Raw genomic sequence first — 57,290 nt, forward strand, 5'->3', positions numbered from 1 at the left:
CTGGTAACTGTGCAGGGGTGGATCTAGCAAAGTTCTGCCAGGGGGGCCAGGGGGGGCAGGGAAAGGGGGGCACAAAGAAATACTTTCTTATTCTCATTTAAAATGTCTGGCTGTTATTAAATAATTATCTGAAGCTTACAACCAAAGTTTTTATCTGACATAAAATGTATAGAAATCATACATATACCAACAAGGCTGTACATCAATGTCACAACAGCGTTTGTTTTCATTCAAAGGCTTTATGGCTTTAATACCTGGTGGGCCGGTCTCTAGTCAAAATGCCCGGGCTGTTTTTTTGTCCCAGTCCAGCCCTGGGCACGACACGCAGTGAATTAATCTGAGAAGGTGCATCAAAAAATAAATGGACATCGCAAATCAGCTTGCATAGACACATTAGTTGTGCCGCTTCTTAATGACGGTATCTTAGCTAACAACCCCACCTACCAGATTCAACTTGTAATTGGCTAAAAATAACTTAGCCTACTGGTCAGAGGGACGTTGTTAGCTTTCCACATTCCGACACTTCAAAAGCTTCAGGAGCTTTCCGCTCAGCACAGCATCAGCACCACGGAGATACACGGATACATCCGTAGACTCGAGACGCAATGCATTTTTGGGACTTTCAGGTGTATGGACCAATGTTTTATTTTCTGATCAAACCAGAAATCTTTAATGAGCAGCTGGATTTGTCTCGCATTAACTGGCTGAGTTAATGTTAATGCAACATCGAAGCAGCTGGAATCCACAGCTGTGCGTGTTCAAGGAGCTTGCATTTTCACCTGCTGGACATCACTACCTGACAAGTTTAACTGTCTTCAGAACATTGCAGAGGCCTTATTGACAGTACTTGGCTCTACATATCTGTGTGAGCAGATTTTCTCTCACATGAGTCCTCAGGTAGCCGTCTGAATGCTGGACACTCGGAGACCTGTGTTTCTGAGTGGGAGACCAAAGATCACATCAACATGTGTGTCTCTGTATTAACAGACATGCCATATTGGCTTAGTTTACTTTTCTTATCATTGTTATGAGGAGACCATAAATAGCATTTGTACAGTTCATTTGCTGTTATGGAGTTCTTGTTATGGATAAAAAGTGTCTTTTTTTGTTTCAAAATAGCTGATAACTATTCGCTGATAGCTGCCAACATCTGCGAACAAATATAATTCTATAAAGTGGTTCTATATATTGTGTAACTGTTCATATAGAGCGTTATTAAATTTATTGCTAATGCAATCATATGGCACACTGACCTCTGAGGAAATTTTAAATGGCAATCGCCATCAGAAAGGTTGCCTACCCCTGCTATAAACCCTACAGTCAGTTTACATGTGGATCATCTACTAAACACAGAGTAAATCGTAAAAAACAAATTGAGCTGGTTTTGCACATTTATTAAAAAACTGAACTTACATCTTTTTATGTACATGAGACATTTATAATTCTCTGTAATACTATTTATGGCATGAAAATATTAGACTTTAACACCATTGTAGTTTTTAAACAAAACGACATATAATAGAATGACACTAACCTGTCTGTAAGTGTGTAAAAACACACACTTGCATACTTATTTACAAACATACATTTTACATGAAATGCACAAAAATTACCAGCATGAATGTGACATCTAGCTTATGTATACAGTAACATACTGTGACTACAGCGAGCATTCACCATCACAGAGTCTGCGTATAATAGGGATTTCAGTCTAAGTAGCATCTGAACCAATGTTTTTCCCTGTAATTTACTCTGTATGTCTTTACAGAGATAGACTGTAACACAATATAATACACAATAATATTGCTGCTGTGCAATCAAACTCTCAGTCAGTGATACTCTAAGAAGCAAATGTGCGGCTCATCTCACTTCAACTTTGGAGAAAAACGTCCGGGTTCCAGGAGCAGCACGGCTCTCCTTCAGTGTGTCTGACAGAGTGGTTTTGACGATTTTCCTGTCGGCTTTGGAGACGTTTGTCTTGAGTTTGAGCAAAGCTGAAACATGTTTTTCACTGTTGGTGACAGAAAGAAGAAAGTGTTAAAAAAAAGTGATGATTTTCTCTATGTAAAATCAGAGACTGTGAAAAAAGGATTGTCATGTGAAAGCTGCCACATTTGATATAGAAAAGAAAAAAATATAAAGAAATTAGTTTGAGCATTTTTTTTAGCTAAATATAATCTGCAATGTTTTATTTCACTTTTAACATACGAATAACAGCAAAAGTTATATCTTCACTGATCCCGTCAAGACTTGTGTTTAATTGCCATGTTATGTCTTTTGTGTAACCAGTTTTCTGCTCCTGACACACATCCTTCCTGCAAACACTAACAGCTGCCATTAACACTTTACTACACCTCTTTAAACTGCTGAGAAGAGGGGAGATGGAAAATGTCTCAGCCCACCTCTGTTGGAAATGTGACAATAGGTGGAACTACTTTTAGCTCATGTTAGTTCCCATGAATGTAGCTCATCCTGCTCACAAGATCTGAAACCAATTAAGATGTTTCGCTCAGTCTGCTTCCTGTTTTCCCTCAGCTCTCTCTGAAAAGTACGATTGTTTATCCTGACCTAATGTCTCATAAACCTCTTATCATGATATAGTTCTGTCCTTATTGTTGATGTTACAGTTGATACAACAGGTCCCAAAAAATGAGAGCACATTACATTTGTGTGAGTTATACTCTGTATGTTTCTGTATTAAAGTAAATAATGTCTGAGTCAATTCAAAAGTTACCTGATTTCGGGATAAGCAGATCCCAGTGAAACGATTTGCATCTGTATGGCAGGAATATCTTGGAGTTTTAGCACTTCTGCAATCTTGGTCAGGATTTCCTTTAACCAGTCTTGTTTGGATCCCTGTGAAGACGAATCAGTGACGTCAGTTTAGTCTGCAAGTTTCCCCAAACTGTAATCAGCATAGCTGCTGTTTTTGGAAATAATGATGTATTTCCTTCAGGAGCTATTGCACTGGAACTTCCAGCTAGTGTGTGAAATGTGAAAATGAAATTATCTGAAGTGCCTCAATGCTGTGCTTTATATTAACTAAAGTGTCATATAATAATATGTAGTGTAGTATTGAATGGACGTGGCCCAGATATTAAAGGCCTTAGACTGCATGTCTCTTAGTGATAGAAATGTAGGAGACTCCCGCAGAAGTTGATAACAGGGAACCATCTGCCAGTGGAAATTTACTAGAAGGGATTATGGAAAAGTCGCAGCCTCGCCAGAGCTGAGAAAAGATGTCTTGCAGCTAACAGACAATAACCTATAGGTATGCTATGCAATGTGACTACTGAACGCTTGTGTAATACTGTTGTTTAGACTAGAGCGGGACACCCTGTAATAAAACTGGTAAGCACACATCGTTATTTCAAGATTCGCGGCAGAGTGTCATGCAGGATGCATCTCCTTTCCAGAAGTAATAAAAGTGTTAAAATGGTCTTCTGAGCAGTGTGTTGTCTTCCATCAGATGCTTATGATGAATCAAAAAACTTGGTGAAGTGTTGATATTTAACACTGGGAAATATATGTGAATTTTAAATTCTTTCGGTTACACAGATGTTGTTGATGTTAGTTGAACTTGTGACTAAGGTTGTTTCACCCTGTCAGACAATGTTATGCTGATCAGTGTTTGTGCTTGATTGATTTTATTTGTGTCTCAGTTAAAGTGTGGAGTGAAGGTAAGTCTCACCATTCTGGCAAACAGCTCGTGCAGTCTCTCTGCATTTTCTTTCACAGTCTCGTAAGCCTTCAGCTGACGATCCTTGTCCTTCAGTTTGACCTCTCCTTTCAGGAGCCTCCGGACATATTCTACTGTCATTTCCTGCTGAAGCTGACCAATCAGCTCCTGAATGTAAGTAACAAAATCATATTTTAGTCCATTGATTTAAAAGTTGGTAATAATGGCTTCATAGCAAAGTTTCACGCTGTCATGTTTCTACCTGATGACAGGATTGAGTCAAACCCTGAAGTTCTTGAAGCTCGTCTTCAGTGCTGTTCAGCAGCTTCTCAAACGTGTTCTTCTTCAGCCAGTCACTGGTTCCCACCTTCTGGTAGTGTGGCTGTGTGAGGAACAAATAACAAAGTTTTTAAAATCTTTGATTAAAACATATTAGGATTTAATCCTGATGATTATTGATATCTGCAGTTGTAAAGAACTTACTTTAAGGATCTTGTGCACAGGAGTTAATAAATAAGTGTGGGCAGACTGTTTCATCTCAGTCAGGACCTGCAAACAGTTTTCCCGCACATCCTCTGGGAACAGATCGTGCTTCTCAAAGAAGTCACTTTAGAAAGACCACACAGGACACATTAGCTCACAGTGACGTATTCGCCTGTTATGAAGTTAAAATCTGAATTTCCATCTAACTGGATCAGAAACATACCTGAACTTTTCGACACAGCTGAGGTTTGCCTTTATGAAAGCTTTGCTGTGCATTTTGTTCTGCTTAATGACGTTTTCATGAAATTTTTGATACCTGCAGAAGATTAAAAAGAGTTTTCACTTTTATTATCTTGTTATTACCAAACATAAACTAAAATGTATTTTCAAATGACAATATTTAAAAGACAGCCTTGTGAAGCCTTGTTACCTCTGCATGAAGTCTGTCAGGTTGGATGTTATTTCCTGGGCCTTGTGCAGGTCGCTTACAGTTGTATGTGCTGATGTCACGATGCCGTTGATAAACTGAAGACAAATGTATTGACAAATCAGTGGCAGTTTTAAGTACTCAAAGCACTTTACACAGCAATGCACTTCCATCATTTTCAGATCCAGTTAAACACCAGGAACCAAACCCAGTGCTTTACAATGTTAGTGACTAACCCAAGTGATTAAACTACAGAATCATGGGAGGGTTTGAAACTGTGACTTTCTATAAATGACCAAAACAAAAACTATTGTCTTCCTTGTTTGTTAATCTTTTCCTCAAAGTTTCTCAAAGTCTTTTTCAGTTTGGTTAATATGTGCAGCAGGCTGGAAAATATTTGTCTGCACATTTTGTTCTCCTATGATCAAAACAATGTTACGTCATTACTTCACCACAATAATTTTATTGCACAGTTCTGACATAGCAATGTATACAAAGCCTCTAATCATGGTCAGTAATGGTCAACAATTAGAAGTCAACGAACCCATGATAAGGATCCTTGAAGTTGGCCACCACAAGTGACGCCTTTCAATTTATATTAATACATTTTTTAAAAAGCATCGATTTCAGTCTCTTTAATATCAAGTTGTTGCAGCAACTCTACCTGGATGACATCATAGGCCACAGGACTGACGTAGCAACCATCATCTCTTGTCGGCTCCTTTCCTTGATCCCACTCTTTCTTTGCTTCATCCAATACTCGGCCAATATAAATCATCAGGTCGCTCTAAACACACAACAACACACAGCTGTCAGTTTTAAACTGCTTTCACGTGTAAAGATTTAATTACTGACAGTAATAATTACATCTACAATATTATATTCAAAAAACTTAAACCAACGACTCTTTGATGCTTGACTTGCACATCTCACTTTAAGCCCTGCAATGACCATTCTGATTAACTGGATACACGCCTTAGATACACTGTGTTACCTGTTGTTTTCTGAGGTACTGCTCCTCCAGAGGTTTCAGTAACTCGTCAGGAAGCAGGTTTCCCAGCGCTTCAGTATTGATATTACTGGCCAGCTCAGGTTTTTCAAGGATTCTGGTACACAGAGCAGATAACACATGAGTTTCTATAAACACCCCAAGTTGTGTTTAGTCTACAAAAATGTCATTTTATTTTGCTAATTTTTCATGTATTTATTCTTCTAAAAACAATGAAGGACCTCACACTGACAGACATCCTCATGTTTAGGCACAGAAAGATGCTGCTTCAAACAATAATTGAACTGGTGGCTTACCCTGGATAAAACTCCTTCACCCATCGCAGGAGGAAGCTGCAGTCCTTGTCATCCAGAACAAAGTCTGCAATCTTTTTGAGTCTTGCGCTGAAAGTTTGATGGTACTGTCTTGCATAAAAGTTACAGATGTCCATCTCTGGTGGGTAGCAGTTCTTCACAACCTCCACCACCCACTCCATGTCTTCCTTCAGCTGCTTGCCCATGGACTGGATGTCTGCCTGGATCGAGGACTGGTTCACCTGATCACCAGTGGGGCTCGATGGGTTCTCCAAACGACTATACACTAATTCATGGAGCACTTTGTCATGGTGCTCCTTCCACTTCTTGGGCCTCCAGGCTGGTGGCGTCCGGCATCTTTGTCTCCACAGCTGGTCCTGCTCTTCCTCAAGGTTGATGGCTTTCACTGCTGATATCAAAGCAGACACCTCTTCCTCACTGCTGAGAGAAAGACTCTGCTGCACCGTCCGCTTTATACGCTTTTCAAGGGCTTCATAGTCTGCAGCAAGCTTTTTTGCTGCTTCCTCGTGAGCTTTGAGTGCATCAGCCTCTGTTATCTCTCCAAACAGATGTTTCTCCCTGTCTATCAACAGTTGAGTGGCTTCAAACAGGTATTGTCCTTCAAGGCATTCCTCAAAATTAGGAGTCACTGGTGGACAAAAACAAAGATAAATAATCTTCAAACTGTTCATATTTCTCTCAAAATAAGGTATTTAACATTTCTGGAAGAAATGGAGAACCTTATTTCTTTAATAGAGGTGTTTTTTACACATCAGCACTATTTCGTGGAACAACCGTAACATCAATTTCCTTTCTTTTTTTAATATGTCACACAAAACACAATTTAGTTGAGATACAGAGGGTTAAAAGGAAATAGCTAATAACAGCTGGATGTATGTCACCTACCAACTGGCTGCTCTTCTTCAGTAGGTGATTGGTGTCCATCAGTAGTGGAAGGACCGTTGTCGTTGGGTTGACCTGTGGGGCTTCGCCAGAACTTTTTAAACCATTTTCCTCCAGCTCTTAAAGTTTGTTCAGGGGAACTGTTGGACGTGCCTGTTGTGGATGAACCCGACAGTGTCCGCATTCTTCTCCAGGTCGTAAAACGTGACCAACAGGCCAAGAAAGGTTCTGAGAAATCTGCAATTTAAAAAAAACAAACTGTTTTAATATACATTTTTTAAATATGATTGGCATAAACTAAACATTTTAGCCTTGTGTATAGCATGACCGTGAAATTAAAAATAGATTAAATCCATTCTAATTACAACAATACGCCAAAGTAAGTCTGTAAAAAGTATTTTTGTTGCCAAACAAACTATCCACATTATATATATCAAAAAAATCATTCAGATTCTACTCACATAAGCTTCACAGTCACTGCTTTGAAAGTAACTGCAGCTGCTGTGAGCTTTTATGCCTAACGAGACAAGCTCCTCCTGCTCAGACGCTCAGACCCACAGAGCCACACATGCAATCCCTCCCCTTTCAAAGCACACACACACACACAAGCGCGCGCACACACACACACACACACACACACACATGCGTGCACACACACACACAGAAAGCTGTGCTGTTTTTAGCGGTAGGACAGGAGCATTCTTCTTATGTGGCTTCTGGACCAACTTCTCTTAACAGGGACTTTGTCGACTGTTAGGAAATGTTGTACAGTCTTTCATACTTTTTTTTTTATGACTTTCATGATCCTGTACTTTTATTTTTATGCCATTAGCAAGTCAATTGCACAACAACACTAAAAGCTCAGTAGAATGTTATGTTTTTAGCCATTTAGTGTTTATTTTGTAACCAACTAAAACTGATGGCCAGAAACGTGTAAAAAGGTGATGATCCTTATTAAACATTGACCAGCCTTAAGTACACCGTCAGTGTTTTTTTGTCTGTTTTTTAAAGAAAAGATATTATAATCAGTATGACTCACTTATTTGTTAGACTCCTAAATAAGCTAAAGGTGGAAGTTTGTGATTTTGTGAAAGTAAAAAAACAGAACCATGACAACTAATACTGCCAAACCTCAACCCAGATCATCACACTCAACCAGATTGTTTGCAGGTCAGAAAGTCTCGTGCGTAGTATGCTTTGGATGGCACTGACAAATAAAGACTTTTGCTTTTGTTTGGTGACTCAGTGAAACATCGAGCTGACTGTTATGACAGAGAAACATGAACGCAAATGAAATAAAATGGTTGAAAACAAATCTGAACAAGTACTAAAATGATTTTTCTTTCTGCCAAATGATGTATCCTTGCAATTTTCTGTTGTTACAGCAGCATTCAGGACCAGAATAACACACTAATGGAGTCACAAAAGTAAATGATGCTTTAACTTGGTTTGGGTATCAGTTAATTATTAAAGGTTTATTTGTACATGTGAACAGACTCTTTAGATCTGTTATTCTGTTTTAATACAGAAAAAGTCCAGTATGACTTACTTACTTACTTTGGTTTCATATTGTTCTTTCTGGTGTTTACATTGCATCTTTTAAATGACTGACATCCACTTTGACCTTTCTGCTGCTGTGTGGATACACACTGCAGGTATATCTTTTACTAAGTCAAACAAACATTTATCCAGGCCTGGGTTACAGAGGGCTGCAGTCTACACAGAGACACCCAGATCGCTCTCTCCCTAGCTCTTCCAGTATAGGGCACTGAGCTGTTTCCAGGCCATCCAGGAGAATCTCTCCAGTGTAGGGGTGTGCCTGAGGGCCTTATCCCATCTGGATATGCTTGAAAGCTCTCACCTAGGAGGCACCCTAGTCACATATCCACACCAGTGGCTGCTTTCCATGTGGAGGAGCAGCAGTTGTGAGTCCCTCCGAATGATTGAGATTCTCACCCCATCTCTAAGTGAAAGTCCCCCTACCCTCTTAGAAAGGTTATTTCCAGCATTTGTATCCACAGTCTGATGTTTTTGGTCACTACCAAGAGCTCTTGGTGAGTGTAGGAACATAGACCAGCTAAATGTCACCATTTAATTTAAGACAAATAGCATCAAACACCATTTCTACAATTTGTATGAGTCCTACAGTCCTTTCAAAAGGACACAGTGGCCTCTTTGTTGATGCCACATTAGTGGCGGTTGGGCAAACAGAGTACACAGACTTTTTGTTCAAATTAAAAGGAACAAGAGCTTGGTCGGGCAGAAAGGATTTTACTCAACATTGTGGAGGAGGTGCCAGGAGATGAGTTGGAGCAAGGCAGGATCAGACAGGAAGGTGAAAGCTGAGAGGAAGAGATAAAAGCTTTGAGGATGCCCAACAGGGAGAATGTGTTTGTAGCCACCCTCTATAATAATATGTATTGTTTAATGCAGCACCCTGAAGGCTTTAAGTATTATGATATCTAGATGGAGAAATGACAACAACACATACATGCACAAACCCCTGCGTAGGCTCCTCTAAACCTTTTAGCTCCTTCCTCTGTTGCGCTACATAAACACCAGTCCATTTAAGATGCCTTTCTTTCTTTATCCTGATCTGGGAGATGTAATTATTGGACTAACAAAAAGAGAACGACAAGCTCACACTCATACACTTTGGGAGGAAATCCACGCAGGTGCAGGAAGAACATGCAAACGCTCCACATGAAGGCCCCGTTTGTTGCTGTAGAGCACTAACCACTAAAGTGAGGCACAAAAGGTCAAAACAAGTTTTGTTTTCTTGCTCTGGTGTTTTTTCACATCTAAGGCAATTGTTCTTCCCCTTCAAGACCCTCTATGATTTCATACAAAATTGCAACAGCAATTGAGAAACATTCAAAGTGTATCTTTTGCAATTAAAATGACTTCAACTGATTTTTATAGTAACATTTTTGTCAGTTAAAAGTGTCAGCCACATTCGACCTGTGTGGTTTTTACTGCCTATAACTTAAATCTGCTGCTGTGATACAGTAACAGTCTTACCGTTCACTCTGTAGGATCTGCAGGATCTGCGGGGGAAGCAGCGGGGAAATGTCGAACACATTTTTCCTTAATGCAGCAACTAACAGCCGAGTCTCAGCAGCAGATCAACTCAACTGAGTCGAGGACGAGATGCAAATAAGTACGCAAATACCATTTGATGTGAGGATGTTGGCAAAGTCACACAGTGAGAAACGCTGCTCCGTTTACTGTTTTTGCACCTATATGGGCTTCCTCTGAGTTTGCACCTATGATATGAGAGTGAAACTGTAAAACCTCATAGTGGGTGAGATGTGTTTAAGAGGCAAAATCTCACATTCACTCAGGAGCTTAATAACTTAATTCCACATATATATTGCACACATAATACTTGCTTTTGTACAACTACTGTTCATAAAACATCTAGGCAAAAGGAGGAACATAAAGAATATTTTCACTTCCTTAAGAAAAACAGAAGTGTCAGGCCTGAACAGATTTAACACCTTTTTTATATTATTTGCCACAAAATGTGAGGTATCCTCCAAACAGCGCTCAGCTTACATGCATGTGACCTAAACGTACTGGTATTGTTAACAAAAGAAGTAAGTAGCAATACATTTATTTCAGGGCTATTAAAGACATTTAAGCTCTGTTAAAAACTGAATCACTGATACTAATGTCTGAGTACTCTGAGGCCCAGGAACAAAACCAAAACTCCAAATGGGCACCCTGGACTGCTTTGAAAAATGTGAAGGAAGTCATACATTTAAGTATATTTTTACAGGTTTTTCAGCTTGTCTTAATCATAAAAAGAAGGAAAAGTTGTATGGCCCTATGGCCATTCATACATAAAATAAAGAGAGGATGAATAGTTGCTACTACCAATAGTACCTACAAGAAACTGTCTGCCATTTTTCTTTTCTTTTCACAGGTTTCGGTGATTCTTTCATTTGAAAGTTTAGAAAACACTCATAGCTGGATGTAAAGTTTAGATTCCCTTAAAACCCCAAATCTTAACTGATTATTATATTTCAGTTCTAGTTTTTTGTTTTCGGGGGAGTCACATAGAGGAATTGTATCTGTTTACACAAAACATGTTGATGTGGATATCTCTCTGTGTCTCATGCACATACAGTGGGGCAAAAAAGTATTTAGTCAGCCACCGATTGTGCAAGTTCCCCCACTTAAAATGATGACAGAGGTCAGTAATTTGCACCAGAGGTACACTCCAACTGTGAGAGACAGAATGTGAAGATTGTAGATTCACTCTTCCCAGTCTGGTGCAGGTCTACAATACTTTTCCTGGTGTCCTTCGAAAGCTCTTTGGTCTTGGCCATGGCGGAGTTTGGAGTCTGACTGTTTGAGGCTGTGGACAGGTGTCTTTTATACAGATGATGAGTTCAAACAGGTGCCATTCATACAGGTAACGAGTGGGGGACAGAAAAGCTTCTTACAGAAGACGTTACAGGTCTGTGAGAGCCAGAGATTTTCCTTGTTTGAGGTGACCAAATACTTATTTTCCACCCTGATTTACGAATAAATTCTTTACAAATCCTACCATGTGGATTCATGGATTTTTTTTTTCACATTCTGTCTCTCACAGTTGAAGTGTACCTCTGGTGCAAATTACTGACCTCTGTCATCATTTTAGGTGGGGGAACTTGCACAATCGGTGGCTGACTAAATACTTTTTTGCCCCACTGTATAGACTGTACTACCCCCTATCAGTCAGCTTCCTATTTCAAACACTCAATTTGTGTTTCTCTGGTTTCTAAAACAGGCTTTCAACCTATTTGGGGATAATAAATTAGAAATTTATCCTATCGTTTAACTCTGAGTTAGAACTGACAGTGGAAAGTGGAGTTTGCCAAACGTGATGGAAATATAAATGTTTAAATTGCCAACAAAGTTAGGCCACTGGAGAAAATGAAATTTTGTAGAAATCTGCTGGTCTTTTGATCTGAGATTGTTTCCTGAAATAAAATATAGAGAATCCATTTCAGACTTTAACCAAACCAAATTTAAAATAAAGAAATTGTTGCACTAGTATATTCATGTTTCAAGTATTACACCCCACCCCCCCACCCCCTCCCTTTTTTTAAAAATATAATTGTAGGGGCCTTTAAATTCAATACATGAAGATCATAAATTGGGATGCTGTAAAACAAGCTTTTTGTCTCTCCTGTTTCCAGAAGAGGAAGCATTTTCATGTTTTTTGCTCATAATATCTTAATTTTAAAGTCTTTCCCACAATGTCACAAGACATTGGTGCAACTTGACATGTAACCACAGGGTTAATACAAAATAGTCTTTGCAAAACATATGAGGCAAAATGAAAAAGTGAAAGTATCAGAACTGTTGCCTTCTAAGTCCTGTGATGGAGGAAAGCAGCCGGTGAAACAGGAACTGGCAGACACCGCAATTACCAAAGCCAGAAAGAGTGGAACTATGGCTCTGCTATAAGAAAAGGGAGACTTTACAGGAAATAGCCCCGTTATTATTCATCTGCTGCTGCATTTTCCAGATGTCTGCAGTTATTAATGCTGGGATGTTGCGACTAGAGGAGGTCAAAGGTGTTCTAAAAGTGCATAACCAGGAAAAACACAGAAACCATGATACGCATACCCGTAATTTCCACTCATTTTGCATTCTGAAGAAGAAAACACAATCTGAGACCATATTTACACTTTTTTTAACGTAGCACAAAAGCCTTGACTTCATATCAAAAACTAAGATTTGCTCTTTATGTGTTATCTTATGGATGCAAAAGGTCTCAAAGGAAAGAAAGAACTTGACAATGAAGGTCAACAGAAGTAATTGCTTATTTAAAAATATGCATTTTTACACAGTCATTTGGCCTGCAAGTCAACATATGAATCCTGCAGAGTTACCTGGTTTTCTGCACTCATACTTTATAAAATATAAACCTACAATCTATTGTACTTATAATGGGCCAGCAATGATATTCATTTCTTTTCTGTCCTTATTAAACAAAGCAACCACTGAACTATCACACTGCTTTTGTTGAGACATAAGTGGTCTAAAGATCTGCTACTTGGTCTTCCTCTGTCTCTGTTATTCATAATCTGTGTGGTGATGTTTTCATGTTAGCCTGTAATGGCCTTTTGTTGCCATACATAGTGTCATGTGTGTTCAGCCAGCTCAATATTTCCAGTAATATTGTGAAATATTGTGAAATATTAAAGCGCTCGCTTCTTAAATGTGCCACAAGCAGATGATTAAAGCCTGAACAGAGTGGACATTAGCTTTAAGGATTTCTTTTTATATTACAGCTGCTACTCTTTTAAACTAAACACTCTGTGGGCTAATCACGAAATATGAACTCTTTGAAATAATTTTACTTTATGCAAATAAACTGTCCCTATGAGGTAATTCTATTTTAGGATCTCTAACCTACCCTTACATTTTTACAACTTAGCAGTTGTACTGATAAGTCTATTAACTTACACAGTTTTTAGACTTTTGCCACCTTTGCTCCCTGGCTTATAATGATCTGCAGTACCATAATATTGACCAAAATCCACACACTATCCATCCATTCTCTTCCACTTATCCTTATCTGAGGGAGCATGTCCCAGCTATGGATATGCATATGGTGAGAGGCAGGGTAAAACCTTAACAGATCACCAGTCTTTCGAAGAGCTAACACACAAAAGTTAATCATCAACTAACTAACCATGCTAAATGCATGTGTTTGTATTGTGAGGGGAAGTTGCAGTACTCAGAATGTGCAAACTCCACACAAAAAGGCCCTTCCTGCTTCCTGCTGTCAGGTAACCATGCTAACCACCATGCCATTGTACTACAGTCAAAAAAAGAAGCATGATTTTATTTACTTTATATGCACAGTCTGTGTAAAAAATGTAATAGCTGTTGTTCAAAAGAGCAAACCCAGTCAACATGAAAACTCCAAGTAAATCTGCTATCACTGTAAACACCAAACTACTTATCAGGCTGAACCTGTACAACAGAGTGACCACGGATACTCCAAATTTCTCTTGGGTTTTCCTTCCGTTCAAAAGTAACACAATGCCACAAACTGTCATTTATTGGAAATCATCATATCCGCTTTCTTGTGAAGCTGACTTAACCTTGGAACAATCATACAAGTGTTTAAAAATAGTTCTGCATGCGCTTAGCCAAGACTTCATTTTTAGAAAGTGCAAAAATATAGGAGCTCTAACACAACCTTGAGCAGCACCAGTACTCATTGCTTTCAGCTGGGTCACAGTGTTATTGACTTTAAATAAGAATGATACAGTTTAATGATTAGGAGGGTACATCCAATTGTTTTAGCTTGTGGAAAAAAGAAAAGAGTAGATAGCATTAAATGCAGCGCTAAAATCTATAAAAAGCAGCTGAACATAAGCTGTGATCTTCAAGATGTTTTAAAACAAAGTGCATAATGCTATGTGTGCTTCTCTCAGGACTTCAGACATTCTGTAAGCCTGTTTTAGTGATGCTCGAGTCACATTTAAAGGATGACAGGGCTCTTGACATTGTGGAGAAAACACTGGCACAAAAATACCCCTGACTGTTATGGTCTTTTTATATGTGAGCAGCAACTAGCAATGGGGCAGGAGGGCGAGGAGGGGGTGTTGTTCTGTTTTGTCAAATAGCTAGATGATGAGTTAAAGACTTGCTTAACCTCTGTGGGGATTATTGTTTTATAAATCAAATGTTGTTTTTGTGCCATTGCCACGTTCAAATTATTTTAAAGCCATTGCTTTGGATTATGGTTGAATATCCTTTGATGAGGAACACATAACTAAGTGATGTGGCATAGTGGTGATGTAAAGGAAACATACTTGAATGGGTTCTTTATTAGGAAGATACACTGTGGTTTGCTAGCTGATGCACACTTGTCAATGATCAACATGACTGGCAAGGGACTCATAACAGCATGTAAATTACCAATTACATTTTCCATCCACCTGTTAGTGCTGTCTTTGTGTCGCGGTCTTGCAATGGTCAGTAGTTTTGATAGGTTGGACTATCAACATCCAGTCTCCATCAGATTGTTATCTGTGATAATCAGGTTTCGTCATGGCTCTAGCTCACAAAGCGCTAACGTTCCCGTTCTCTTGGTTTCCAGTCTTTACTACATGACTTCTGAGTGCACACCCCTTTAATACCCACTGACCTGTGAAGTTGATCTATTTCATCTGGAAGATTCTGGCCCAATACTTACCAATCATTTGAATCACCTTACCACAGAAACCAGACATATCATCATATCATCATCAGCTTTTTAGCACCGTTAGGCAATCTTTGACATATAACTTGGCCTGGACTAATTCTCCTCTCTCCCAAAGTTGCCCTCTCGGACTGTCTGACCAGTTTTTCCAAGCCTTCTCAGTTTCTCAATTCCTGAAATAAAAACTTTAAAGCCAGTGCTGTTGTAACACTGTATTAAAGACGAATGTCTTTCTTATCTGCAAGAGTTCAGCTCGAGTTTGAGGACATGCCTCTATTTCAGTATTTCAGTGCCTTTATTAAGCCAGTTCACTGCTTCACAATGCCACTCTGCCAGCGGAACAATGATCTGAGTGGGTGTATTTTATAGTTAGTGAAATGAGTGTGTGTTAGTGCTAATATGGTACAATATGGCTAAGAGCCTACATTAGAGCACATAAGAGCCTAAAACCTACATTGATAGAATGACAGAGGAAGCAGATGCCACAAAGCAGGCAGTGCTTTTCAAAGTAGGGTGTTAATAGCACCTAACTTTGAACTTAGGGCCTGTTTATGCTAATCAAACTATTCTAATTTTTCTAAAAATACAAAAAACCTCCAGCAATTTCACTTGTAAAATTCAGATTTCTCAGATTTGGAAATTGCAGGTTTCTAACATTTATGTGACCCTAAATTTGTAGGATACATTCCATAGCGGTTTGATTAATGTGCAGCTTATCAAACAGGTTTAGGGCGGTGGTGCAGAATGTAGTTGACTCATATGATGTAGAAATTTGGTTAACGTTTGTGCTACATTTGCATTTAAACCTCTGTAGTGGAGGGAGTGTGTCTTTCTGAATCACAGAAGCTCGTCAGAATAAAAAAGTCCATATCGACAGATGGGTTCCGACCCAGTGCTTTGAGTTGAATATATTTTGATGGTTTATGATTTATGTTTAAGTTCATTTAGCTGTCTTAAGCTCATTCTGTTTGGCCTAGGTTGCCCTGTTGTAGTTCATTGTTTATAAGATTCCCCTTGTGTCTCCCTCACCCTTCATGTGTTCCAGTAATGTCTTTGTCTCCTGTCCTCTCCTCTTGTTTACATGTGACACATTCCTTCTGTCATGTGTGTTTCCCCCCCGCCATCATGTTCTGTTAGTGCTTTGTTGTGTCCATGTCTCATGTCTGGTCCCCTTTTCCCCTCTGTATGTTTTTAAAGTGTACGTGTTCTTCGTTTGTCCGTCATTTCCAGTCCACGTCTGTCTAGGTTTCCTGTTTTATTTTGACAGTCACGAGTTTTCCATGTTCAGTATGTTTAGCTTTGCTTTCCAGGTCTCTCTAATTATCCGGGTTTAGTTTTATTATGCTTTTCCCAGTTCAGGCGATCTTCTGTTTAGTTTATTATTTATGTTTCTCCTAGTTTGTTGTTTCTGCCTTAATAAATGGCGCCCTTTTAGTTACTTCCCGTTTTCATCTTCTGTGGTCTGCATTCGGGTCCTCACTTAAAAGAATCCACACGATTTGCCTACGCATATCGTGACAATGTCTGTGCATATACACACAGAGACGCAACAAAATCAAGTCAAGACCATGTATTTATGGATCTTATCTTGCAGTCGTTGTCTTTCGATTCTCTCTGCGTTTGCTCCACAGCAGGAAGTTAGGAGGGAGGCTTTTGATCTTGTTACACTGATGATCAAACATTAAAGGATGTGAATAACATCCGGATGGCATCTGAAAACTCCCCGTGGATGTAATAAATGTTGTGATTTGTCCGATAGCTGTCCATTATATCTTATTTATTATAGGTTACTTAAAAATGACTGCAAACATAGTAACTGAACCAAATGGCCTCCATGATTAAACAACTTATCCACACAGATAAGTTCATCTCATTGGCAGCTGTCAGCTGATGGCTCAGTCAGCAGCTTTTTGCACATCCAGCTTTTAAATTTGGTTTAAACAACTTATTTAAGCTGCTGTAGTTTGGTTTAACATTTGGCGAATAATATACGTATTACAGGTTTGTTTTTTTTCTTTGCATGTTTTTGTTTATTCCTGTAAGTCTTTGCAAAACTAGATAACTAAACTATTTTTTCCCCCTTTTCATGGTCACTGATTAGAACTTCCTGTGTTTTGCTGTTTAGTCTGTAGTTTATCATTTTCTCCCAGTGCTGCTGGGATTTATGTTAAAATAAATGTGAATTAAAGTTCAATGCATTCAGCTTAAGGTGAATGCTGCAATGTTATTATGTATTTCCATTGGGGCCCTTTTCAGTATCTCACTCTTAAATGAATTCAGCAGCTCAAAATATTACCAGGTATAAAGAGTGATTGGTGTTGCAGGTTAGAAAAAGTTGAAGCAACAAACTTGTTTTGCTTTGAAAGAAGTTATGAAAGAAGGAACTAGATCCTACAAGCTCATTATATGAAAGTCTGGAGACTTCACACACTGTAAATTCGCATATATTTATTCTGTGTCTCACTTTCAGTTTTTAAATGTGTCAAAGCAAAATAAATGAAGTCTTAAGAGAAAGCCGAGACAGCAAAAGATTTACTTTAAAACCTTGCTTAGAGTTATTAACTCAATTTAACATGCCTCCACACGTGAAGTTTCACAATGTTTCTCTCTGCTACTCTACTTGATCCAACTATTGAAATTTGTTCCTTCCCAGAAAATGATTTCACAATTCCCCCACGATGCTCGGAGCAAAAAAGCGTAATTCACTGCATATGCAGAACATTTAATAAGCTTAGTAAGAAAGCAGCCCGTGTATTAACTCCTGATTTGCCAGATTGTTAGAGGTTAGAACATTTTTCACTAAGTTTAATTTGGGTAATAGAAATCTGTGTTTGGATTAACGTCCTGAGATTTATCAGTCAGAGAGACTTTATTTATCCTCAAGGGGCAATTAAGATAGATGATACCTTGCCAACCGTACATACAATACACAAACATCACATTGGGGAGACAAGTCAGGCACCGGCCAGTCGATCGCACAAGCAACGACCCGAACCGAAACAATGGAAAATGCACAAAATGAGGAAAGACGAGGAGAAAAAAGCACTCCACCCAGACTGAGCTCCAACACGGAGATCAGTTTGAGAACATGAACATGAACCATCACATCTCACAACATAGAAGATTAAGCTTCGAAGGCGTTTGGGGGGGGAGTGTAGGTCTGTGTCAGTGTACATGCGTATGTGTGTGTCCCTTCACTCGGTTAGGCAAAAGTCAACAATCTTCGGTTGACGTGGGTGGCCTTGAATGAGGGGGAAGAGTCACAACACAGTTTTGTTTTCTAAGGGAGAATTTTGTTATTCCCATCAGCTTTTGTCTTGAGCATCCAGCTGGCGCCCGGGGGGGGGGGCGCATGCGATGAAGATGGCAGTTGTTTTGGTTAGTGCGAACAAACTGCTTCCAGTTTTACAGTTGGTCTAATATTAATCACTGGTCACCAGGTCTCTTAATTCCTGTTGTTCTTCTCCAAGATCTTATCCATATTGCAGAACCATGAGCTTCTTCAAGATCTTATCCATATTGCGTTCAATAAACACAGTCTTGAATACTCACAGCCCTGCCCATCGTGTATCATGTCGGCCAGCCTTGTGGGATTTTGAACAGCTGTAGCCGCTTCTTGTTCTTCGATAAGCCGGGTCCGAGCCAGCTTCAATCAGCCAGAACTCTGTTATCGTGGTTCCAAATCGGCAGATCTCGTTCAGTGTCCTCCATCGAGAGTGTCGCCAGACACACGACGCAACCGACCATCGAGTATCTGGCAGCACACGTCTCTGCAGGACAATCGGGCTCTCCCAAGCCCAGGAGTGTGTCAGTTTTGTTAAGGGACCAGTTGATCAAATCCATAATTCTTCTTTAGGTTCTTTAAGTCTGGGAGACTCTCTTAGGATTAGAGAATAAGCGAGCCTATACAAAAGACATGAGAAGCCAAGCAGGAAAGATAAGGGAGAGGGAGAAAGTGCGACTGCCTCCGTCAAGAGCCAATGTTTTATCTTCTATCCCTTGAAATGGGCATCAGGTCTTGTTGATAACAGAATGATAGGGTGGCTGTGAGATAGTTTACTTAGAGCTGTGGTAGTGGAACAAACGTTGATGTGGAGGAAGGCCAGACATTAGAGGAAGAAGGTGAAAGTTCATGGGGAGAACATACCAGCGTCTGAGGAACCTGTGCAGAGGCAAAATGACGCCATCCAAAGTCCATTATGGATACAAAGTATTGTGTAAGCTATAACTATGAAGTTGTGGGATTTGGTTGCTGAACTGCCATTCAGGAAGTGAACCATCTTTCCATGGTGGCCTTGTTGCATTCTGTTTAAGAAAGTTGTCACTATTCGCTGTATCAGATCGTTTAGATCAATTTATACTTTGATGGACTGCCTAATTTTGAAGACTCTCCCTCAACTTACTGAACTAACTTTAACTAGGAACCAGTAAATTCAGATCTTCCTTTAAGATCCAGTTTGCATGTTTTCTGTTTGATGTATTCAGAGGACCAGAAATTTGGCAGTTGTGGTCAACGGTGCCCTGCTTTCATGTTTCATCCTAAAAAAAAATTCTGTATGGTTGAAATTGAATTGATAAAGACAGGAGACATAGAGTTTAGTGCACATTTAGCATATATGTTATTAATTACATAAACTGACAGGATAAAAGAAAAACAGCATAGAGAAATCAAACTCATAACTGGTGTCTGTTTGTGTTTGAAAGGTCTTGATGCATGCTCAATCATCCAGGTAAGAAAATCCCAAAAAGTTGTTTCTGTTCATCTGGACGTTGAGTTTTCAGTGGAAGAGATGTTTCGTCACTCATCCAAGTGACTTCTTTAATGTGGGCTGACTGCAGGTTTCCCCAACCTTATAAACAGTACATTTGCACAATGACTGAAACTATCACCACCGACGAACAATGGGCTGTGAGGTCAGTTCCTTGATCAAGAAACTCACCTCACAGCCCATTGTTCAAGTCATTGTGCAGGTTACAGCTAATAAGGTTGGGGAAACCTGCAGTCAGCCCACATTAAAGAAGGCACTGTGATGAAGCGTCTCTTCCACTGAAAATGCAACATCCAGATGAACAGAATCAACTTTTTATGGGTTAATTTGAAAGGTTCGTTTTTACTGAAAAAATGAATTTGAGTTTAAGCAATAGAACCGCAATAGCTACAAAAAAGATATCACTTAACTTCCTTTGTGGCCTTAATAATATGGATGCTGCAATTTCCACCATTTTTAAAAAGAAAGAAAGTTCATGTGCTCTGTTAGCACATCCCCCACAAATGTGGCATCATTAGAAAGCCCATGATGCCTCCTTGATAGTGCAGCAGGATTCATATAGATAAATTAAGAAATGTCCCAGAGTCAAATCCCAGACAGAAAGCAAAAGATAATTTCTGGGTCTTAGGGGGTTAAACCTTTTATTAAGGAGTGGGACAATAAATGACTCATGACTTGACCCTGGTTTCACATTCCTAGCCATGTAACTGGGAAGGAAAATAACTTGCTATTGGCATGGTAGCTTAGTTTTAGCACCACTTAAAGAAGAAGAAAAAATTCCTGCAAACGCAAACTACATTAGTCATTACATTTCTTTATTTCTCTGAGCACAGCACTTGTGCATTTCTATGAGTATGACCTCTGGACTTTTCTGGGCCAGTGCGCTAACCTGATCATTTTCTTTTTCAGCACTTCTGTTGATTTGGATCATTGTCCTGCTGCATGACTTCATTTCAGCCAAGCTTTAGCTGTCAAACAGACAGCCCAAGTTCTCAGCCCACTACACCTGTGCTTGACAATTTATATCTTTTCTTTTCTTATTTTTCTTTTTCATGTGACTCATTATATTTATATTGGCTGCTAATCACATTTTGAGTTAAAAAAGTGTAGCCTTTTGAACAGTGTACATTGGGAAATGAGGGAATGATATTAATATTAACATCCTATTGCTTCCATAAATAAGCAACAATGAGACAGCATTGGATGATTTATTGTGCTTTGACAAAAAAAGAGTGACCTGCCTGTAATAGAAGCAAATTGTCCATGAATGTATTTAGAGGTTTGTTTGTTTTTTTGATTACAGTACGATCATTAAGTGGTGGGCGCTGGAAGTCATAGATTACAATAGTTGCCAAGTAGTGATCGGTGTGGGAGAGGGATAACATTGTACACCCCTCAATTCGTTATGTTTTGCTAGCAAACAGGAAGAAGGTGAAGTGGTTTCCTGAAATTACAAACATACATGGAAACAGACTTTGTGCAATACTAACAAACTTGAAAGTCAATATTTGGTATGACCACCTTTATTCTTCAACACAGCCTGAACTCTCTTAGGCAGCTTGTTTGTCATTTCTCTAAGCAGTCTTCAGAAATAGTTGTCCAGGTTTCATGCAAAGTTCTTCTTTGGATGTTGGCTCTCATGAAGCTTCAGCAAACAGTAGATGGATCAACTAAAGTGTCAGATTAATCGCTCAGGTCCTGTGTCAGGTCTTTGCTGGATTTTCTCTTCTTTCTTAGGGACATGACTTTCAGATAACAATTATTTGTTGTAGATTGTTTTTTTAAGCCTGTTTTGTCCTCCGCTTGCCCAGTTTCCTCAATTTTTTTTTAAGGACATGAGAAACCATTTTTGTTGGTGCAAAATGTGTAAACTTCTGCATTTTGTGTTCAGCTACACAAATTGGCACATATCATGTTTATATGACAGGCCGATAGTAACAATGTTCCTAAATATACAATTAACACAGGTTCATCATGCTTGAATGATTCATAGGTCAATATTAAAAATACATTCCTCTGAAAATAGTCAGATACAATGACGGGACTGAAAATGAGTGAAAAAGCAGACAATATCCACAGAAGGGGGTAAAAGTGTTGTGCAAGACCACTTTCAGAAATTAAAAGACTCGCTGGAAACAAAATATAAAGTAACAAGAAGCAGTGCAGCTGACTTAGCAGGGGTGTGACTTGCGAGTACTTGGGAGACTTGGTCAGAAGCCTTGCAGCAGTGTTCTGTAAAACAAACAGGAGGACGAGGAGGCCTTGTACGGTGGCCCCTAGAGACAAAGCACCTACAAACTCCAAAACACTTGCAAACTCCAAAACACTTGCCAACCCCAAAACACATGCAAATTCCAAAACACAACGGAAGTGCTCCAGTACGCTAGGGGCAGTGTTGAGCTTTTGTTACCTAGTAACTACACAAGCCAGGAAGTACCAATGACCGGATTTGGGCTGTATCCCAATTCAGGGTCTGCAGCCTTAAAGGCCGCATTTTAAGGCCGATTACGTCACAGCGACACAACGAAGGCTGTCCCAATTCAAAGGCTGCTCGAAATGCGGCCCTCAAATGCGTCCTTAATTTCCCTGAATTTTAAGGATGGGCCCAACATATCCCAGATTTCATAGCGCGGCGGTGGTGTGGATAATTTTGCCGAAAAAAACGGCGGAAGCGGAGCCGCCGAAGAGTAAACTTTCAGAAGTAAGTACTGAATATTATGTCACTTATTTATGCGCAAATGTTTTTATAATGAAGAACATTAAAACATTACTGTTGGCCACATGTCGGGAAAGTTATGTGACATTAGCGATGTTTGTACTAACTTGGTTTTAAAGCCTTTACTTCAAAATATACGCTGTTCAATAGTTGACTTTAATCTTACAGAGAATGTGATGATTTTATGGATAAATAAAGTCAGTCATATATCCACAAACACAACAAGCTGAAAGTCAGTGATGCTGCTCGGTTTGCAGTCCTGAATATCACGGCACAAGCAGGATTCACTGCACTGTTAATGTTAGCTATGTTATATTGCTGCCTCTGTTCGGTGGTGTCGAGCCAAACGGACTTTAACGTGTGTTTGAACGAGCTGACGGTTCACTCGTTAAGCTGAAAGAAAGATGCTTTAATCACAGGAGTCACACATGTGTCCACTGTACCATCTGGGAACTCTTTTTGTTTCGTAATAACACAAACACTAAATCCTCCTTCTTTTGTGCTGTTTTGTAGCAGTGTGTACACCTGAGACTGTCAAATGTCTGTCTGTCCTGCACTCTCTCTCTTTTTCTTTCTCTCTGATTGTGTAATAAAAGTATGAACATTTATTTATAAGTTACACTTGTGTTTGAATCCTGCAGCTTATCACACATTTGATTTCCATGTGTGACAACTGCAAGTGTCCAGAGTGAGGACAGACTGAGGGACCCACTGCTGCACATCATCTGTGAGGCTTTGCACCCCTGATGATCCACCAGGACAAACTCAGCAGTGTGTGAGGAAGAGGAGGAGGAAGAGCCAGCAGCAGCTGACAGATGGAGAGAATAGACAGACTGTTCCCTGTTTGTGAAGGACTGCTAGAAAAGTTTAGAATCACTAATTGTCTGTCCTGAATCAGTCTTATTAGGTAATGTTCAAATAATTTTATCATCCCAGTGTTTTCAGTGTGGGAGAAAGTACTCAGGGCTTTCAGGTTACACACTATGAAAGGCAGCAACAAGTTTAACATTCAGAAACCTAAAGTATGTATCAGCAGCAGAATGGACCTAAAAATAAATGTTTGTTTCAGTTCTATGAAGCTTTGCGTATTTTGCATTAGTAGCACTGCTGTGTTTGTTGCATCATATTGCTGTAATTGTTTATATGCTTTATATATTCTGAGGTAAGTTGATCTATAGCGTTACATCATATTTTATAAGGATGTTATGTGTTTGTATACTTTCTGCCCAGTTTGACCCATTTAGCAGAAGTCAGCCTGTTTAAGGCTCTGATATCTATTCTGTATGACTTAAAGCAGTTATGACATGGTCTGATTTTCTCACCCAATAAAGGAATATTCAATATATCAGTCTACTCTTCATTTTATCAGAAACAGTTATCACAGCTTGTACATTTTCTTTTTATAAATATATGTAAGCAATGAGCCAAATTTAGTAATGCTAACATACTGAAGGAACAACATTTGTCTCTTATATATGATACACCTATATATGCACTGTCAAAGACACTTGTCTTTGAGTGAAGATTTAAGGTGATAAGACATATAAATAACTGCAACTTGAATCTGTACTGAGGCTCAGTATTTGACAGAGTTCATGTTCACTGCTGTAATAGCTAATAATGATTAATATAATAACTATAATATTGGCCATATTATATTTACATTACCAAAGTGATATGACTTTAGTCTCATGAACAACATTAGCTAATTGTTATTTACTAACTAATCTTAAATGACTGTTCAGTACAGAAATGAAGCCCAAAAATCATGTTTTACTGTCCTGTGGTCTCAGCCTCAGATACTTATCAAATCACACAAAGCTCTTGTAGAAACAAACAAACAAATTAACAAAATATGTTCTCCTTCATTTCTGTCAAACAAAGTTGTATGACACGTTTCCAGCGGTTAGTATCATGGTTGCTAGGCAACCTGGGAAGCCAGACGGAGACTAGACCATCCCATAGAGACAAACTTGCCGTTTATTTTGCAAATCGAGCTCAACACTGCCCCTAGCGTCCTGGAGCACTTCCGTTGTGTTTTGGAGTTTGCAAGTGTTTTGGAGTTTGCAAGTGTTTTGGATTTTGCAAGTGTTTTGGATTTTGCAAGTGTTTTGGAGTTTGCAAGTGTTTTGGATTTTGCAAGTGTTTTGGAGTTTGCAAGTGTTTTGGATTTTGCAAGTGTTTTGGAGTTTGTACGTGCTTTGTCTCTAGGGGCCACCGTAGCCTTGCATATACAAGTGAAGAAAGGATTACAATAGTCCAAACGAGATTAAACAAATGCATGTATGACAATTTCCAGTTCTAAGGTGGAGAGACACTGTGACTCACCTTAGAAATGTTTCTCAAGTGATAAAAACAGGAGTGAGCCAGAGATTCAACATGAGCATCCAAAGTCAGGGCTGAGTCAAAAGTTACGCCAAGATTCCTGACAGAAGGTTTGGCAAATGTAGCAAGAGGAGCTACATTTTCCATAACCCTAGGTACAAATGTTTCAGGAGCACAGACAAGAACTTCAGTTTTCTCCTCATAGAGTTGAAGAAAGTTATCATCCATCCAACCTCTAACGGAGTCTATGCAAAATCTGTAGCTTGCATAAGTTTAATGAAACTTTGAGGGAATAAGAATGCATTTTTTACATATTCATTTTGTTTTCTTTGAAAAAGAAGTAGTGCGGTAAAAAAATGTGCAGGATTTAGTTATTTGCTTTGTTAAAACCGATTTTATTATACTTATATTTCTTCTTTAGTCACCCTTCTTGCTCACTATGTGTTAACAGACCTCTCTGCACTGAATCATACTTCTTCTTAATCTCTGGCTCTCTTCCACAGCATGTCTTTTGTCCTATCCTCCTCCTGTCACTCCAACTGGTTGCGGCAGATGTCCGCCCCTCCCTGAGCCTGGTTCTGCTGGAGGTTTCTTCCTGTTAAAAGGCTTTTCCTTCCCACTGTCGGCAAAGTGCTTCCTCATACGGGGTCATATGATTGTTGGGTTTTTCTCTGTATGTATTATTGTAGGGTCTACCTTACAATATAAAGCACCTCGAGGCGACTGTTGTGATTTGGCGCTGTATAAATAAAACTGAATTTATTGCTTGACATAATATTGAGTATTGATTGATTGGTAAGTTAATTTATTTCTTATGCACGTGTAGTGTTCATTTCAAACAAATTCAGGTTCTTTGGTGAACATGAAGCAAAAAAACTGCACGTGCCAGTTACTGGAAAACACAAATCTCACATGGCCAGCAAATATTTATCTTTAAGTCTTAAATACATATACTTTTTATATACTTATATACAGTCGCACTGCGGCAAACACGTCATTTGTTAGCTTCATATTATCCTGAAGAATGTTTTACACACATGCACATAAATTAAACACAATTTAGTTTAGATCTCCTAGTTTACACCGTCATTATATATAACACATCAAGTATGAACAGTATAAACACAGTCCACTGCTCACATGACCAGCAAGAAGCAAAGTACTAACATGAGTTCACATTATAATCACCTGTTGCTACACTCTAGAAAGGATCATTGAGTGAGCTTTAATTTAACCCTATCAGTAGAAATAGATTTCTAACTCAGTGAACTAACAAATATCCCTCAAATCACGTTTGCTTTACTGACGAGAACTTTGTTCAGTCTGAGTGATACATTCATTTTGGTCTGAGTTATTTGTATCTTATCACATAAATAAACAAGAAACACACAAACAAGCAACCCCCCCCCCCAAAAAAAAAAACCAAAAACAAAACAAAAAATAAAAACAAAAACAAGAACAAAAAAAACAAGTGACATAACAAATATCAGTAGTGCAAAGTATATAAGGCTTTGGACAGGTCACCAATACCAATCCACAGGTGACACACTTCATTACACTCTGTGGTGTTACACCTGCAGTGTTTTCCTAGTTGTCTGGCATCAGAAAGCTGAAGCAGGAGTAAGGGAAGTTGGACAGGCAGTTTGTGTTGACCGTAACCTGCATATTACTAAATAACACTTGGTTTCTGTCACTGCTGGCAATGTTCACTTCCCTCTTCAGTGCTGTGAGTCGCCGGAGGATCAGCTGGTGTTCGTGGCCCCTAATGAGCCCCCTGAAGTACAGAACAGCAACCAGGTGCTTCTTACTGCAAGTGGAGAACAAGATCAAAATGCTTATTAATTCCATATTTATTAATACTATTTATATTTATTTTAATTCATTAGTTAACCAATTTATATTAATTCCATTGAAAGTCCAGTTTACCTGAACCCCCCCACCAAATACAAACACCAAGTATTTTTTGTAGGCTGTTGAGTAGTTGAGTGTATTAACTGTGACTTTCTGAGCCACGGGGGTCATCTAAACACTTAAGTCCATGAGAAACAATGTAACTTTTTGACTCTGGAAAATATAACACATTTATTAAATTCTTTAGAATTTGAAGAATTAAAAGCTCCAACAGATATTTTCCGCAGGCTGCGCTGGCTTTTGCTTTTTCTACATGCTTTAAAACTATCTGGCTAATACTGCAGTGAGAGTCTTAACTTCTTCCCCCATAAAGATGACATCAGACAACCTCCCTCATACTATTAACGACAAGTTCCGGTAAATGGAATGATTCTTATATAGCGCTTTTCTACTCTCCCGGAGTACTCAAAGCACTCTATACAACATCATTCACACCCACTCGTACAAGCACTTCTATACACAAGTGCAAACTAATCTGCATTCACACATGAACGCATTGGAGGTCAATTTGGGGTTAGTATCATGCCCAAGGATACTTGACATGCAGACTGGGGAAGCCAAGGATCGAACCACCGACCTTCCGATCAGTAGCTGATCTGCTCTACCGCCTGAGCCACAGCCACCCCTAGTTCTGTTCTATATGTCACTAACAATGTGAGAATAGTTTCCAGGATTTTACAAAGATAGCTACTTGCTTAGCAAACCTCCCAAGGTCTAGTTTACTGTTGTGAAGTTCTGGGTAATGCAAAGTTTTTACTGATTTTTAACTTTTGTTGTACCCTTGACCCAATTTTAACAAAAATTAAATCAGCTCGAGCTGCCATTGGTATCTATCATCACACAGAATTCACACAGAATTCACACATCACACAGATATCTTGAAAAATGTGGACCCTAGACTGCAAACCAACAGAGAGTCAAACTGTCCATAGCTACACACTCCCTCCCTTTTCGGGGTAGAAGTAAAGCCTTGCCAATCCACAGATGCCAACACCATATGATACATAAATCCATCAAAAAAATATTTAAACTTGGGAATAATCACTTCAACAGCGTTTTCCTTTCCAAACTGCAGATGTGTGAGTTGTTTATAATTGTGCAATAGTTTGTTATTTTTATTGGATATTTTCAGGATCACATCACGTAGACCTTTGCGCTGTAACAGTGAGGTTCTGACAAAAAAGGGGCAAAAAAAAAATCATACTGCATGTCATAGCAAAAAAGGCACTCCAATATGGATATTAATGGAAAAATAACCACGGTATCTTTACTACTAGATTTTTTGGTAGTACAGTTAAACCTGTTATAATGATCTCTTCACTCACGTACAGTTTTTGAACATACAGTTTAAATTCCTGTATTTACTCAAACCGTATCTGCTGTGGTCCTATGACTTACAAACTTCACAGCACAAACCAACATTCTAGTTTCAGGGATCATCTCTTTAAGTTTTGACCTTTTTTTGAAACTTCAGTTTTTTTTCCCACACTTTACATCAGTTCAGTTTTAACTGGCAAGAGAAACATCTGCATTTCTTGCTAAATGTATTTATTTTCTCATTTGGGAAATAAAAAAAGATGCACATGTTTTCATTTAGCAGAACCGAAAGAAAGAGAAAAAGGGGAAAGAATGTGGCAATGCCCCATGCACATATTGCATGAAGTCTAAAGTTAACCACAGCATTACAGGATCATTTAAGGCCCTCCTCTCACATTTCTACAGCTGGGGGAAACTTTGTGAGAGATTATGTAAATCCCAACTCAGCGTGCCTCAGCTATACAGGGTCAACAGGCTGCACTCTGTGCTTCCAGCTTGCTTTTTTGTTACAGAGGCTGCAATTAGCTCTCATTAACAAAAACATCTGTCTCCTGCGCACAAGTTTTTGTGGTTTTCAGCTTTCTGTTATGTTGCGAGAGGAATACGCAATTTTCTTTTAGAAACTAAAACGGTTGCAGTTTGCAGCCTGTGTGAGAGGCAGACAGACAGATGTTGATGTTGTTAGATAGTTCTTCTTGCCATGTTTTGTGAAGTTTTACCTAAGATAAGCTGTGTATTGCACAATAACAGGGCACAGGCATCAAATGATAGGAATGCTGGAACATCTGGATTTTTCTTGCAGTGAGCAGTTAAGAGGTTTCTTTACAGCAGCAATCTGGTGGGAACTGAGGAAACAAAACTCTAAAATGCCTTTAAACAGAGAGTGAAGCAGACCTAAGCACCATCAGATCATTTACAGCAGAGCATTTTTAATCGTGAATGACCCCTTGTGCATTCCAGAAGACTCAACTTCAGGGGTATTACCACCACAGGCATCCACAAATGGGTCACTCAGATCATGATTCGTGAACAGTTGACAGCTGGGCAGCAGAACAAAAACCCCCACAAGCTCTTCTCATTAGTCACCAAACATTTTAAGCTTTCACTGTGAAGGATAAAACCATTACCTAGAACCCTGAAAGGTAAAAGCTGAGTTTTGTGGCCATGGCCAAAATACACCAAAGTAAAACTTTCACAGCATCTCAAAATGTCCTTTTTAAAGTCCTCTCAGATCATGTTTTCTCACAGGTGGAGAAAATCTGAGATAATCTCCAAGAGCATATCTCTGTTTATTTTTCAGATGGATGATGTTTGATCTGTATTTAAATCTCAAAATGTAGACAAGGCTTAAAATCAGAGAACGCAACTGGAGCCAAAAACTGTTCCGTCTATTGAATATTGGCTCGAACTGTCAACTGAACAAGATCATAATTAATTTTGGACATTTATATAATGTACAACACTATTTAGCCACCCTTAATCTCTTTATATGTCGCTTCAACAGAGCTAGACTTTCTTGTAACTTTTTAAAAGTGTCTTGAGCAATAGTTCTCCAGGGCGTTTCTTTCTTTCTTCGGGTTTTTTTCCACTTGTTTTCAGTCGAGTTCATGACCATTTTCTGAAAAACCATTTTATTTGTTTTGCTGCTTACACTGACCTATGCATCAGCTGACTATAAAAAATGCTCCTTTCTCAAGGAATGGAGGTGCATTGTGTCTACACATAACACATAACTTCGCAAAGAACCTATTTTAAATATAATGTTCAGGCACTTTGTTACAACAAACCATGACCAGTCTGCCTGTTTTGCAACATCCAAAGAAGAGCTTTGAATGTCATTCAGGAACTGTTCACTGAAATGTCCACTGGACTTATCCCCCATCCACTGGACAGGAAGCAATACATTAGCTGAGCTAATCTGTTTTTCTGTCCCCAATGAGCACATGCTTTTGTTTTCAGGAACACACTTTCAGGCATCATTTCATCACTTGCTGATATCTGTCAAAAGACTGGAACAACTACTGACTTTTCTACCGTTCATGTTTGCTAAGTGGAGTGTGTTGTCTCATCATAAAAAAGCTGTCAGATCTAAATTTAGTGCAAACAATATCCAAATTTCTGCAAAGAAAAAGAAACCAGTAATCACCACGACTTGTGGATTTCATCTTTGTTACCAACATGTCCTTTTGTTTATTTTGATCACCTCACATGTCTGCAGTTTGTCCCACTCATGTTCATAACTCATAAAGTGAGAGCAAAGGTCATTATCATGTGATGGCTGTTAAAAATACCATTCACAGTTTTATCGGCTTCCTTTCAAGAAAATCACATCTCAGATGTCGTGCTTGGACGAGATATATTCCTGATGCTAAATGTCAGAGGGGTTTATATGAATGTCACAGACAGCTAATTAAACATTGCTCTTCTGCTTTGGGTCAGTCATTGAAATTCGCTTCACTTCCTCATTCTCCTGATGATAGTCAAAGTCCACTTAGGTTTACTTGACAGCTGATAAGGGGGGATTCCTATTCAGCTACAATCTGCCCACTTCTGTGTTTTACACCAAAAATAAATAATTCCTTTATGTGCTTCAACAACCACAAAGGGGAAGGTCTGACACTTTTGTTGTGTCTTCATTTTGGATTTTTTTTTCTTTCTGCTTTTCTTTGCGTGTCACAACCACAAATTTCTGACACAGACATGCTGCTGTTTTATAGTTTACTCCATACATGTTTCACTTTTATAAAACAAATTCAATAGAAACCTGGTAGATGGGAAACCCCTAAAGCCTACATACTGCGTGACCTTAGCTTGTCCTGAACTACAGTGCAAAAACTGCCCCCCCCCCCAAAATTTTTTTTTTTTACCAAAAATAAATAAATACATAAATAAATTGTCAATGCTTATTTTATCAGCAATAAGAAAATATGACATCCCAGAGTGGCTCACACTTTGTCCTGTGATGTGTTCATGGACAGATGTAAATAAAGTTGTAGTGCGGCTAACATCTAGCTAGCTCTAAGGAGTTTTATACAGTTTAGTGAAGGCTAAACAGGCTCTGTGGTGTTCGTAGTCAATGTTAGGTTACATCCCAGGTGTCTTCGAGGGCCAGTGTCCTGAAATGTTTCTATGTGTCCCTGCTGCAACACACCTGAATGAAATTAGTAGGTCATTAGTAAGACTATAGAACTCGACTGCATGCTGAGGTGCTGACATGCAGTTTAGCCATTTGACTCATGCTACAGCAGCTCATGAATGAATGAACACGGTGCAACAAAAGTACTTTTAGAAGTACATTTTACTTCACTTTACTTCACTTTTATTTACTTGAGTAGGATTGGGGGTTGCCACCACCATCAAAGAAGCAGCACAGGTCAGCTGGTCACAGCCTGTACACAAAGAAAAATGTACCGGCACTCACAAAATAAGCTATTATGTAACTTATTACTGAGCAATTCTTTTGCCCTTGCAAAGCACCCAATTTTAGGATTTCCCCTTCCACCAAATCCTACTTTAACTCCTCTCTAACAGCTAAATATTAATCCAAGACAAATAGCGATGTCCTTTTGTTTCTGTTGATTTGTACAATATTAACAAAGCTCAGTAAAGGAAAATTTTAATAATGCTCAACTGCAACAAGCACTGGAGCCAAATTTTGGTAAATGTCAGAGCAGAAAACACTGCGCGCTATATACAGATATAACCTTTGGCATAAAACAGGGTTATTTTGTAGAAACCTGGCCTAAATTGTACACACCAAATCTGTAAAAGGCTAGAAACCAGTCCAGCCTAAGCGTTCCTTATCTGTCACCTAGTGGATTATGGGAAAACCCTAATCTGCCTGCATCCTAAAGACTAAGAGAGGGTAGAACGGGATTTTTCCTGGTTTATTTTTAGTGAATCGTCATGTTGCATTTGGCAGAAATGCTTACCTGAAGTCTGGGTAATTCTCTATTACAGGCTGCAGATGGTTCTTGATGTCTGATGTGTTTTTCTGTCCAATGATGTTGCTCAAGTCATCTCCTACATGGTAGAGCCACTCATTATTCGACTTCTGTAAAAGAAAAAAAATATCAAAACATTAAAAACTGATGGAGTTGCTGCTGACCTTGAACATCCTTTGAATTTTGAATAAAACACATGACTACACAAATAAAGGGGCTACACAGCAGAGGATTTCCTGTTATGCTGCTCATTGAGAGGAATGTGACCAGCTATCAAAGGCAAATACGCCACTTATACATACACTTATACTGCTTTTAACATGAACGAAGGATCTGTGGACCAAAGATCAGGTCAGTATTTTGCATTTTAAAGCAAAAGAGGATGCATATTACGTGAAATGAAAATAAAGGACCATTTAGACATCATTCTTTGTTTTTACATTCATCAGGTCCCAAATAGCAAAGAGAAATTACAAATGCATGCCATGAAAGAGTTCAGGTCTTAGGAGGTTAAAAGTGTTTAGATTACGTGGCTAAAAATAATTAGAAACGTTCCACCTGTTCATTAAACCTGTTTAAAATTCAAAGTAGTTTAAAGGTTTACTGAATCACGACATGTACTTACAAATACCTACAGCAATTAATTTGTATTTTACTTTTTATTTGCTTCTAGTGTTGATAGGGAAGTGATGACTTAATTACCATGTCCTCAAATAGATCACTGAGTTTATTCCACTGATGACGGATCTTGGTCGCGGCCTTCTCGTGTTTCCGATTTTTGCACGAGTAGTTACTCTTCATCAGCTGACCGATGTATTCTATCACCACATGGTAGTGCAGTTTGCTTGCAAACGCCTGTCTCCAGGGTAACAGAGTCACAAACACACATACACACACACAGAAAGAGGGAGTTAGGTGGCGGCATAACAGGATGGACGCAAAAAACGGGAAATGTTAGTTTGGAGGTGATAATGCATCGTGACCACCAGGGTTCAATTCATCTGAACTGACACCTTTTAATCTACCTATTCACTCTTTCCTGTTAGGATTCATGACACTCACAGTTTTTGTTTTTTTTTTGCTCTTGCAGCATCCGGAGCAAAACAATGGGACAGCAAAATGTATTAACTGGAACTTCCGAGACAATCGATCTAAAATAAACAGGACTTCCCGATTTCATAGTAAGCATTAAATAACCTTCTAAGTACAATAGATATTAGATGATATTCTGCATCTTTTGTTCCTATTTAAATCACTTAACACCCTACAAATAAAACCATAATTATCATAAAAAATTCTGTTGAAGGTAACTCCCTTCATGGTAACTGTCTAATCAGACTGGGACAAATGCCAGAAAATCCTTAGCCTTAGCAAGGGACTTTACTTTGGCAGGCAACCTGTCTTTATTCCAAGCAGCGGGCCTTTCCTGTACTGTAAGTAAAAACATTTGGCTGTTAAGTTTTATAAAGTAGTTGGTCAACTCTGGACTGCCCCTGTTGACTTTTTTCCAGGCCATCTCCTCCTTCTCACCTTGGCTTGTGGTGGCATCATGAGACTGCAGTGCTGGGAAAGCAGCTTTGTCCGGCTGTAGAGTTGATCAAAGTCTTCATCGTTGGTGAGCCATTTCCTTGTCATCATTCTCCTTAAGTAAGACTGGAAAAACAACAAATAACACAGCCATTAATCACACAATGCCTTTGAGGGTTTACTCACGACAGATTATAAAAAGTCACATTTCAAGTTAACACCTGATTATTCTACTAAATAGGCTAAAAGTAAAAAAAACAAACAAACCTCAAACCTCATATTAAAAGGAATATATTGAATGAGAAGCAGTTAATGGAACTACCTCCTCTCAAAGCCTACTTATATGCGGATTTATCTTCATCACAAAATCTAAAGTAATGTGCAATCTAAGGAGCTTGGAAAGAAAAGCGTCTGGACTTCTTTAAGTTGCTTGAAGATGTTTCACCTCTCATCCGAGAAGCTTCTTCTGTTCTAGGGTCAAATGGTGAAGAGTCCCAGATTTAAGCCCTGTGGGAGTGTCCCCCCAAGAGGATGATGGACCCCGTAATGAGCCACTAACTAATCACACGAGCCAAGGTGTGGCTCATGTGTAGGTCACAATCAGCCAAGGTTTCAGGTGAGCTCATTGTGAAACCTAACCCCAGCATACCATGTGATTTTCTGAGGGCAGATGGAATCCTCAAAGGACAAAGGTCACTCTTTCAAGGATGCCAATGTCCATATTTTGGAAAGAGAGGACAGATGGTTTGAAAGACGAGTAAAAGAGGCCATTTATGTCCACTGTGAGCGACCATCTGGGACTCTCCACCATTTGACCCTAGAACTGAAGAAGCTTCTCGGATGAGAGGTGAAACGTCTTCAAGCAACTTAAAGAAGTCCAGACGCTTTTCCTTCCAAGCTCCTTAGACTACGATGACCTGGATGACTGAGAACCTTCACAGACAAAGTAATGTGCAAAAGTCCTAAATTTTGTTTTGAAGGAGCCAGATTAGTATTAAGTAATATTTCTCCACGCTTTCAGAAAGTCTTTTTCTTTGGTCATTATCTGTGTTTTCCCTCATTTTCAGTCCAGTCCTCGAGCCTCTTAACACTGACCTATGAATCATTCAAGCATAAAAAAGAAACCTAACTCAAGGAATGAACCATGGTTGTGGCTACACGTAACAAACAACTTAGAAAGGAAAACAAAAAGGCAACAGTCTGCACTTTAGTTTTAGTTAAAAAATACCAAAGTCAACATCTTAAAGAGCATTTAAGTATTGTTCAAGAAGTCTGTAAAACTATTCCAGAAGACTTTTTAAAGGCTAACAGTGAGAGTGAGAGTTCAGGCTGTGTTGAAAATAACAGCAATCATACCAGATATTGACTTCCAAGCTGATTAGAATGGTACAACTGTAGAACTGAACAGCGTGTAAGCCAAACATCTGGATTTAGCTTATATCATACTTCCTTGTATCTTTGAATGTTTCAAGAAAGTTACTTCCCACTTTAAAGACATAACATCTGGAGAAAGATTTTAGGAAAGTACTCTTACGCTTACTTAGGGGGTCATTCTGCATGAGTTTGTGTCTTTGAATATACTAAAACTTTCCACAATACCAAACGTTTTTGGTCTAAACACTCATAGCATCTAGTATAGTTGTGAATAATAAGTATGCAGTTGGTTAGATTTGGTAGGAGATGTTTGGTTCATGCATGGTGTCAGCAAACGCAGCATGAACATTCACCCCTCTCTTAGGGGTTTATCAGAGGCCGGTTATAAGAAGCAGCTGTGGCCTCCTCCTGGTCCCTGGCAATGTGCACTCATTCCTGTAATTCACAGGCTGTCTTTAAGTATTATAGATTGGATTCATTTCCCCTGGCAATTGCTTAAGCTGTGTAACTGTTAAAGGGTGGTTCTTTCTGTTGTTCCAGGCCTACACACTGCTGCTGTCTTCCTGTAGCCTCGTTGTTGATTTGTTGCTGTCGTGTTGGCTGGTATTGAACCTTGTTCTTTTAACTAATGTTTGTTAATAAAGTGCAAGCATTTAGCAAAGTGTGAACTAGCTGATAAGTTACCATCTTCATCCTTTTGTCCAAATATTGGTGCAACTTGGCGTGTTGTCTGCTTCTCTGTTTGGCCCTTTATTTCATCCTCTGTGAATTTTCCCTAAGTGCTTTTGACTATTACTGCAAGAAAGGAGGATCCCCTTTAATTAATGGTTCGGTATTGCCAGCCCTGCTGCTTAAGTTGCTGTTTTCTTTTCTGCAGGTGTATATTTGTAGTTTTGTCTAAACTTTGTTCTATGAAATTGATTTGCCACGCCTCTGCTCGTTAGTAATGAGCCTGTGTGCCCACAACGTTTGCACTGGTTACTGTAATCTCTCCTGGGGTGTAACTCCCTCTCCAGGTGGCGCTGTCGGCACTATTTAGTTACCGGTTTTCCTCCTTCTTGCAGCCACAGATACACTTTGCTAAATAACTAGCATTTAGCAAAGTGTGAACTAGCTGATAAGTTACCATCTTCATCCTTTTGTCCAAATATTGGTGCAACTCGGCGTGTTGTCTGCTGCTCTGTTTGGCCCTTTATTTCATCCTCTGTGAATTTTCCCTAAGTGCTTTTGACTATTACTGCAAGAAAGGAGGATCCCCTTTCTAATTCCTCTTTTAGAAACCACAAAAGAAAATGTTTGTCCCTGTGAAGAAATGAATCAGTGAGGACCAGAACAGGGATTTCACCTAATATCCTCTTGAGAACCAGTCCTCTGTAATGGACATCTGTTATTTTTTTTTCTTATGTGAGTTATTCTACTAAGTCCTGATGTACTTAATAGAGGAGATTCTGAGCTTTTTGTTGATATCTCATGTGTTTGGGTGGCCTGTTTTACTGTAGCTCCAAAGAGGAAGGAAATAACAAAAAAAGTTAAATGGGAAGATTCCTTTTCCTCAGTTTTATATCCTGTACAGCATATGATTCACTAGATTGCCGTACCTTGACATCTTCTTTAAACTGATCCTCCAGGTCTTGCATAAGCTTGTCAATCAAACTATCTACCGCTTTTTGAAAGCCGTTCACCCCATCTTTACAGGTTTCTTTGTACTCCTCCATGTGTTTCCTGCAGGAGAAAACAACAACAAATAAAAAAACTTGATCATCATGAGGTTGCATGGTGATAATATTGCCACATTTTCAATCAGAACTGCACTGGTGAGTCTGGTGAAGCACATCTCATTTGCTTACATTAATTTTAAGCAATTACTTGAGTATGTTGCATGTTTATTTCTGCCTTATACTACCTACAAGTTACACCTATTTTCAAAATTACAGTTTTTTAATATATTTTTCTACACTTTTTGTTTTTTAATGAAGCACTTTGGGGCAAACCGTGAGATATATTTCTCTTCACACTTCACATCTCAATTCATTTAAATAACTCGCATGTTTTTACAGGGTAGGGTTGGTGTGTTTTTATTTATATTTTGTTTTTTATTTTTCCCATTCCCTGTTTAATACTCTGCAAGAGTTGGCGTGTCTTGAGAGGGTTATCTACAGAGTTGCTACCCCCTCAGCTTCCTAACAGATGTATCTGTAAGTGTGAACATCCCAGGTGACGTCATTCTTTGGATTTACAAGATTTCCAGAAAACGATGACCTCGATTTCGACCTCAGTGAGATTTAAACTCATCTGAAATTTTTACTCGATGCATCTAAGGCATCAGCACGGTGACGACAATCATGGTTACAATGATGATAATAATGTGAGAGCCATTGTGTGATCAGGCTTTGGTTCTACCGTCTGTGTTTTTTTTGGGGGTTTTTTTGCCATTCATCCTAACCTCCTCTTTTTACAGACTCTATATATCACCAGGATCTGAATTCTCAGACTGAATTCTCTGCAGAATGACGACACCTCTGCCAATATGACGTATGCTTTTATTTCAGTAACATGTTGAATGTGGTCCTATCAGGTCTTTTTATCACTGCTATTCACTGTTGTTTTAGCCTGTTTAGGCATTTTGATTAAGCCATCTCCTAAACTTCCTGCAGAAAACTCAATACAGTGGAGCTGAATTATTATTTTTTGTTTGTTTTTTTAATTAACTTTATCAAAGGCAGACACGGTGTGTCTTTTCCCTTAATGTGTCTCCAGTTCCCTGCATATTTCTAGACTTCCTTGTGTTTTCCCTGGCACTACAGGCAGGAAAAGTGTGTGTACTGAATCAAGCTTTCAAACAGGAATACTGAAGGGTTTTCCTAGTTTAAACATAACAAAAGGTCTGATGAGATTTCCCAGACAGACTTTAGCACTACATCTATTTCCCTTCCCAGTCCTTCCATGTACATATATGGAAAGAAACAGGCGGTGACAGGAGAAACATGAGCACAGCAGGATCAGTAACAAAAGAGATAACAGTAATTAAATCAAGCAAAGCCCAGCTAACCAAAATGATAGCAAAAACTTAAACTAAGCATGAAAATACGCCCTGAACAGATAGCCAATCTGTCCAGGGTATACCCTACATCGTGCCCTATGGAAGCTAGGATAGGCTCTAGGTTTAACCTGCAGCTACGCCTGCAGCTATAAATATAAAGTGTTAGAACCTTGATTAAATATCCCTGCAGAAACTGAGCTAACCAGCACAGCGAGTGACAGAAGCAGCTGGTGTGCCCGCAGTACTTTCTCTTTCTCCCGATTATACCACAGCAGCGTTTCACATTCAGAGCCCTGCTTCTCTGAAATCACGTGCTCTCTAAGGCTTGTATTTATGTCTGAGTGGATCTCTTTTTGCTCTGGCATATAAAAGCCTCTGCTGCCCCATCCAAAGAACTCCCACACTTGTGAGACTCAGCAGTCGTGGCACACAACAGAATTACTGTCCTGGCAGACATATGTCAGAGCTGAATATCTGCGAGATGACTCATCCAAGCAAAAGACAACCATGAACTTCCGCTCAAGTCTGCTTTCTACATTCGATTTTTTGATTCATTTCAAAAACTTGAATAAAGAGAATGACAGAATAGATTCTCTGTTATAGCTCTAAACATTAAACAGCTTTGTTACAATGAACAATACACATATTGTTTTCAGAGGATGGGTAATACATATTCAGAACCTACTGGCAGTCACGTTCGTCACACTTTTGGTTTTCTTGAGATAAATTGTAATGCTTTTTCTGACTTTAGGTAATATACCTTTCATTCTCTTTGATTTTGCATGCTTTTTTTTTTTAATCAAAAAATCGGGACTAAATAGCACCCTGGTGCATTTTTTTTAAATTAAAATTGCTCATAAATCCATCCTGTCTCTAAATCCACACGAGATGAATGTGCTGACAGATTTATTGGGGGGAAAAAATGTGGAGTCAACCCTCTAGATAACCGTGTCACGACATGCTAACTCTGGCAGGGCATTCGTGGATGTTTTCAGGAAATCACGTGACTTACTTTAAAGAAGTAAAGCTGTTAATGTATGTAATGCGATACTCTGTCCACAAAGGCTGGTGAGAGGTGCAATGCTGGCTGAATGCTTTTTCAAACCTGCAGAGGAAAGAAGAAGCTTCAGTCAAAAGATGAGGCAGACAGAGTTAAACAAGCCAGATAAATAACAGGGGTTTAAAAATAATAACATTTTGTGACATTTTGTTGTAAAGCAAAGTTACAGACTTTATAGGAAACAGAAACCCTCCAAGGGGGATGGAAAAATAACAGGAAAAAGTGATGTTTAAAATAATGAATGCATAAGAAGTGTTGTTAAAATGTGCAAGAGTGCAAAGAAAGGTTATTTATTAACCATAAATACACTAGGGGGATTTGCAGAAAGGCTGAAAAGTCATAGCTGCACGATGCAGAAAGTTTTCCATCAGCTTCGCAGCTCCAAGTAAATAAAAGGTCTTTTCTGTTTCAGCATGACAGCGCTTGTGTGCAAGTCATCTCCCTAACAAAATGGTTTCCCAAGTTTTGTGTGGGAGTCTTGTTATTTCCTTTTCACTGATTAATTCTGGTGTATAATCCTTTATTTTGATTATGTTTTGTTTCTTTTCTGCTATATTTTGGGTAGAATGTCTGCAGGGGAAGATGGAGGAGGGAGATTGCTTATACACACTGTGTGGGATGGGGACAAACACATGCTCCTCAGAGGATTGTCTGACCAATCGAGGGGAATATTCTTGTATTGCTCAACATAACATAACATAACATTACTGTCTGATCACTGCAAAAAGGTCAGCGTCCTGAATTTTTATTTGTTTGTTTTTTTAGGTGGATGCTTTCCTCTTCCTCATCTCAATTCTTTATCACAAGTTATTTTAATCCAGTTGTTTTTGCTGTTCTCTTGTTGTGGCCATAATACTTTTGATCCCACCCTCGCCATGTGTCCAGTGGGGGAAATAAGTGGTTGATCCCTTGCTGAATTTGGAACTTTGTTCACTTCCAAAGAAATGAAGAGTTTTGAATTTTCATGGTACTTTTCATTTTAATGAGAAGAGTCAGAATAGCGACCAAAGTTCCAGAAAAACCTCTAACAGAATGATTGAAAATGCCACCACTGATCAAAGACATGGATTTACACAACATCTGCACTACATGTCATGGTAATCAGACAGAAAACCATCTATATATTTGTGACTCACTTTAATGCCTGTGCTCAGTCATAAAAAATAATCCTCAGATTACAACACGCCATCATAAGAAATTGTAATCTGGAGTTTATTTCGAAGCCACTAAGATAAGAGTAAAATCATCTTGCTTCCAGGAGGGTGGAGTGAAAGTTTTCCACTGAGATTCCTGTGGTAACGTGGCCTGTTAAATGTCTACATGGATAGATAGATGTGTTGTCTCTGTGTTGCCATACCCATTTGGGAACTGTTTCAACTCCTCGAGGCAGGAAGAAACCACTTTCTTTTCCAGCTGAGCATCAAGTTTGATGGAGTTTAAAACAAACGATTTCACGCTCTGTTGAGAAAAAACAGAGCTGGTACACAGTGTAAGGAAACAGAAGTTATGTGCTGCCACCCTATGGTGAAAACACTACATTGCAACTTGGAGGATTAAAAAAGAAGATCTGTTGGCAGAGAAATCTTCACTAATTTAAATAAATAAATGTGAGATTTTATCTGTATCTGATGGGTTTGATGTGTTTAGCATGTACCCATTATGTGCATTAGGTGATATTTCAATAAGTACCGTTAGGATGTCAATGGGAAATGAAGAAATGGGGAAGTTGTCCTCCTTTTTAGGAGCCTTGCCATCCTTCCACACCTCTTCATTTTCAAGTTCAATGACTCTGCCCTGTATCATCCTCAGTTCCTCCTGCAGGAAGAGCCAAGCAGAGTGGAAGTCAGCATTAAAGTGCAAGCAAAACAGCTGTTTCAGCAACTCGTGGCAACATCTCTTCTGAGAACTATATCAGAAATGAAACCATTAGTCAAACATTTGCTGGGTGTAACCACTCAAAACTGATGCTTTGAGTATTTTCTTTTCTTATATGCAAGTACTGTGAATATCTTTGTGTTTTTCACTAGTAAAAAAAAACAACTGTTAAATACAATAAGCAAGGAATATGTTTTTTCAGTAACATAAAAATCAATCAAGAAAATAACAAGCACTGGTAAAAAACCTTACACTGATAATGTGCTCAGTTATCTGTGATCTTGTTTTATTACCATGTCAATGGGTTTGATGCACTTCGAGAAAATAAATTAAAGGCTTTCGTTGTACTATGTTGTATACTCATGTTTTGGTTATGTGACTAAGTTGTGATCGAGGCAACTTGGATAATGATTTTAAACAATCTGTTGAAGAAACTGCTTGATTCCTACCAAGGTTTTATTGTTTTATGTGTCTTTAACTGGAAGTTTAACAGTACTGTGCATCAGACTGTGAACTGAAGATTTGCAACTACATCACAGATGATTGACATCTTCACTGTGTAGATGGGTTAATTATCAGAGGATATGCTTTCTCCAATACTCCTGAAACAGAGCTGCAGACTGAGGTCTTTATTCTCTGGGAGGTTGTTACCATCAGTGTTAGTGACCTCTGTCACATTAAAAAGTCACCTGACCTGATGTTATTCTGTAGGCAAGATTGTAGCTGGTTCAACATCAGTGTGCTCAAACTGTAAATGTGTTTTATGGTATGAATGTGAAAGCTGTAAAACCAAACAAACCTCTGGCCTGTAGTCACTGACATCATGTAACCAAGTTAATCACTAAACTTCTAATCTGATTGAATGTTGGAGGTTTACTGCAACTTATCCCACCATTACTGAGAGGCTATCTGGCATGTAGACCGATTGATAGTACTCTGTTACATTTCTTCAAAACAATCTCTCTTTAAATATTTAGACTTTTAATGCACATTCCCCCAAATTATTCAATTTTAGAAGAAAACAGCAGCAGAAAATACCTAGCGACAGACACCTTGTGTTCCTTCATATATGCAATCCATTTAGCAAAAACTGCATTTCTATAAATAACCACTTGATGGCCACTTAGCTACTGTGACATCACACACTGATTTGTGAGTTTGATGGATTTTATGTGGGGGGGGTTTTCAGTGTACTATCTTGCTGAATGTATATACTAGCACTAATTAGGTATCTATATCTACGTAATTGATAATTTGGTATCTGAGTCTGTGTGTACGGGCTCACTATGCTAACCCAGCTAGCTAGCATTCGTTTTCAGCCTAACCTCTCATCCCATGGTTTCCATTCATCCACCAATCCATCCATCTATCCACACATCCACCCTAACCCTTCAGAAGTTCTACCCAGGTCATAAAAGCCAAGACAGCTAAAGCAAACACAAATGGTAATCCACAAACCAATGAATCAATTATACATAATTGATTCATGTCAAGTCAGCTCAGTTTAGGTCATGAAAGTCACGAAACCAGTTAGCAGATCTTTTAACGTGACATTATTCTTAAAGTGAGGCATAATGAAGACATATAGTAATGAAGTGTGTGCTTCATAATATCTCAATGGTCTTTTGATTCAACTCATTCTCATAATTACACAAAGAATAACAATATGAAAGACTAAAATTTCATCTATGGAAGAAATTCCAACAAGAAACACATTTAAAACTCTGTATGTTGTGAGCTCAGTGTGAGCGCCTCACCTGCATTCTCCTGCAGTACTTCTCTTTCACTTGTTTCAGGAAGTTCTCCTCAAGCTGCAGATCAGTGCTTTCATCTTGGATGTCTGGCTGCAGAGACAGACTTCCCATGATCCTCTCACTGTTGGAGTGAAACAAGATGCAGTTCACAACATTTTGTGGTACTAAGATCGGCCAAAATACATTTTCCTACCTGTGATGTTGAAAATAAAATGTTTAAAAAAATCTAAAATAAAATCCAATTAAATCCATACATATTCATATTAAATACATCCTTTGCACACTGTAATGCAATATTGAATGAGTGTATTTGCTTTATGAAAACCATGTTACATTATGGTCTGTGTGCGATATGCTTTATGAAGAGGATCCTATTTTACATAATCTGTGAAAAATGATTTTATTTTTCCCATTATGGCCTCGAGAGTGTTGTGCTTCTTTTTATCAGATCAGCTGTTTATTTTTGGTCTCCCAAATGTTGTTCTGAGCACAGTTTTTTATGTTTCCCATGCCCTGATTCAACAAATAATGTCAGCACTGCCTACCTCACTCACGCTCACTGTGGAGCTGCAGTCCTGCTTTTGTGTTGGGTATTATTAAAACGGCTGTCTGCACCATGTGTGAACACATTTTTATGTGGAGAGTGAAGATGTAATTTTAGGTGCGTTTCCCCTGTAAATCTGAGATGATGAAAAAGCTGCAGGAGGACATGCAGACATACTTTTCCCTTTTATAATGTTTGCATAACACATCAAGCCTTCAAAGAATCTGACTGAGGAGTTTATTGCATATCATCTGTCTCTCGTTCCTCCCTGATATAGTATGTTTTCCAAAATGCAGAATACATGTTCTGTATTCTGTTTATATTCCAAAAAACACCTGAATTCACTTATTCTCTTCACCACACTAACGTAATGATGGGAGATTCATAAAAAACTATAAAGAATAGCCTAAATCACAGCAGCAGAGGCAGAGTTACTGAAATATGGAGACTTGTAGAGCTGAGCTTTCCTGACCTTCACTGCCCAACAAACACCCACAGCTTTCAGATGCAACACCACAAGTTTTTCACAGTTTTCTAGGTTTCAAACCTGAGGAAACACAATGCTGGTGATTTGTTTTACTGGCTGCAATCATGAAATAAAAAAGCATGTTAATATGTAACATATTTTTAAAAAAAAGCTCCTTTCATTTGTGGTAGGATGGGTTGTGCACTTACTGGATATGTCACGGTCCTGGGTCGATGCCCCAGTGTTTTGTATTTTGAATTATTATATAGTCTTTTGAATTCATTAGCTATCATTTCTAGTCTGCTGGTTTCAGTTCTATTTACAGTTCTTAGTCAAGTCAGGTTATGCCATGCCATGAACTCCCAGTTTAGGTCAGTCGTCCTAGTTTGAGTTTTAATTTTATTTGTAGTGCTCGTGTATAGTGTTTTTCAGTTTGTTTTGCAAATAAAAGCTGCTGCCTTTAAGTTAAAAATACCATCTGAGAGTCCTGCGTTTGGGTCCAATCACTGCCTGCCACACAGAGAACCATGACAGGAAATGTGCCCATCATCTGACCACTTTTGGTGCTTGTCCTTTTTCAACAACAGATCTAGAGCTTTATTGAAACAGTCACTTTAAGGTTCCATTTTTTATTTAATAATAAAAAAAAACATAGTTTTAAATAACTCTATATAGCATTATTATCACTTTGGCCTATCAATTGGCCTTAAAGGAGAGGTCAGAGGTCAAATGTGACATGATATTTAAAATCTTTATACATTATTTTCTATATGTTGACAATACATATGCATGTAAGATCATAGTTTTTAAATTTTAAGGCTCTTTGTCAGTGTTCCACCAATATTTGACTTTGAAGGTAGATGTATGCCAGATTTTAATGGATCGTTAACATGATCGCAGTAAGTAAGTAACTACAGTAAGAATGACACACAAATGCTAACAAAATAAAATCTTCTTGGCAGAGTACGGTCTGTCAACAGTGCAATGTGTGACTGGCTAAAATGATGCATAATGATTGTTTATAGGGTACTCAATTTTGTAGCTGCTTTCAACAAACCATGTTTGCAAGGCTAATGACAAATGTCATGTTAGACAAAGACGACTGAACGCTTTTGAAGCTGTACAGCATCAGAGTTAGAAATTACATTACAAAACTACATTACAATAAGTAACTGCATGCCAGTTTTTGTGATCACACCACAATAAATAGTAAATACTCTTTAACATCATTCTAAAAAGTGAAATATAATGCACAAGAGTTCATTTCATTTTCGTCTCAATCTATTTATGTACTGTTGTGGCAGAATAGGAAATTCCTTTGAGAGGTGTCCTTGAGGAAAAACAACAGCCCTATTTGAACAATCTACCCACTCACCTCTTGTACTTGTTGATGATCCAGTCCAGCAGACCATAGAAATCCTTCAGCTCCGTCACCTGCTGCTCCAGCTTCGTCAGGTGCTGTGCAACGACTCTGTTATAACCTCTCACATAGGTGCTGAAGACTTTAAAACTGGGTGGGTAGGACCACCGCAGTTCCTGCTTCACATTCTCTAAGTCCTCCACAATGACTTTACCCAACAGACCCAAGTGAACAGCTAACCAGGCGGAGTTCTGCTCTACTCTGTCCAAGTGAACACTCTGCACCTTCATCTGCACACCCGCACTAACCGATTCCCTCCAAGCGTCCATCCAGCTGTCTTTCAGGCCTCCTGGTTCACTTGCTCTCTTCTCTTCCTCCTGGATGACCCGGGCCATTTGGAGCAGCAGCTTCTTGTTTTTGTCGGAGAGAGGGTTGGAGTCGCACACTATGTCGCTGACCTTTTCCCTCATTGTTCCATAGAGGAGGTTGAGGTCTTTTTCCCTCGTGGCCAGCTCCATAGCTGAGCCATCGGAGCACGACTCTGGCTGCTGCTGAAACTCCTGCCGCAGGGAGAGCAGGTTCAGGTGAGCCTCCTCCAGCTCCCCCGTCTCTATCAGTTTGTTGATCTCCATCACTGTGAGCAAGCAGAAGTAATCGTATCACCAAGGGCTTAACAGAGCTCCTGTAATCAGTTATGTCACATTATGAAACCACAATGGTAGAAATCAGAGTGTAGTGCTGCTCCAGTCAACATAAACGCAGCAAAAAAAAGCCAAACTTCAGTAGACTTATTGCAGCTCATTCAGAAACAGTAAATCCAGAACAATTCATCACATCAGGTGTCACATCGTTACACTGGCTTGATGCTGCTTGATGTCAAAGAATTTAATTTTAGATTTACGGTATAATCCTTGTAAAATAGGATTACTGCTCACTTTTACTGGATATCATAGTTAAACAGCAAAAGTTAATTAAGAGAGCTGTAAACACAGCTAAAGTAAAAGTTCAGTAACATCAAAGATCTTTAATTTTACCCTGTAATGAAACCTACCTGCAGCTTTTATGGAGATGGTGAGTTGGAATTGGTCTCCTGCTATAGGCTAGCAAAGAAGGCTGTTGCAAATTGTAATTTCAGCTGCTGGTACAGTATCCTGGTACACATGCATACCAATGAAATTAAATAATGTTGAAATATCTGAATTAATTTTAAATGTCTAAAGTCTTTTTTCTTAAATTGGAGGCAATGTGTTTTAGAATAAGTAATTTATTATATATTTAGATAATTAATATATTAAGTGTTTTGTTTATATACTGAAGTCATTTTTAGGTAGTAGTCAGTTATACTATCTATAGTAAGCTATGTTTACTAACTAAATATGCCATTACCTTAGCTATGCTGTGCTTTGGAGGTAATCATTGATTCTACACGTTTGATGTGAAAAATTATGACTTTGAAGGTTCTTCATGAGATTAATGGGTTTTAAGGTTACTGAGAAATTATAAAAATTATATAATTCAAAGAAATGTCTGTGAAGGTTCTCAGTCATCCAGGTCATCGTAGTCTAAGGAGCTTGGAAAAAAAAAGCGTCGGGACTTTTTTAAGTTGCTTGAAGACGTTCCACCTCTCATCTGAGAAGCTTCTTCAGTTTAAGGGTCAAATGGTGGAGAGTCCCAGATTTAAGCCCTATGGGAGTGTCCCCCAAGAGGGACATGATGATCTGGATGGATGAGGGACATGATCCTCTACTTTCACACCTTGGCTCATGTGATTAAGTAGAGGATCAATAGGGGGTCCATGTCCCTTTCTCTTCATTCTGCCACTCTCTTTTATATTTCTCTTTTTTTCTTTGTCTCTTGTGCCCCTTGCTTTATTTTTCTCTCTTTCCGTTACTTATTTTCTCTTTGTTTCTTTAAATTACGTCTCTATCTCTCTGTTACCCTATCACCTTGCCTTTTGTGGATGTGCTTAAGGCTCTTCACCCTTATGTTGCTTTAATTTGTGTTATTTTGCTGCTCTGTTTTGATTTTTATATGACTGTTCTTGTTGTAGAAGCCTGATAGACTTTGTTTCAACACATTCTGCTTTCTCCAGACAATCTTTTGTGAGTGATTTTATTTTTTAATTGGATCTAAAAAGCTGAATCTTCAAGTGACACACAGGACAAGGTTCATCATTTTGGCTTCTGACAGCAGACACATCTCTGTATTTGTCCTGCTAGACCTCAGTGAAGGGTTCAATACTCTCGGCCATAACATTTTACTACAGCATGCCATAGGTATTAAAGATACTGCACTGCAGTCGACTGTATCATGTCTAATAGACTCCAGTTTGTTTATGCAGTCTTCTTCACAAAGGCTAATTATGGAGTTCCACAGGCTTCTGTGCTGGAACTCAATCTGTTATACATCGTTCCCAGGCAGTATTGTTAGAATATCATTTTCACTCCTATGCAGATGATACCTAACTGTATCTATCCATGAAATCAGATAACACATACCAGATAGTTAAACTGCAGGAGGTTATTAAAGTCATAAAGGCCTGGATAAATCTTGAAGGTGCTGATAGAGAAAGTTAACTTTTTCTTGGAAGAACTACTACTATCCACCTGAGGTGGATCAAGTAGTTGGTTGATGGTGGGGAACAGCAGTCTAGGATGATTTTGGTGTTGGCAAATTATTGCAATAGTACAGTAACAATAATAGTGAGACCTGGCTTGACAGACAGCTGCTTTAAAAGACCTTACATGATCTTTATTAGCCTCTAGGTGGACAGTAGGACCAGATCTTTTGTTGAGCCTTTCAAGCCGATGGCCAGTGGTAGGGAACAGCATTTCATGGGGAACCATGGGGCAGGGCAGGTAAAAGAGACCATCCTGGTTTTCAGTGAAGCAAGGAAGTTGATGTTGCTGGTGTTACAGCATTATAATAGTTAATAAGCTTCTCAATCATTTTCATAGAGTCCCTAAATAAGAAAGAGACTTTAATTCTCTTAAATCCATCAACTTATTCTTAAAAGTAGAAGATGCCACCATCACTGTTTTTTAACAGCTAAACCAGTGTCCCATTTATGAGACTGGATTTGAAACTGTGTCTACAGATAAACTGAACCTCTGTTATTTACATGACAAAGGAAGCTCTTATCATTGGCTCTGTCTGTTGCGAAAACAAACAGTAAAGAGACAGATCCAGACTACAGCGTGGCATGTATACACAGAAAACATGTTAGGGGACATTTGAGACACGGTGCTATTCTGCATTTTCACTTGTAGGTGGAAGAATTGTTACAGTCAAAAATGAGTTATATGAAGTCACAGTCAATTTAAACCAACATGAACATGTAGTGGAGACTGTACCTGACAGTGGTGTGAGGGGGATACTTGGCAGTACGTAGCAATCTTCGATCTCTTCTCTAAGAACCTCCTCCTCCTCTTTCTCTTTCATGTCTTCCTCCACTGAGACCTCAGAGATGGACTTAGTGGAGACTTTATCAGTATCCTTCTTAGTAACCATTTTCAGACTCCGACGAATGGATGCTCCTCTTTTCATAAAAGAATTACTGAATTTGGAAATACCAGGATCTAAAAAATAAAAGTTTGATGATTTCATTTGATGATTTCAGGGTGTTTTGTTATCCTCCCTTTTCTACAGGCATAGTTTTAAACTCAGCAGCAAAAAGCCGTAAGTTTATGTGCTCCACTATAATGACAATTTGCAAATGTGCAGATTTTAGGCACTTTGATTTGCTCTTTCACATAGACATATATTATTACCTTTGTACGGACTATAATACTCATTTTTGGGAAACAGGGCAGTGTGTTTACACCTTTCAGTAAAGACTCATATTTACATCTCTAAAGTATAGTTCAACTTAGAAGGATCTGGGTGAAAACCCAGGGGAACTTTGAGCAACAGATAAATTCTAAAGATAACTATTGCTTCACTCACCTCACATGACATCAAGTTGCTGTTTTCCATTGAGGAAAACTTGTATATCTGGTATTCTACTTGGCATAGCTGTCCTTCAATCAAGTATTCTTTGTTTGTACTTTTCTGTTTTATTCCTTGTTCTTTGTATTAGTATTTTTGCACCAACAAGGTGATTACCAAAGATGTACTAGCCGAAACCGTGACATATATTTAAAAAAAACTGGAGGACCGATTTTACTGGTTTTTTGCTTGTTTGCAAGGAAGTAATCTTGAATACAAAAGTTGATGAGGGAGGTTTTTAAACACTTGACACTTTTTATACTAGTCGTCTGTGCATTTATGATGTATGTTTAGATGTTAAAACATGCTGGTCGACCAGCAAATAAAATTCTGGATCCAAAGTGTTACACATGAATTTAATCATGCAGTTAATACCAAATGCTTTATTCACATCATTTTGTGGGCTCGTCACTAAGATCAAGTAGTATTTGTACTTGTTTTTTATTTTATGTTATTTATTTATTTTGCTTTAAAAGAAATCAGTTTGCCGGGAAAATGAGGGGCCAGAATAATCAGTCATATATGTTAATGTTACACTTGTAAAAAGAAATAGCAGCTTTACCTGAATACATTACTTCCAACTATAGAACTCTGATCTTTCTAGAGTAGATTATTAGTAGTAAATTTGTAAATACTAAAAAAATATAGGTAGAAGTTTAATATTTTAATATTGCCAGTGTGTAGCAACATTGATCTAGTATTAAAGTTAACATTTTACCTGTCTTTGATCGTGTCAGTGGTTTGGATATACGAAAAGAAGCATCTGCCTCATCATCTTCTTTTTTCTGGTTGTTCTTCAGAGGGGTGGCTGGAGAGCCGGCGCTCAGACCTGACAGAGAGGCAAGAAGAGCACATCAGTAGCAGCAGAAGTTTCTCATAAACTGACTCTGGAGTCCTTAGTTTAATAAAACAAAGGAATTTCTCTTTGTGGTGTCACAGGGATATAAACTAAAGGTTATATCCATTTATGTGGGTGTTTGTATGTGCATGGCTTTGGCAATGCTATTATGCAATCTGAAGAATGCAAAAAACTGTAAGCTGTGTTAGAAATAAAAGTTCAGAGTGCTAGCGCCTAAAAAGCTGTCCCCTAATGAGTTTCATCATTAGGAGACAGCCTGACCTGATTTCTGATGAGATAATGATTTACAAATAATCACATAACTTGTGCCAAATGTTTTGGGATGGTTGTTCTGTTGCATGACCCGACTTGAGCCAAGTTTTAACTGTCAGGCAGATGGGCTCAGATTACACAGAAGTTCAATGACTGCAAGGTGCCCGGATCATGTGGCTGCAAAACAAGCCCAAATCATCACCCCTCATTCACAAGTGAGAGTTGGTATGAGGTGATTGCACTGACTTGCTGTGTGTGGTTTTTTCCAAACGTGGTCTTGTGCATTGTGACAAAACATCTTTTTTGCAGTTTCTCTGAGAATTGCACGGACAGACCTTGGGGTGAATTTGCACACACACCTGGACGCTCCAGGACTACACGCCCCCCTGCGAAAACTCTCTTATCTACACAAATAATCTCTTTGAATGTTTAATCAGTTATTAATGTTAATTCTTCTCCTTCCAAAATGAAGCTTGGACAAACTGCACATCAGCAGCAGCTTTAAAACAAGCTTTAAGTTCACTTTAAAAATAGATGAAAAGGAGGCTTGATGCTCCTCTGAACTCCTGACCTTTGCTAACAGTGAAACATGACAACATGGATCTAAATGAGGCCCGATTCTGCCTCGTCAACAGAAAATTTCTAAGAGGGTGCCATGAAAAGAAAGGCAACTCCTTTCCTGTGAAGCAATGAATTGCTTTTGTCAAATTTCCCAAATTATCTACATTCAAACAGCTTTCCTACTAATTAGTTGATTTGATGGCCAGGACTCACATGTACAAACAGTCAGAAATCACCACAGTGAAGTAAAATTAGACGTTTATTCACAGGGAAAATCACAAGCAAATTCCACGTGTTGCAGGATGAAATTATTATTAAAATGTCAGACCTGAGGGGAAGGATAACTGTAACCATGGCTCAAATTGAGGTAACTTGGAGCTGTGGACAGACCTGTACAGACCTGTAGAGGGGTTTCTTCCACCCTCTTGCACAGACTGAAAAGTTCAGCAGTAACACAAATTTTGATATTCCATAACAAACGGAAGTGGGCAATAGCTAAATATGTTTTATCCACAAATCCAGAAAATAACTGAAAATGTGGGATTTTGCTCATTTTATTAAGAATTTATATTTGTATTATTATTATTGTCAGGAAAGGGAGCAGTGTGTTGACATCTTACAGCAAAGCCTCGTGTTTCTAAAGTGTGACCTGTTTAAAGTGTCCTCAGGCTAAAGCCAGGAGAACTTTGAGCAAAGCATGAATTCCAAAGGTAATTATTGCCTCACTCACAACACATGACAGCATGCTGTTTTCCATTTCTGAAAGCTTGTGTTGTTTGTATTCTACTGAGCATAGCTGCCCTTTAATCAATTATTCTTTGATTGTACTCTTCTGGAGGTACACTATAGTGTAGTATATTCATCATTGAATCTTGATGTTTTTGGTTTATATGCTAAATGACATTTCACACACATCTAATCAGATAAAAGTAATTTATCTACCTGATACTGAGCCAGACTTTCTTAAAGTGCATCCAGGAAGTATTCACAGTGCTTCACTTGTTCCACATCTTGCCATGTTACAGCCTGATTACAAAATGGACTCATTCATTTTTCAACTCAAAATTCTACACACAATGCCACCAATGCAGTAAATGAACATCTAGAAAGAAAACACTATCAGTCATGTACTATGTATGTTGACAAAGAGCAGAAAAAAAGGCCACCAACATCCAGAGAAGAGCTCTGAATATCAAGAAACCTGGAGAACTCTTCCTGAAGGCTACTTAAAGAAATTACAAAACAAACTTTGGCTAAGAGAGTTCAGGCCAAGCTGAAGAATAAAAGGTGGCCATGCCATAACAAATACTGATTTTCATGCTCATTAGAATTGATATAAAATAGAAATACAAATACCAGCCTCACATACCATATTTTCATATTTTTTGCACAAATTCCAATAAATCTCTGGAGTAATTTTCCACTTTCCTTGGAAAATATAGACTTTTGCACAGTAATGTATGGTCCTGCAGTCCTTCTTTGAGCAAGGAAACATTTGTTTGACATTTGCTAAGATACTTTGATCAAACAGATATATTTGCGTTTTGGCCCTTTCTGCCCTTTTCCCAGACAACTGCTCCTTCCACCTTTGCATACTCTCTTTAAAATAGCACCCACATCTGAGGGGAATGACTTCACATGATCTTTCTCCTGGGCCCTCATGGGAAAAAATGTAAACAAGCATTAATTAATAAGAGCTAGGACATAACATTATTCATGTTTTGTGAGAGGACCTTTTTAAATTGTAAATTATCTGTAAGATCCTCTTGGCTCTTCTTTTGACCTTGAGATTCCACCTGTCTGCAAAACCTGCTTCACAGCAGATTTTATTACAGCCATGAGGGTACTCACTGGGTGACGGAGGCGGCGGTGAAGCCGTAGAATCTGACTCATTTGTAGGTGTATCTGATTTGGACGTGACCTTTGATCCCTTGACAGATGACAGAGGACTCTTCTGTGTTGCATGCTGGATGCTCTTTCTAAACGATCGCAGCCTGCCCAACTTTGTGCCGCCATCGGTCGACAACTTCTCATCGCTCTTGATGGACCCGTTGCTCTTGAAGGACGCTCTGTCCTCACTGGGGTTCTCGGTAGACTTTTCCATCATTTGCGACATCTCATTTCATTTACTACCCAACTGCGAGTAAAAATGTAAAAGAAAAGTTGTAAGGACAAAATGTCTCTCTGTGCCCTGCCTTTGCTCTACAAGTGAGCATGCGTGTGAGTGTTTAATCATTGTGACTGCTGAGAAAATAAATAGGTGGAGGAATTTTGTTGACTAATAACACATGAGCCAGCAGTTTTCATAAGCACCCAAAAGACACTGCAGATTAAAATTAAAACTGCTGTATCTGCAGGTACAGGCTGAACTAAAGAAATTCCCCTGTCTCTCTCTGGCTGTGTTTTTAAAAAACAACAACAAAAAAAAACTAAAACCAAGGAGAGGAGTTCAATATTAAAGAAGTCAGTCAATGAACAAAAAATGGTCAGTGACTGTTTTGACAGATGCTACATGTTTGATGTAGCTCTGGACCAATGCACAAAAAATGACATCCAAAAATGTCATTTGGATATTTGCAGAGTCACGAGATAAAGAAAAAAAACCTAAAAACAATCAATTTCTATTCAAGACATTATAATAATAATAATTCTAACTATGTGTTACATGATCATGACTTGAAATGTCTTCATAATTTATTAGAAATGACTGCAGTGACTAAAATTCTATAACTTCCGATGTGGATTAAGAAGCAGAGGTCAAACCTCCAACAACTCTATTACTATATGTGCATATAGATACCAAAAATATGCTACTTGCTGAATGCATTCACAGTATATATATATAGTGATTTTATTTTATTACATTATATTATTTTATATTATAAAGGTTTGCTACTAACAATGACCGAATGAGGGGGAAAGAAAAGTCAACTTACCTCTGGGCGATTCCTCGGTTAATAAAACTTCCGCTGTTTTTGTGCTTCACTCTTTATAGCTTATTCGGTGCTTTCGCTTTCTTAAATTTGCATTGCTGGCATGAAGGCAGACAGGAAATCTTTACCGTCAGCTGTGTCTCTGTAGGAGAAAGTTTTCAAAAAGCCGGCGGTAAAAGCAGAAGGTGAAGCAGGCGAACTAGCTTCTCTGGGCACAAGGACAAGCCAGAGATCACCTTCCAGTGAGCAGGTTTACGGACTGAAAAAAACACACACAGAGACCTCTTGTTAATGATTAAACGGACATTTAGTCAGCGGGAGTGTCGGTCGCAGCACAAGCTGAAACCACTGACCGACATTTTTTTTTTTACTTTTCCCAACACCCTGATCAGTTTACAGGAAGATTTCCCCCGAACACACAAAAATCCTACAGCCGCGTTGCCCCCATCGGCTCATGTTTCAAGGTTAAGAGTTTAAACCTTGTAGTGGTGCAACAAGCGCTCATTCTGTACGTAAGAGCGCAGCAACGAAAAAGACTCAGAATTTAAATTGTACTTCATTTAACATTAAACACGTACGGCAATTCTTTAATCCTGCCCATCAGTGTACTGGGACCACTTATCCACGGAGCTTTACTTACTCAGGACCCAAACTGACGCATCATTAAATATTTATCTTGCATAACCTTTGGCTGTGTTCAGGGGCGAATCTAGATACGAAGCATTAGAGGGCCTCAGCCCCCAGCCACAATGCCAGGGTTAGTGCTCTAAAATTAATATTAATGGAATATACTTCTTTCAAATGTAGTCAGTTCTTTCCACATTTGCAATTTCAGTAGAATGTCAACTTCAAAAACAGCTTAAATAGCTGATGACATATTGCAGTGTCTAAAAATAATTCATAATAAACAGCTTTAAGGTGGAAACTTTAGTTGTCAATCCTGATCCACAGTCTCAATCATTTTGACCAGAGTTTTCCAAAGTAAAGAACAACTTGTGAGGAGAGCACAGCATTTTTTCAATCTCTTAACCACATGGAGGTCAACCAAATCATTAAGCACTTAAAGTACCATTATTCAATAAACAAAGTGGAAGATCTCACTGCCAAGAAGCAAAATGGTAAGAGAGTTTTTTTAAATTCATACAAACCCTCCCTTCATTCTGCAGATTCAGCACAGAGCATCATCATCTATCCTAAATCCAAGAGTGGGGAGCAGATTTGTAGTCTGTGACACCAATGCAGTTTCAGCTATCTTGTTTAGGCCATGTATACAGCGATTTGAATCCCATCAAACACTACTATTCATACTAGCTAGTACGTTCTTAAGAAAAACCACAGATATTTTTAAGTGTGCTGCTGGAAAGCACACAGTATCCATGAAATGCATGTCAACTTATTTGGTAAAACATTTCCGGCTAACCTCACCGTCTGCCCATTTACTCACCTGATTCTTCCTGCTCTTCTACAATCGCTCTGCCCTCTCTCTCCATCCTCCGCACGCCTTCGTTCCACTGATAATAGCACAAACACTGCATTCAACTACAAAAAGCATAATACTATAATCTGATGATCATTATTGCAATAGCAGTCAGGGATCCATTTTTGATATCAGTATAAAACAGCTTAGTTATGTAAAATTATCATTAACAAATGTGGCCAAAACAGAAGCTACAGCTGTACATGTCTCACCTGTTTCTTTCTCTCCCTCTGTGTCCTCCTCTCTCAGACCTTGTGCGGCCACCCAAAAGTTAAAAGTAACAGTGAAACAGAATTTAGAAAATAATAAGGCACAAATTGATCCATACCAATTTCTAGCAGTATTCAAACTGAATACAGGCTGCTGCTGGATATCGACAGGTAACATCCTTTTAACTTACTGTCACCTGGAACTGGAGCTGTGCTGTTAATAAACACTGAAACCCAATTTAAACAGAATAGGAATAGAAATCTTTAACAAACTGAAACAATAAAGTAGCTCATTTTCTGGCAACTGGCGATATGCCAGCCAACTATAGTTACTTTTAGGGGTGCTGTGATTAAATTTAAGGATTTTTTTTTTTAATGGGACCACTAAAAAGGGTCTGAGCTCACCTATGGCTGTGTTGCATTGGGTGCTTAAGAATGATATACAACAAGAGGTATCATAACAGATAGAAAAACTCCTGCAACAGATGAGTTGTACTTTTTCCCTCTCTATTACCTTCTTAAAGATGTAAAGAAGGAAAACTGCCTGTACAATATTTAACAATAGGAAAAGTTAGAGAAAATATCTGACTCAGGCTGGTTACCACTTATATACTGGGGAGGCAGGTAAATGTAAACAAGTTGTAATAAAACCAAATCCGACATGATATCAGGACATTTATGTCCACTAGAGGGGGTTGTGTGCTGTATTTGTTTCAGAGTGTTTGTCCATACCTATTTGAGTAAAAAAAAAAGTTGAATATTTGAGCTTTATTTTTTTTCCAAGGGCTGTTTTTATGCACATCATTACAGATATTCGCTTCAGGAAAAGAAGACATTTGAAATCGAAATAAGCGACTAAGTGTGAGTGGAGTAGGGTTAAAAAAAAAAGTGAATCAATTGCTTAGTGGCCTTTTATTGGTATTACCATATATGCATTTCAGTAAAGCAATGTTTAAATCTTCTTAGCTACAATCACAAAAACTGAAAAAAACAAAACAAAAACAGCTTAAGCCACTTATACTAAATAGAAAATAAATAAATAATAATAATAATAATACACATTAAAATATTTTTACCTGAGAAATTAATTGACTTTGACGGCTATATGTCTGGTTTCCTTGAGATTGACATGTCACTGAAATATGTGAAATATGTAATTTTTCTTTTTCTGATGTCAAACAATAGTGTGTAAAACATCACAGGACAAAGGTAATATTTTTAAACAGTGTGTTTTGTTACTTTACTGTCAACACAATATTACCATTTATCTTCTGGTACATATACAAGAATAAAGAATTATTCAGTACTAACTTGCACAAACCAAGAAACATAAATTGCAGAAATTCTGACTTCTTTCAGTGGTTGTGTATTTTTTTTTTTTTTTTAAAAAGCAGTACCTTATGTTGTAGTATTTTATTCTATTCTATTCTGTTATATTCTTACAAAACTATTGGATAATATCAAAATGAAAACTTCACTATTTACACAAAGGTTACATGTGAAACAATGTCCCAGCGCTTCAGAGTATTATTTATCCATTTTGTTACAACACATGGTTTCTGTGATTTCAGCAGTATCTAACACAGTAATAGGAAAGTTCAGTAGATTTATTATTATCCAGGGTCATAAATGTTGCTGTGGTGTAAAGCACGTGTGTCTGAGTCCACCATGGCATAAAAACAACAGTACTTGTTGTTGTATTATGATGAACGAATGTTGAAAATTTTCTTGGTTTTAAATTTAAGCTAACTCAAGTTTGTGTTTAGTCAATTAATTTGTATTTTTTTAACTTGCAAAACTTGCGAACTTGTAAATATCGCTAAATGTTGCATAAGACTGTAAATGTCTTCTTTCGTGCTTAAATGCAAATTAAAGTGTAACACCATGCTTATGCTCTGTTTGACTCTTTGTAAAATTACAAAATGATTTGATTAAAAATAAATTACATATGAAGACGGTTAAGTTCAATCAAATTCACACTGTTTGTTTAAATGCAGGCTACCTGTACTATACAGTTGATT

At 38.5% G+C, this 57,290-nt stretch overlaps 2 protein-coding genes across 2 annotated transcripts; both read right to left on the reverse strand.

Annotated features, from left to right (window-relative positions):
* Window positions 1-1,373: 1,373 nt before the first annotated feature.
* LOC146365266 (tumor necrosis factor alpha-induced protein 2-like) lies at window positions 1,374-9,937 on the reverse strand. The gene is made up of 12 exons (XM_084914760.1): window positions 9,816-9,937; window positions 6,798-7,031; window positions 5,895-6,540; window positions 5,584-5,695; window positions 5,254-5,376; window positions 4,593-4,687; window positions 4,386-4,478; window positions 4,163-4,286; window positions 3,942-4,061; window positions 3,692-3,847; window positions 2,735-2,856; window positions 1,374-2,011 (listed from the first exon to the last, which is right to left on the reverse strand). The coding sequence occupies exons 1-12, from the start codon at window positions 9,874-9,876 to the stop codon at window positions 1,861-1,863; spliced, it is 2,037 nt and encodes a 678-aa protein (XP_084770886.1). The 5' UTR covers window positions 9,877-9,937; the 3' UTR covers window positions 1,374-1,860.
* Window positions 9,938-26,301: 16,364 nt separating this feature from the next.
* Window positions 26,302-53,836, reverse strand: exoc3l4 (exocyst complex component 3-like 4). The gene is made up of 14 exons (XM_084914759.1): window positions 53,587-53,836; window positions 52,502-52,787; window positions 49,697-49,807; window positions 48,345-48,569; window positions 45,007-45,625; window positions 42,625-42,742; window positions 40,682-40,807; window positions 40,350-40,450; window positions 38,945-39,037; window positions 36,491-36,614; window positions 33,522-33,644; window positions 32,694-32,846; window positions 31,980-32,101; window positions 26,302-26,626 (listed from the first exon to the last, which is right to left on the reverse strand). Exons 2-14 carry the CDS (start codon window positions 52,764-52,766, stop codon window positions 26,407-26,409), a joined length of 2,400 nt encoding a protein of 799 aa, XP_084770885.1. The 5' UTR covers window positions 52,767-52,787; window positions 53,587-53,836; the 3' UTR covers window positions 26,302-26,406.
* Between the last annotated feature and the right edge of the window lie 3,454 nt (window positions 53,837-57,290).

This window comes from Perissodus microlepis, chromosome 19 (assembly GCF_051167445.1).
Source record: "Perissodus microlepis isolate ML-2025 ecotype Zambia chromosome 19, ASM5116744v1, whole genome shotgun sequence".
Lineage (NCBI taxonomy): Eukaryota > Metazoa > Chordata > Actinopteri > Cichliformes > Cichlidae > Perissodus > Perissodus microlepis.

What these genes read in the sequence shown, in the direction of transcription:
- LOC146365266 (XM_084914760.1), bottom strand. Translation starts at nt 9,876, where the DNA reads ATGTGTTCGACATTTCCCCGCTGCTTCCCCCGCAGATCCTGCAGATCC. An exon ending in AGTACCTCAGAAAACAACAG is followed by an intron (nt 5,377 to 5,583) that starts GTAACACAGTGT and finishes TTGTGTGTTTAG; the next exon opens with AGCGACCTGATGATTTATAT. An exon ending in ACGAGCTGTTTGCCAGAATG is followed by an intron (nt 2,857 to 3,691) that starts GTGAGACTTACC and finishes TCGTCTTCACAG; the next exon opens with GGATCCAAACAAGACTGGTT.
- exoc3l4 (XM_084914759.1), bottom strand. Translation starts at nt 52,766, where the DNA reads ATGTCGCAAATGATGGAAAAGTCTACCGAGAACCCCAGTGAGGACAGA. An exon ending in TTCCCATTGACATCCTAACG is followed by an intron (nt 40,451 to 40,681) that starts GTACTTATTGAA and finishes TTTTCTCAACAG; the next exon opens with AGCGTGAAATCGTTTGTTTT. An exon ending in TTGAAACAGTTCCCAAATGG is followed by an intron (nt 39,038 to 40,349) that starts GTATGGCAACAC and finishes TTTCCTCTGCAG; the next exon opens with GTTTGAAAAAGCATTCAGCC.